This window comes from Zootoca vivipara, chromosome 10 (genome assembly GCF_965207765.1).
Source record: "Zootoca vivipara chromosome 10, rZooViv2.hap1.1, whole genome shotgun sequence".
Lineage (NCBI taxonomy): Eukaryota > Metazoa > Chordata > Lepidosauria > Squamata > Lacertidae > Zootoca > Zootoca vivipara.
In genome coordinates, this window is record NC_142593.1 from 57,216,697 (window position 1) to 57,288,785 (window position 72,089).

Below are 72,089 nucleotides of genomic sequence, written 5' to 3' on the forward strand. Positions count from 1 at the left end.
ACAGGGCTGGCCCTGAATTTGGTGCATGTCTATGGACAGGGTTGGCCCTGAATTTGGGGTGTGTCTATGGAGTGGAGGCTATCAATGGGATGGAATCAATAGCTGGCTAATCACCCAAGGTATGCCGTGAAACAAAATCAACGAATCAAAGAAATAACAGCTGATTTGGTGACCCTTAAAGTTTCTGCCCTCATTCCTTTTTTTCCTGCCCAACTAGATTTCATTTTTCTAACTAGCAGTTGTGTGTTTGGGGGGGGGGTCACCCATTTGTCGCCTAGCACAGAGCCACATCCTATGTCACCTTAATGACCAATATTTAAGGGGTCATTACTAAAAAAAAAAACTTGTCTGGTTCTTCCACAATTGGATCCTTGTTGGATCTAGGAATTAGAAGGGAATTGGAAGCTGGCTAAAATGACGGGAAGAATCTGAGAACAGTGGGACCAGAAGTTCATCAAGGACTGGACTAAATTTGTACATTATTTGAAAGACAATTGTAGTCAATCAAACAAATTGGTGGGATTGCAAGAAGCTTTGTAAGGAAAGGTATAAAAATCACTGCAGAGAAGAATAAGAAAATATGATGTTTTGATGTTTCTGATTTGAAAGCAATGGTTAAATAGTGAAAATGCAGAAATTTGAAATGAAAGATAGAAAATCATAAAGAAGGTATGAAGGAAGTCATGGCCCTAAAAAGCCAAAATGTATCATATGAGAGGAAAGATTGTAACGGAAAGCATTATTGTAAAATTAATAAAAATGATATGGCAAAAAAAGAAAAAGAAATTGGAAGCAATATGTTGGCATCAGCATTAACAAATCAAATTGAAATTCATTGGTCAACCACATACAGGTTATAGCCAAAGAAACCAAACAAGCAAACAGTTTTTAGAAAGTATGCAAAGTTAATAATAAGAACAGCACAATGAAACATGTGTAATAAAGCACAGATAATACACAAAACATACATATGTACTAGGGGGTCCTCAAACTTTTTCAGCAGGGAGCTGGTCCACTGTCCCTCAGATCTTGTGGGGGGCTGGAATATATATATATATATATATATATATTCAATGGGGGGGGGGATGGCTTACCTGAGTGGAATGTGCCCTTTTATTTAAAATGCATCTCTGGGTTATTTGTGGGGCCTGATTAAAATCATTCTTCATTTTAAATATTGTATTGTTTTCCCTGTTTTTTGTGCACTACAAATACAATATGTGCAGTGTGCATAGGAATTCATTCACCCCTATATATATATATGAAGAATGATTTTAATCAGGCCCCACAAATAACCCAGAGATGCATTTTAAATAAAAGGACACATTCCACTCAGGTAAGCCACCCCCCCCCATTGACTCTCCCCTCCCTTCTCCACAGCACCGGACGAGCCCCGTTGGCTGCTTACCTGTGTCTTGCAAGCAACAGGGGCTGACAGCAGGGGGATGATGAGCGGCGTGCGAAAGGGCTCCGGAGAGGGGCTGGCAGCAACAAAGCCCAAACTGAGCCTGCTTAAAATGGTGGCCGCTCGAGCACCAATCAAAGCCCTGCCCACTTCCTCCTCTAGGCAGGGTGAGGAGAAGCCAGGAGGAGGGAGGGAGGAGGCGCCACCGCCACCGGCATCGCCATGGAAAGAACGCATGCGAACAATCAGATCCATGCGGCAATTCCCGGACCGTTCGCGGGCCAGATTTAGAAGGCAATTGGGCCAGATCTGGCCCCCAGGCCTTAGTTTGCGAACACATGATATGTACGATACATATATACATACATGCTAACACCACAAACACAAGCAAATAGTCCTCAGCTGGTTCACATCCTTCACTTGCCAAATCAATCTCTTGCCCAACTGACCTTAAACCAGAGCCGATTATCTTTAAGACACATCAAAAGATCTTTCTGCTAGAATTAGAGGACACCAATACAGAAGAAGAGATTCAATATTTGCTCTGTGTTTTAGTACCTTAAATTGGATTTTTAAGTAAAGTTTAATGGGCTATTTGACGTCGCCTTTTAATCAGTTGTTACCATCCCCCAGCTGATGGGACGAGGTGAGCTATGAATGAAAATACATTAATTAAGTTAAAACTTTTTTTAATTAAGATTTTATTAAATTTATTTCTGTTGCTGCAAACATTTAACACACACCAAAAGGAAACATGAATTGGGATAAGAGCTGAAGGGAATGGGCAAGCTGTATTTTTTCCTATCCCAACATTCCTACAAAAATGTTGCACACAGGAGCAATTTTGTGCTCCTTTTTCAGACAAAGCTCTTTAACATTTCAAGGAGAGTAAAAAGTAAATAATAACAATAAGATGAACAACATTCTGCGACGGGGTGGGGGTGGGGGTGGAGAGGCGAAGGGGTGGGGGTCTTCACCTGTTTAATTTGTCAGTGGGTTTTGCCTAGAGTGAAATTTGAAGGAAATTTAGAAGTCTCTGCTGGCATGAAGCATCCAAATAATAGCAGGCAAAGCAATGAGTTGTAAGAAGGCCAGAGAACTGTCTCAGGATGAGTTTGGAGACCCCTTTTTGTTGTCATGCCCAGTTCCTTCCTCCCAGTCCTGAGAATCATCCCAACCCCATGGTGTCTCTTACATTCAGAGACCACCTGGTGAGACTCCTATTCTTACAACCCTGGATTCTCTTGCCATAACCAATCCTGTCTGATTCTCTGTCTGATTCTATGCTAACTTTCTCAGTTAGATACTTCTGGTTTCAACTTTACTGCAGCATATACTCCCTGACTAATAGAATCCCATCTCAATCCCTTTAAGCTCACCACTAGAGCAGGCATCCCCAAACTGCGGCCCTCCAGATGTTTTGGCCTACAACTCCCATGATCTCTAGCTAACAGGCCCAGTGGTCGGGGAAGATGGGAATTGTAGTCCAAAACATCTGGAGGGCCGAAGTTTGGGGATGCCTGCACTAGAGGTTTTCTGGCCAATTCTGCAACAACCCCTGTCACTTCTGTTTCTCCCTCCAACCCCCATGTTAAAGCTTCCAGTTGCTCAAAGCCACAGGAGGGGAGAATGGAGGACTTTAAAAGAAGAACAGACAAATTCATGGAGGAGAGGCTACCAGACGTGATAATTATGCTCTCCTGCCACAGTTTGAGAATGCAATGTTTCTGACCACAGGAGGGGAGAGGGTTCTTGTGCTTGAATCCTGTCTGCAGGTTTCCAACCAGCATCTGGTTGGAGACTGCAAGAACAGGATACTGGACTAGATGAATCATTGGCCTGATCCAGCAGGCTCTTCTTATGTTTGCATGTCCCCACCACCTTTTCCTTTTGCAAGCTGGTGTAGTGGTTAGGAGCGGTGGACTCGTAATCTGGTGAACCGGGTTCACTTCCCCGCTCCTCCATATGCAGCTGCTGGGTGACCTTGGGCTAGTCACACTTCTCTGAAGTCTCTCAACCTCACTCACCTCACAGAGTGTTTGTTGTGGGGGAGGAGGAAGGGAAAGGAGAATGTTAGCCGCTTTGAGACTCCTTAAAGGGAGTGAAAGGCGGGATATCAAGTCCAAACTAAGCCTCCATCTCATTCCACACATTCCTGTTTTCTCTCCCTCCCATCAATTTCTCTTGTCTCCCCTATTCAGTAACGACAAACATGTTTTTTGGAGACACCTAAAAAAAGAGGAAGAACAGCAGTGTCCGGAGAAACAAAGGAACATGTTTTTGTTTTGTTTTTTTCCCCAGCTTTGAGAGATTATGGACCTCTTGACAAAGGGAAAAAGTCTAAGAAGGATCTACCTTGAAAGAGGGGAGGGGACCTGGGAGCCAAAGCAGTGGAGCCTAAGCACAACACGTATTTGAATGACTTTGACCCATTTTAACTGACGCTGTAGCTCCACACATTTAATAAGCACTGCAAGGAGCCAAGGACTTTGCTTCCTTGATGGTTTACAGCTGGTGCAAGCTTCAACCTTGGCACAAGTATTAACCCACCATTAAGCAGGCATTTGTGATGCAAGATTAGTGTGCTTTATACAATCAGCAATGAAGTAGCAAAATGATTCCAGGACTGGCCCGCTTCTGATTCCTGGTTGGAGAATGCGGCAGTTGAATGCCCCTCCAGTTAAAATGCCCTTGCACACCAAAAACTGGATGTGAAGTAGTTCTTCCCTTACATTAGCTCTTTATATGACAGGCGTGTTTGTTTGTTTGTTTGTACAAAGAAGCTTTCCGGAATGTGAGTCCCTTGCATGCAGTTTGCAGGGGTACAGCCAGGAACGGATTTCAAACATTGTCGCAGTCCAAAGTCCAAAGTAATTCTGAAATCTCTTCAACAAGTAAATAAATATTGAATTTGAAGTAAGCCAGAATCTCAGGATTGGATCTACCATAATGAACTAATTGGAACTCTGCGCCCTCACATGACAATGAATGACTGCTACTATGAACAGTATTAAAACCACAAGCCATAAGAATATTCAGCCAAATGTCTACCTGCAATTATTCTATAACAGGGGTTCTTTTCCATGACGGACCCTGAATGGATCACATGCCAAGTGGAGGTAGCTTAGGTGTGGCTGTTGTTGTTGTTGTTGTTGTTGTTGTTGTTGTTGAAAGGACACATTTTGTGGGTCTTGGGGAGTCACAAAACATTTCACTTTCACAGTATCACAAGCAAGCTGCCTATGGGAGCAGTATAGCTACAGCCATGTATCATTGCAAGCAATTTTGACATGACAAACTCAAGTCCATTGGTTTTAATGGGTCTACTCTGAGTATGTTGTGTTTGGATTGGATTCATATAAGGGAATGGGGGACCATGTGACACCACATTATCCTAGTTAGGTTTCTATTGGAGCTAATGGTAGGTTTCTATTGCAGCTAATGGTAAAACAACAACACTAATAATAATAATAATAATAATAATAATAATAATAATAATAATAATAATAATATAGTTTATTATTTGGGAACACTCCCCCTGGAATCCTTCCATCAGAGTGGAGGACTCATAAGAGCAGTCAATATTAAAATCACACACACACACAATTTGTGTGTCCTTGCAGGGTTGCACGAAAAGCTCTCTCTCTCTCTCTCTGTGTGTGTGTGTGTGTGTGTAGCCCAGGAGGCAAGGGTCCAAGCCACCCCTGATCTATAGTATCCCGCTCCTAATAGGGATACTGAATCTAGCTGAGATTTAGAACAAAGAGACAGAAGGGCTGCTCAATGTTAGTAAATCAATCCATTAAGAATGGCCCCAGGGATGTAGCCGCATGGAGGTAGGAACATTTGACCTAATGCATTCCAAAGCTACATCAGCAGTCAATAAATAACTAAACAGCTCACTTGCACCTTCACCCCCTCCAACATGCCACAAATGCATTTGTTCACCGAGTTAAAGACATGCTGGGGGTCCGGGGGTGGGGTGTTAACCATGATTACCCCACAATATGTCATGAATAGTTCAAAATATAACTCGGCTGCTACATGGTGGCCTAGGTCTCCACATACATGCATTTAAATGCACGGATGCTACAGACAAGAAAGATTTAACTGTGAAAGACATGGGGAAGGGGCTGAAGATTGACAATAGCAAGGACATCATTGCATTATGATTATGTATTTTTTTAAAGTACTTCGAGAGGGGCAGGAAAGTGAATCTGTCCCTCCATGGGTGCTCCATCACTGCCAGAATCAGTACTGATTTCTGGCAAGATCTTGCTGAAGTCTCATCAAATTCTTGTGGAATTTCACAGAGTATGTGAGAATTTGTCGAGATGTCACTGGAAGTTGGTGCCGAAGGCTGGTGCCACTTCTCCACCAGCAGACGAGGTGGTGATGGCAGGGTGGGGAAGCATGTCGTGTTTCACCTCCTGCCGTGAAGCAGGAAGTAAGAGTCCTGCCTGAAGACCTCAGTAAAAAACAATATAAATACAAGAGCATACCTTGGTTCTCAAACTTAATCCGTTCCACAAGTCCGTTCCAAAACCAAAGCATTCCAAAACCAAGGTGCGCTTTCCCATAGAAAGTAATACAAAACCAATTAATGTCTTCCAGACTTTTAAAAACAAACCCTAAAACAGCAATTTAACATGAATTTTACTGAATAAAAAAATTCCTTCAGTAGCACCTTAAAGACCAACTAAGTTTTTATTTTGGTATGAGCTTTCGTGTGCATGCACACTTCTTCAGATACACAGAAGTGTGCATGCACACGAAAGCTCATACCAAAATAAAAACTTAGTTGGTCTTTAAGGTGCTACTGAAAGAATTTTTTTATTTTGCTTCGACTCAGACCAACACGGCTACCTACCTGTAACATGAATTTTACTGTCTAACAAGACCATTGATCCATAAAATGAAAGCAATAATCAATGTTACATTTTTTTTTCTGACCTGCTCTGATGATAGTCATAAAATGAAATACAAGCCACAGTCACAAAAATGGAAAAAAGCCACACAGACAAATAGACAAAAAAATAGCAAAAACAAAAGCACCAAATATCACCTCAGAACACTGCAATCAGAAGCGGAAGGCTTAAATTATGATGGGAGGGGGCTCAAAAGAGTGGTGCAGGGGCAGAAGCGGGAGGGAAAAGGCTTAATTACTATGCAGGGGACTCAAATGAGTGGCGCAACAGTAAAAACAGAAGCTCAGGATCACGTTCGGCTTCTGGGGCAAAGTTCGGAAACTGGAACACCTACTTCTGGGTTTGCAGTGTTCAGGTTCTGAGTTGTTCGGGAACTAAGCTGTTCAAAAACCGAGGTACCACTGGATTCCAAATAATAGCAAAAAGAACGCATCTCCAAAATGTAACACCACCACACAATCTCTAAACCATGCCCTACCCTAAATGGTCTGTAGGCACCCTGCACAGCAGAAAAAAGCTTTGCATCGCATGTAGCGCCGTTGCACATGCACACTACATAGCAGTTTGCTGCCGCTGCCACTCCAGCGCCATACGGATGATGCCAGGATCCTCTGCTTGCAGCACCAAACCACCGCTCGTGCCGCCGCGGTGGGGCACCGCCTTGTCATCACCGGGGATGTGGCACTGGGAGCGCACCCCCCCCCCGCCCCCACGTCGCGAAGCCACTGCTTGTAGGTAGGCTCAGACATGCTCAATCTTCCAATGCACACCATGATATTCTGTCCTTTTCCTACCAGAAATCAGAAACCCAGGAATGCCAGATCCAATATAATCAGTTGCTCTTTTTAAAAAGAAAGAAAGAAAGAAAGAAAGAAAGAAAGAAAGAAAGAAAGAAAGAAAGAAAGAAAGAAAGAAAGAAAGAAAACACTAGAAAACAGTGCCATCCAATGAAACCAGATGTTGAAAGATTGAGGCCAAATAAAGGATGGAGTTTGTTCCCAGAAGAAGCTGTGATCGACTAAACATCAGGAAGAACCTTCTGAGGGTAAGAGCTGTTTGACAGTGGAATGACTTCCTTCGGAAGGTATCTTATTCCTTGGAGATTTTTGAGCAGAGGTTGGATGACCATCTCTCATACATGCATTAGTTGAGATTCCTGCATTGCAGGGGGTTGAACTAGATGACCCTTGGGGTCCCTTTGCCCTTTGTTGTGTTTGCAATCCAGGTAGATGTCTGCATGAATGAAGAAAAGAGGCATTTGGGGAAATGAGGGGAAGTTTCTCATCTCGTTCAACAACTCCACTGCGTCCCGTCCAAAATAAGTCGGCTCTGCTCTCTAGCAATTACTTCCCAGTGGGGCAAGCAAATAGGGGAGAGGACAACGCTTTCCCTTTGTTTGACTTCACCGTGTGCTTCTTATAAGCCTTCTGGCTGGATTAGAATTGCTTTCAATAACATTTCCCTTTCAGGGGAATTTGATTTGAGATTTCCCAGCAGGGCTGCCTCTGGGCTCAACAGGACCATATTTTCCCCCTCTCCAGGCCTTTCTTCTTTCAATATCCCCCCTCTTCTCCTAAAAATCTGTTTGCAAAGCGAACTCCAACTGAAGAGGCTAATGCGGCAAAAGGATGCAAAGCTAGGAACATGGATGGTCTTCTCTGGAATCAGGGCTGAATTGAGGACAGGAGAGAGAAATTGGGTTGAGCCATCCTTTTCTCTCTCCCACCCCCCACCCTGAACACATCTGATATTCCATTTCCCCCCACATGATTTGAAATCAAACTTTGTTTTGATTATTAAATATTTTTGGGGAGAAGGTGGAGCTCCTTGGCCCTGGAGGTAGGAGCAGAACTGTTGAAGCCCCCACCTCCATGAAGCACTCCTGAAGGATATTGTAGTCAATTGTATTGCCAGATGCCAAGAGGTGAAGAAAAACGAGCGTAATTGCAATCTCCCCTTTCTTCCAGCAACAAATGTCACCAACCAAAGTGGTTTCAATAGCCAAGCCAGAAGTCACACTGAAGTCACATCCAGCTAATCATTTTCCTTCAAACATGCCTGAAGCTGGAATGCCACCACCCTCTCAAGCACCTTGCCCAATAATGGGATATTTGCCACTGGTCAATAGTTGTTTAGCAGGGAGGTCCTTTTAAGGAGGGACACAATGCTACTTCCTTCAAGGTGCATGATGCCTCTCCCTTTTCTAGTGAAGCACCAATTACTCCCGGAAGCTGCTCACTCAATCCCCTTCAGCTAGCTCTAAGGAAGTGAAATTATTTTCTGTATGATTGTAACTCATCCTGGGATATTGGTGAGCTGCAGATAATAAATCTTTCTTCGGAAGGAAGGAAGGAAGGAAGGAAGGAAGGAAGGAAGGAAGGAAGGAAGGAAGGAACCGAAAGTTGTAACAAATTTTGGCAAGCAGTGAAAGCTCCAATTCCTGAATTAATTTTAGAAATTATGCTGGTTACACTGGAATTCAGGAGGAATGGGAAACTTAGCAAATCCAGGAAATAATATATTAGAAGAATGTGGGGGACTTTCAGGGTGCACATGTGCAACTGATTTGATATGGATTTTGGTACGGTTGCCAGAATTGTTTAACAAGCAATTCCTGAAGTTGCTGTGACTTTGATTTTGTTCCACCTTCTGTTCTCTTGATGTTGCCGTAGTGCTACCCACGCTGCATAATCCATTCAGAAAGCCAAGTTTCTTTCTTACGGGCAGGGGGCAGAGCACATGAAAATTAAAGTGCTGAGTATACCCAGCTGGCCTAGGGAGAGGAACATTACAAGTGCATTTCGGTTCACTAAGCGCCTACCTAGTATGTCATCAAAGCACAGCAATACCTGTGGAGATGTGTCCGGCGCATCCTCAGCTCCATCTCGCCACACCACAATCCAATCTGAAGTTGTTTTATGTTCCCACCTCCTGTCACCTTGCAAAGCTGGTGATGTTTGGAGGGCACAGGACTTGACAAATAGGCTCGCCAGGCTGTGGTAATGTACAAAGGAAACGGATGGTCACTTTCATGCAGCTAAGAAATCTGAATGCAGCTTGCAGACAGAGAGTTGCAGAGTTGGAAGCGAACTGGAGAGAATTGTCCCATCAAACCCAGTTATTTCTTTGCTGCAGGCCAAGGTCTTTTCAAGCCATGTAGTTCATGTACCTTTCAAGAAGTTCTAGGCCAGGGATTTAAGTTGGAACTTTGTCCATGAGGAATATTTGCTCTACCATGGAATGATGGTTTCAGTCTCTGCACAAGTTTGCATATCAAAGGTCTCAGGTTCAATAACCCCAACTCTCCATCTAAGTCTGAGGCAGATTCCCTGCTGAATCACTGCCAGTCAGTGTAGGTAACATTGAACTAGATGGACTAGTGATCTGATGAGCTTTAAGGCAGCTTCCTAATACAAATGAAGGATTTTCATTATTATTATTTATTCCACATTTAAAGGTGAATCCATCTAATTTGCACTTTCTGAAATGCTATGCAAACCAAAACAGTCATCCTTTGTCAAATTTTCACTTCTCTGAATTCTGCAATGCAGTTTTCCAGCCAAGTAATACATACAGACATGTATATACCAGGGTAAAGTGTGCATATATATGTGCATATATATATACATATATATATTATGGGGTGTGGGTGTGGGTGTGCACGCACGCACGCATGCACACAGGCAAAAATAACATGCATAAATGCTTTATATTAGGGAAAATTGCTTTGCAAAAAAAGAAGTATATTGGGTAAAATTGCATACAAGAAAATGTTTATATTCACACAAAAATGTTGACAAATTTCCCTGAGGACTTTAAAAATAACCACCGGCTTATTTTGAAAATATGGAGAACTGATCTTAAGATTGGAAAAATGAGACCCTGGAAAAACAGGAGAAGAAATGATATATTTGCCAATCCCTACTTCCCATGTTCCTGGGGGGATATTAGAGGTTGTGGAATTGCCATGCCAGGGAACTATCAGCCAACCTTCCACCAGCCCTTTCCTCTTCATTTTTACAGGGGATGCTGGGAAGCAAGCACTAAAGAGGTCTAGATGAGCCGCCTGGACCAACTCTGCTTCATTCAGGGCGCAACAGGGCAGAATGCTGTTGCAGAGAAAAACCCGAACAGGAGCTTTAGATGTAACAATAAGAGTATTCCAACTGTGCTGACCTTCCTTATCAAGCTTCAACTGCCTTAGCAGTGGAGTACTTAGTACAAACGAGAGTCAAAGAAAGAAGATTTTGATTCTACTGACTGTTAAGCACTTTAAGCAGTGACTGTGTGCTGACCTTAAAGCAAATGATCCCAGACCCAGAGACTGCGTGATCAAGTGCCATTAACAGAATAATTTAGTCTGGCGGAATATCTCAGCAATGAAATAAAAATGTATTTGGAGTTTATTAAATGTATTTCTTAGACCCTTGTGCTTGAGACTTCAGATCTTCTTTTAGATTCATGTAGGGACAAATCCACACAACCCTTGTTGACATCAGTCTCTTTTCTGGGACACAGTAGTGACTAACAATAGTTCAATGGGTCTCCCTGCCTAGGTTCCTGTATTGGGTTGTCCATCTAGTTTTTTTGTTTTGTTTTGTTTTTTCTTCCAATTTGCTGATATCCAATTTCTGCATTACATTGATGGTGTGACTTTCACTGCAATGACCATGAACTACATAGATATTTCACCATTCTGTTTTATGCTGGTCTATGGCCATAATAAGTGTTGTTGTTGTTGTTGTTGTTGTTGTTGTTGTTGTTGTTGTTGTTGTTGTTGTCACCATGCTATTACCTTCTTTTGTAGTTTGGACTGATTATCCAAGTAACCACCAAATTTCATGATAAATTTGGACAAAATATATGAGGAATCTCAAGAGGCGCATCCAGAACACCAATGTATCAGCCAAATGCATATTGTGTCCTCCCTAAAAGAGGGCACGTGTTGCGGTGAGATCTGGAGACTGACACCTCTTGGTTGTGGGTGGGCCCATTGGATAGCCAAAACACCTGATTGGTATGTCCCTTGATGCTGGGTTTCAATCTGGCCAATGGGGTTGCAGTCTAACCTGATTGAGGGACCTATATAAACCCATGCAAGTGACCCAGAGCTTCCTCTTTCGGCTTGTGCATCAGAACACCTGCCCAACTCTCCCTAATTTTAGGGCCTTTTGAGATTGACCTTGCTATGGCATTGTGTGTCATTGGGACAGGGCACATCAGGAATTTTCCCACTTGGGTGATTGGCTGTTGCCATTTGGGTTTCGCCTGCCGCATAGCAATTCGTCACAACTTGTAAGTTTGCTGATAGGCACTGCTTCATGTGATAGGGATTGGAGAACGATCTCGCCATCCCTATGTGAAGGGTATTCCATTAAAGGGATCCAGGGACTCAACTTGGTTTGGCCAACCCCCGAAAAGGTATTGTGCCTGTGCCTGAGTCCAGGGGAGCATATGGGGGGGGGGTGTGAATAGAGTCTTCTCCCAGGCTTTTCACCTTCCTCAAGTGTTCACCCTTGGCTGACCTATGATAGAGCATTGGGTCAGCGCTAACTGCAAGAGTGTAGGGAGCTAGTCAAACCAGAGCCTATGCCAACCGCTCACTTTTCTATAATGAATAAAGTTGTGGCCTAAATTCTGCCAAAAACCAAAACTAAAATTTGAGTCAAATGTGTCTTTATTTAGGAGGGAGGTCTCTGGGTCTGAACATGCAAGTGGACATTTCCCACATTCCATTTATGTATAAGGATATAGAGTTTTCCAGGCATTAGTTGGAATGCTTAAGGAATTTGATATTTGCACATTCTTTGAGGAATTGACTTGGTTTGCAGCTCTCAGGCTAAGGTCAATGGACAACCCACTTGTCAGCTGGTGACGTCATAATGACTTTGTGGGTTGTCCTCCCCACCTGTTGAAATCCCTTGCCCATGTTTCCCATGCTTGGGAACTGCAGCCCGAGACTTTGAGGCCAACATGGCTACCACTGTGGAAATTCCAGCAACATGGCACAAACTTTGACAGTCTAACAAAAGACCCACAGCATAGTGGGTAGATGAAACAGAGTTATACCTTTCTACCTTTTTCTTGATGCAGAATTGGACCTGCCTCATTGCTTACATGGAAAAGGGGATCTTCTATGGGCTTCTGAAGTGAGAACATGGTTTATTGACCGGACATCAACGTTCAACCCAGGCAGCCTTTGTTCATGCCAGATGTTTGTCATATTGTCAAAAAACTAAAAAAAAACTGTCGCTTTTCATGCTGGGCAGCATTGGTGGGTTAGGAAATTGGAACATTCAAGCAAGAAGGCACTAAACAGAGTGTTTATTTAAACATCTCCTCCAATCGGTTTGTCTACTTGACCTATCTGCTGACTTAAATGCAATAAGGTGGCATTTTAACACCATTAGTATCTGGATTCCAGCCAGAGGAGAAAGCTTCTTTCTGTTATATCCCTTTAGGCTGCATTGATGAAAGATTCTAAAACCTGGGCTTTTTGTTACACGTAATTCAGTTTAAAAGGTAGGGCAAGAAGCGGAATGCATGAAAACAAACCCCACTGGGTCCTAGAGGTTAACAGAAGTGTTTCCAGGTAGAAGTTTTATTCATATATGTTTAAAACAATACAATTTTTTCAAACTCATGTTGGGGAAAAGGTGTACTCCAATTACACTGAACACCCACGGACCGAGGGACTGCTCCTTGTGGTGAGGAGAGAGAGGGTTAGAAGAGAGATTTTAATCCCCTCAGTATCTACAGATACTTCTGCTAGCCCTGCACCTGCTGAGCCTCTCACCATTAGGCAAGGCAGCCCCAGCAGCTGAGAGCAGCAGTAGTCTTGTGATGACTGCACCAGCACTGAATCTTCATCTCCTGGTTGCAGCATCAGTACAAGGCAGAGACAGAGCCACTTCTACAATTGTTGAAATCATTTTTAATAGTGTCTTTGCTAATTCCCCTGGGCACTTCCATGGCTTTAGATAACATGACTATGGAGCAGCTGTCTGAGTTAGGAGTGGGAGGCGCTGCTTTGCAAGAGTTCCAGTCCTACTTGGATGGTCATTTCCAGAGGGTGATATTTCTGGGGAGTGTTATTTGGTGCCATGGAGCCTTCAATGTGGAGTTCCTCAGGGTTTGACTTTATCCCCCATGCTGTTTAGCATCTACATGAAACCACTGAATGTTACCAGAGCCTGCAATAAACCCAGATGCCAACTTTGCTTCCACATGCACCCGGACAACACCATTACTGGCCCCAACAACATCCAACATACCATCTCAGGACTATTTAATTGCTCATCCTCTAACCTTGTGTATGCCATCAAATGCCAATAGTGCCCTTCAGCTCTCTATATTGGACAAACAGGCCAAACCCTACGCTAAAGGATAAATGGACATAAATCTGACATCAGGAATTACAAGACAGAGAAACCAGTAGGAGAACACTTCAGTCTCCCAGGACATTCTATACAAGATCTCAAAGTAGCTGTCTTACTACAAAATAATTTCAGAAATAGACTGGAAAGAGAAGTTGCTGAATTGCAACTCATTACCAAGCTTAAAAACATGGACCTGGTCTGAATAAGGACACTGGGTTCTTATCTCATTAAACATGATAAAGCTTTCTTTAGCACCTCAGCCCTTGCTTTTTCCTGCAAGACCAATTGCAGTCGTTAACAGTCGTTAACAGTCATCAACAGGTTCACCACTCCTATCAGCCAATCACTCATTCCCACCACCCTTCTGAGTAATACCCCTCCCCACCCTCTGACTATACATAAGGGTCTGGTGACTTCTGTTTCAGTGTATCTGAAGAAGTGTGCATGCACACGAAAGCTCATACCTATGACAAACTTAGTTGGTCTCTAAGGTGCTACTGGAAGGAATTTTTATTATTATTATTATTTTGTTTTGACTACATCAGACCAACACGGCTACCTACCTGTAACTAATTCCACTGAATGGGGTCATCCAGAGTTTGGGAGTATGTTGTCAGCAATATGTTGATGACATACCATATTGCTTCTCCTTTACATCCGCAGGTGTGGCAGTATTTCGGAGACTGCAGTTGGTGCAGAATTCAGTGGCCAGGTTGCTCACCAGTGCAAGATGGTTTGAGTATATAATACCAATCCTGGCCCATCTGCACTGGTTGCCAATTAGTTTCTGGGCCCAATTCAAAGTGCTGGTTTTCACCCAAAAATCCATAAATGGCTCAGCACTGCAATACCTCAAGGACTGCCTCTCCTGATATGAACCAACCCAGCCCATGCAACTATCATTTGAAGCCCTTCTTCATGTGTCTTGTGTGCAAGAGGTGGCATGTTCAAATATATAAAAGGATGTCATATAGAGGAGGGAGAAAGGTTGTTTTCTGCTGCTCCAGAGAAGCGGACACGGAGCAATGGATTCAAACTACAAGAAAGAAGATTCCACCTAAACATTAGGAAGAACTTCCTGACAGTAAGAGCTGTTCGGCAGTGGAATTTGCTACCAAGGAGTGTGGTGGAGTCTCCTTCTTTGGAGGTCTTTAAGCAGAGGCTTGGCAGGCATATGTCAAGAATGCTTTGATGGTGTTTCCTGCTTGGCAGGGGGTTGGACTGGATGGCCCTTGTGGTCTCTTCCAACTCTATGATTCTATGATACAGGAATGAGCATTTGTGGTATGCTCTTCCCAGGGAGGCTTGCCATTTCTTTAGGTTCCAGGCAAAAACATTCCTCTTTTTCCCAGGCTTTCTGGCTAATTAGAAAATCTACGGCCTTTAAACTGTGTATGGAAAGGGTTATTGTTTTTATTTGTTATTGTGGTATGTATTTCTTTTTATTTTCATTTTCCTTTTGGTTTTTATTTTGTAAACCACCCTATGATCTTGGGATGAAGGGCAGTATAGAAATTTAATAAATTACACACACACACACACACACACACACACACACTCAGTTTGCTACAATCGAAGAACATCTCTCCCTGCCTCTTTTCCTCTGAATCTAACTTAATGCCTTTAGCACCATAAAATTAAGCAGTCCAGATTTTCTAATTCAAACTGCTCAGGGACAAGATGCTAAGTGATTCTAAGTGTTTTGTCAAGAGCCAGTGTTTAAGTAAACATTACAAATGATGGTTGTGTAGAAGAGAATGCAGTCTCTGAAACCCTCCAGCGATACATTATTCATCAAATACATTACTCTATCAGGTTGATTGTGTGCTTTTATTTATTTATTTTTTAAGTTTGTTTGTTTAAAGATGAAGATGGATGCTACTCCAGTTGATTAGGGTGAAGACACATGAGCAGTTCAGTGGCAATGTTCACACACTGGCAATGTTCACCTGTGTGAACAACCTTTCCCAAAAACAAAATCAAAAAACACCCCAGGTACTGCTTGCATCTATTCAACATGTGTGCAGCTTTAAATCAGCAAACATGATTTGGGGCCGTGGAGACCATCACAGTTCAGCAAGCTATGGATTCAGGAAATACCAGCTTCAGTTCCTAGTGTCTCTCATTAAAACAAGGATGGTGATAATGTGGCTTCCCAGACGTTGTGAGACCGCACCTCCCATCATCACCAAGCAGTATGGCCAAAACTCATTGATGATGGGAGTTGTAGTCCAACAACGTCTGGAGGGATGCAGGTTTTCTGTCCCTGAGTTAAAGGGTCATATGAGGAAGGGGCAGAGAAGTCCTCTGGTGAGCCACTGCTGTTCAGACAAGAGAGTCTATTGGGGAAGATGGACCAGTGGCCTGATTCAGATTACGTTGGCTTCATACCTTCATCCCACATCAGATGATTCCTGATGCAAAAGTCACTGCAAACATCAACACAGACTGGGTAGGGAAAGCTGTTTGTCTGACTCTACTGCTTGAAGAAAAAGAAAAGAGAGATGAAAAGACAATGATCATTCATAAATCATGCAGGTTGCCTCCTACCACGCCAGCCAAATTATCTCCCTTACACTAATCATCAATATCTCTGACCTTTGTCATAAAACCCAGGTCATTTATATCTATATTCCATTAAAAAGTATCATCCCACAATCACCTCTTTGGTCCTATTAAAGTCATGTCAAAAAGAATCATTGACTTATTGTCAAAACACATCCAGGCTTCCACACTAATGTATCAGCAGACACCTTCCTGATCAGTCAGGAAATAATTCCTGGTAGTTACTGGGCACTGGGAAATTGGAGACAGCAGGTGAAGCATCCTCTTCTCCTCCCTGCAGGGGTTAGATGAAGAAGATGATAAATTAAAGAGGCTGAACATTACCCTTTCCTTCATTTTTCTCTCTCCGTCAGGTTGAAGACTCGGAAAGTTGCTCTTTGCAATTTATTTTCTTGGGTGTTTGTTTCCCCCACCACAAAGTTATGATCTGAAACATTGTTGAGACTAATGGAATATACCAAGGATGACCAACTTCTGCACCAACAGAGGACACAGGGGAGAAAAGGTGGAAGGAAAGGGCGGACGGTAGCTCAGTGAGAATTGGCTTTGTCAGGAGGTCACAACCCCTTGTATCAACCAATTAAAACATTGCAAATGGAAGGACATTGAAGAGCCTCTGCCAGTCATGCAAAAGGATGCTGGGTTGCAGGATCTAATGGTTTAATTTGGTATAAGGAAGGTTCACTGTCAGAGGTATGGTGCCTCTGAATGCCACAGGTGGGGAGAGTGCTGTTGTGCATAGCTCCTTTTTGTAGGCTTCCCATGGACATCCTGTTGGCTGCTAGTAGCATAAGAAGAGCCTGCTGGATCAGATCAATGGCCCATCTAGTCCAGCATTCTCTTCTCACTGTGGCCAAGCAGAAGCCCATGCAAAGCCTCAAAGCAGGTTCCAAACACCATAGCATTCTCCCTTCCAGTGGTTTCCAGCAGCTAGAAACAGGATGCCAAGAAAATAGGATACTGAAATAGATGGGCTTTTGGCCTCATCAAGCAAGCCTCTCCTTGTGTCTTTATGGCTGCAATGAGATTTCCAGGAAGGGTTTCCCAGTTCACATTGCAAGCTGCCCCATACCTGTTAAGAACTCATCTTCCTTGGACTCCGGTGCCTTCAAGACCTTTTGTTGCAACGATATACTCCCAGCCCCTTTCTTTTTCTTTTGTATTTCACATGCACAATGCTGGATGGCTCTGGTAATGCGGTTTTACAGCTTCTGCCTTCACTGAGCTGGAACAAAGATCTACTAGAGAGTGAACTCTCGTTATTGGCACCAGCTGTGCCAGAATTATAGATGCAGGGTGGTACCTAAGCTACCTCTGAACACAGAGCCAAATGTAACCCTTTTGAAGGCCGTGTGCTTCTTTCGACAATTTTGGCAAGGATGCTAGAGCTTTTTGCCAAGACTTGCTCTTTGATACCCACCAATCTGTCTGCCCACAGCTGTGTAGGTTATCAGATAAGAGTCGACCGCCAACTGTACCAAATGCTTAAGCCACACCTCTATTTAATTGACTGTTTCTCTGGCTGACATGTGCCTTTCTGTGTCTGCATAGGTTAAGTTTAAAAGGAGAGAGAAAGAGAGGGAGAGAGTCCAAATTTTTTTCCTGTTGATTTGGTTGATGTTTTCTTTTCTTTTTTTAATATAAGGATGGAAATAATAATTAAAAAATCTCAGCATATTTGAATTGCTGTCAGATGTTTAGGTTAGGTTTAGATGCCTTCTGTTAAAAAGCTCCAAACACCAGTGGGGGGAGGGAACAGAAGCACAACATATGAGTGAGAAACAAAGCTTAGACCAGCATCATTAAAAGCAGATTAGCACAGAGGGGAACAGCTATACAAAATAAAACAAAATTGTGCATGGGTGGAAACATGAGAAGAGACACAAACACTGAAGCAGAATCAATGAGAGGCACCTAGAGGAGGAGGAAGAGGAGAAAAGCAAGAGACAGGTAGGGCAGTCAGTGGCCTGGGAAACACTTCATGCCAATTTGTCCGTGGAGGAACAACTGTGGTGGAACCCCCTGTGCATTGTAAGCCTCACGGGTTAAGAAGATAAGAGCATAAGATGAGCCCTGTGGTCTCAGGCCAATGGCCTATCCAATTCAGCATCCTGGATTATCCCAGTGGCCAGCCAGATGCCTGGGTAGTTTTCAACGACTGTGTTCCATCAGTGCTTGCACAAAGGAAATTCCCAGCACAGGCCCTGGCCCTGGCCCTGGCCCAAGTATGTTCCAGTTATGAACATGAGGAGAGCCTGCTGCATCAGGCCAATGATCGATCTGGTCCAACATCCTCTTCTCATACTGGCCGACCAGTCGCCTGTAGGAAGCCCACAAGCAGGATGTGACCACAAGAGCACTCTCCCCTCCTGTGGTTTCCAGCAAGAGGTATTTAGAAGCATTTGCTTCTGGCCATGGAGGCAGAGCAGGTAAAAATCCTTAACCCGGTCAAAGGCGACTATGGGGTTGTGGCGCTCATCTCGCTTTCAGGCTGTTTGTCTACATTCAGCTTTCCAGGTCATGTGGCCAGCAGGTCTAAACCGCTTCTGGTGCAACGGAACACCGCGACGGAAACCAGAGCGAACAGAAACACTGTTTGCCTTCCTGCCACAGCAGTACCTATTTATCTACTTGCACTGCCGTGCTTTCGAACTGCTAGGTTCGCAGGAGCTGGGACAGAGCAACGGGAGATCACTCCATTGTGGGGATTTGAACCGCCAACCTTCTGATTGAAAGGCACAAATACAGGATGGGTGACACCTGGCTTGAGAGCAGTACATGTGAAAAGGATCTAGGAGTCTTGGTAGACCACAAACTTGACATGAGTCAGCAGTGTGGTGCAGCAGCTAAAAAAGCCAATTCAATTCTGGGCTGCATCAATAGGTGTATAGCATCTAGATCTAGGGAAGTAATAGTACCACTGTATTCTGCTCTGGTCAGACCTCACCTGGAGTACTGTGACCAGTTCTGGGCACCACAGTTCAAGAAGAATACTGACAAGCTGGAATGTGTCCAGAAGAGGGCAACCAAAATGGTTAAAGGCCTGGAAACGATGCCTTATGAGGAACGGCTTAGGGAGCTGGGTATGTTTAGCCTGGAGAAGAGAAGGTTTAGGGGTGATATGATAGCCATGTTCAAATATATGAAAGGATGTCATATGGAGGAGGGAGAAATACTGTTTTCTGCTGCTCCAGAGCAGCGGACACGGAGCAATGGATTCAAACTACAAGAAAGAAGATTCCACCTAAACATTAGGAAGAACTTCCTGACAGTAAGAGCTGTTCGGCAGTGGAATTTGCTACCAAGGAGTGTGGTGGAGTCTCCTTCTTTGGAGGTCTTTAAGCAGAGGCTTGACAGGCATATGTCAAGAATGCTTTGATGGTGTTTCCTGCTTGGCAGGGGGTTGGACTGGATGGCCCTTGTGGTCTCTTCCAACTCTATGATTCTATGATTGGCAAGCCCCAGAGGGTCAGTGGTTTAGACCACAAGACCACCCACGTCCTAGTTCCCTGTAGGAAGCTCACATGCAGGACCTGAGCACAAGGGCACTCTCCCCTCCTGTGGTTTCCAGCAGCTGGAATTCAGAAGCATTTGCCTCTGACCATGGAGGCAAAGCATATCCATCATGGCTGATGGCCCTTTATAGCTTCATTCTCCATGCATTTGTCCAAACTAATTTTAAGCCCATTATAGGTAGGTAGCTGTGTTGGTCTGGCGTAGTCGAAACAATATAATTACGTTAGACTTGCTTCCAACTTGCCATTAGGAAGATATACCCAGAACCTGATGGCTATCCAATATACAAAGCAGCCTTGCATTATGTCAGATATCACCAGCCCACCGAACCCAAACCATGGTCCCGTCCACCTTGTGGCAGGTGCAGGGGACCTTTTTCCTCTGGAGGGCCCCATTTTTTCCATGGGGGAACATTCGGGGCCAACATGCCAGTGGCGAGCATATGTATTTTAATGTTTGATGGATCTCTGTATTTTAGAATTTCTGTTTTGTTGGAAGCCGCCCAGAGTGGCTGGGGGAACCCGGCCAGATGGGCGGGGTATAAATAATAAATTATTATTATTATTATTATTATTATAGAGCAGATATGGTTTTAGGGTAGCACAACTGGAGCGGCTGCAGGGGGCAGCACAACAATGATGTAGAATGAAGCGCAAGAGTTGGCGGTAGGGGTGGGCAAATTCTAGCATCACACAGAATGCCGCTGAAATTTGAGAGCCCAAAGTCCACCACTGGCTAGAGGCAAAAGGAGGCAGGTCAAATGATGAGACCCTCATCTTTGAACAACAGGCCACATTCCAGTTCTGCAGAATCCAGATGTTTCTGCACTGAGACCCAGTCCTGCATCTCCCCATCCATGCCAGCAGGAGACATTGCCTCCATTGAATGACACATTTCAGCCAGGCCAAAGTAGGGTGGGGGGAGAGGGAAGAGGGTACATTTGTCTCCCAGTCCCGCGGGAAGAGGGCACATGTCTCCCGGTCCTGAGCTTCCCCCTAGTGTCTCAGGTCTTTGTCCCCATAAGCTACCTGGTCATTTTAACCCCTGACTGGGGCCGGATTTAGGTTTGATTAGACCCTAAGCTACTGAAGGTAATGGGGCCCTTTCAATGTCCAGCTGTCCTTTGTCAGCAACAAATTGTCACTGTTTTTGGTGTTGAATATATGCTATATGGTAATTTATGGACCTAATAGACATCTAAAGCCATTTGCACATAACAAAATATGTATTTTATCAAAGTAATTGTTGAACTGAAATGTTTTTAATTTTTCATCTTATATTTTGGAAATGTACATCCAGGTGTTTGTTTTTTTCTACATTTTTTTAGGGGAGGACCCAAGAGAGTGGGGCCCTAAGCTATAGCTTGTTTAGCTTATATGTAAATCCACTGACACTGGGAATTTACCATTGGACATCCTGTGTGTGTGAAATATGTGCTTTTCCATAGATGTGCATACCTTCCTCCTTGCCACTGTAGTGGTGGGATTCTGCTTGCTATTTCCGTTGGACTGGGAAACTGATTATTTTCTGGGAGGAATGTTTCATAGCAGTCCTATGGACCTCTGACACTGTCAACAGACTGTGACATATCTGGAAGGGTGGGCCAGTTTAAACTGAGGACCAGAGCCCTGGTGGCCACTGACATTGCCTATAGCACTTGTACTATGCAAACCAGACATGCTCCTTCCTTCGTTTTACCACTTCACGGCTAACTCTCGCCTGTGGTGGCAGGAGTGACAGCGTCCGCCACTGCAGAGGCCGCTGCTGTCAATCTACTTGATTAGGCGTTCTTTAGCCTCACAGACAACCAGGGAACAAAAGGGAATTTCAAAGACAATCTTGAAATCTGAAGGCCCATGAGATATTCAGTGGTTTGCCATTTTAAAAGTGGCAAGAATGCTGGGCACAGTTGAGGAACCTTTTTTCAAGGCTGAGGGCCACTTTCTCCCATAGGCAAGCTTCCGAGGTCCACATGCCACTGGCAGGTGGGGCCAGAAGCAAAAGTGGGTGAAGAAATTGATTGTTGTTGTTTAGTCGTGTCCGACTCTTCGTGACCCCATGGACCATAGCACGCCAGGCACTCCTGTCTTGCACTGCCTCCCGCAGTTTGGTCAAACTCATGTTCGTAGCTTCGAGAACACTGTCCAACCATCTTGTCCTCTGTCGTCCCCTTCTCCTAGTGCCCTCAATCTTTCCCAACATCAGGGTCTTTTCCAGGGAGTCTTCTCTTCTCATGAGGTGGCCAAAGTATTGGAGCCTCAGCTTCAGGGTCTGTCCCTCCAGTGAGCACTCAGGGCTGATTTCCTTCAGAATGGATAGGTTTGATCTTCTTGCAGTCCATGGGACTCTCAAGAGTCTCCTCCAGCACCAGAATTCAAAAGCATCAATTCTTCAGCGATCAGCCTTCTTTATGGTCCAGCTCTCACTTCCATACATCACTACTGGGAAAACCATAGCTTTAACTATACGGACCTTTGTCGGCAAGGTGATGTCTCTGCTTTTTAAGATGCTGTCTAGGTTTGCCATTGCTTTTCTCCCAAGAAGCAGGTGTCTTTTAATTTCGTGACTGCTGTCACCATCTGCAGTGTTCAAGGAGCCCAAGAAAGTAAAATCTCTCACTGCCTCCATTTCTTCCCCTTCTATTTGCCAGGAGGTGATGGGACCAGTGGCCATAGCTGCCAAGTTATCCCTTTTTTTAAAGGATTTTCCATTATGCTGAATAGGCTTCCTCGCGAGAAAAGGGAAAACTTGGCAGCTATGCCAGTGGCCATGATCTTGGTTTTTTTGATGTTGAGCTTCAGACCATATTTTGCACTCTCCTCTTTCCCCCTCATTAAAAGGTTCTTTTAATTGATACAGCATCCAAACTAAGAAAAGAGCAGCTGAGAAGGAAATGGAACAGAGAAACACTGGGGGTGCGGCCTGGGGAGTGTCCCAAGGACCGGATAGAGAGACCTGGGAGTTGCATGTGGCCCCTGGGGTCAGAAGCAGATTTTGGGCAGTGCAACCAGTTCTGCCGTATTGGGCACTGACACTAGAGGGTGGTGCGTGGCTTCAAAACGATAATATAGTAAATTGAACAGAACAGAAGGCAAGAAAGAGGGGCACCAAATTAGTACCACAGAGCCTAGGGCTTGCTGATCAGAAGGCTGGTGGTTCGAATCCCCGCGACGGGGTGAGCTCCTGTTGTTCGGTCCCAGCTCCTGCCAACCTAGCAGTTCGAAAGCACGTCAAAGTGCAAGTAGATAAATAGGTACCGCCCAGCGGGAAGGTAAATGACATTTCCGTGTGATGCTCTGGTTCACCAGAAGGGGCTTAGACATGCTGGCCACATGACCCGGAAAAACTATCTGCGGATGAACGACGGCTCCCTCAGTCAGTAAAGCAAGATGAGTGCCGCAACCTCAGAGTCGTTCACGACTGGACCTAGCGGTCAGGGGTCCCTTTACCTTTTTAGGGACATAGCCACTGAAATTTTAAAGACCAATGGCCAACACTGCTGGGCCTCAGGTTCCTAACTCCTGATGCAATGCAAAAATGGGAAAGGGACAAGATGCAAGAAACAGAGTTTCCTCCAGTGCCTGTTCATGTTGCTATAATCTACCCAGTTCCCAGCCTCCAAAATTTTTCATTGTTTCTCTCCTTTTTAATCTTCTTTTAAAAATCACCTTTCTTCTTTTGCATGTGAACAGTCATAAGTCTGTTGTATTCTTTCCCCACACCAATCTGTGATTTATTTATTTTTTAAATGAAATATCTACACGGCATTAACGTTTGAATGCATTTTCCAATGCATTTGAAACTTTCCTTTTTTTAAAGCATTTTGACTTGTTCCTTTGAGCAAAGAGCTACGTCAGAAGATCAGGAGGTACTGTTGACTCCCACCTGTAGCATCTCTCCAGGGTTCTGGCAGAAGTCTCTCCAAGCTCTACCTTGAGATGGTGGAGATTCAGCCTGGAACCTTCTGCATACAGAGCAGATGCTATTCCCCTGAGCTATAGCCCTTTAGCTCATTTGGCACCTCAGTCTGGGACGTGTGGATCAGATCAGTCCATTAGCAGACCGCTGAAGCATCCACCTCACCACCACAAGGCGAACACTAAATCAGTAGCAACTGTTACAAACACTGTTTACCCAGGAAGAATAGCTCTTCTGTGTTGTGAAATTGCTTTGAGATGTTTCATAGGAAGTGACTCCTAAATGAAATGAAATGAAATAGTAATAACAACAACGAGACAACCAGACTCTGTGTCTTTCAGCCAGGAATCAGGAGCAATTAAATCAGGTCTCTGCGTGCCTTTAAGTGGTAAACATGGTGCAGCAATATTACAATTCAAACAAACCTCTGACGGGCCATCTGGGGAACCCTGTTAGGAATGCGGAGCGTTTTCTTTTGTGCAATACCTCTTTCTATAGAGGTGGAGGTTTTGGGGACGTGGGTGCTGCTGTGCTATAAACCACTGAGCCTCTTGGGCTTGCCTATCAAAAGGGTGATAGTTCAAATCTTTGTGATGGGCTGAGCTCCCATTGCTTTGCCCCAGCTCCTGCCAACCTAGTAGTTCAAAAGCATACCAGCACGAGTAGGTAAATAGGTACCTCTGCGGCAGGAAGCTAAACAGCAGTGGGGGCATGTCTGGATGCTTTTGGCGTAGTTTGTCCACCTTGGGGGCCCACCTTCATCTCCCCCCTGTACTCAGCTCTCAGCTGTGGCTTCTAGAAGCTGAAGCAGCCACACCCTGGGAAATGGCTTTGACTGGCTGGCTAAACCAGGTGAGGGTAGGGATAGGTCTTAAACCCTCAGTGAGTCACGTTAAGTTAGGGACTTGTCCATCCCCTGCATGCAAAGACGGTGTCCAGGGAATTGAGTTGACAAGACCAATAATGGTCTAGAAGGCAGTTTCTGCATGTGCACTTGAGGGAGACGAGGGAGAAAGGCTCTGGGAGTAAACCCAGCGGAACAATCCATAACAACTGCATTGTGGGAATCCCTTGGAGGTGACAGCAGGAACTGGAGACAATCAGCCAGGTTGTGTATCCACTGCAGTGATTAGAGGAGGAATAACTGCTGGGAGGAGCGCAGGGAGAAGAAACACCATGGCAGAGAAGGCAGAGGGCCTTCTTAGTGGTGGCGCCCGCCCTGTAGAATGCCCTCCCAACAGATGTCAAGGAAATAAACAACTGACCTTTAGAAGACATCTGAAGGCAGCCCTGTTTAGGGAAGTTCTTAATGTTTTATTCTGTTTAATATTCTGTTGGGAGCCACCCAGAGTGGCTGGGGAAACCCAGCCAGATGGGTGGATTATAAATAACAACCACAACCACAACAACAACAACAACTGGTTTGACTTAAAGGTTCACTCTTCCATTGACTCCCAAGACAGACAGATGCCAACCAATTGCCAGTCTTAGTACATTTGCCATCGGTCATATCTGTTGCATGACAAAAAAGGGTATTTCTGTGGGTATAAACTACTTGCAGGGATGATGTAGCAGTTACTTTACCTGATGGAATTCATTAGCTAACATTTATGAAATGTGTCAGATCTCTTTCTCTCAGCTGAGCGCTTCAGAGCTGAATCCAGTAGACGTTTTGCCATGGATTCTGAAGGGAAGAGGGTCAAAACCTATTATAATTGAGGGCAGTTGCTAATACCCAACAGTCCTAGACCTCACCTGCCATTCTCAGCAAGCTGATAATGTCAGTCATTGATATGACAGGACACTGAGCTCATAGCAAGATGGGCGACAAGTTCAGCTGTGAGGCTGCGTGAGATCATTTATAGCCCATCCGCTTTCTCTGGCGCCGTCTCGGAGGGCACATAAATATAACTTCCATATGTTTGCTTTGGCCATGAGGAGGAAATTTGAACATGGGCTACGGCTCTGTGACATGTCTCTGAGCGAGAGCGGGTGAAGGCGCGACCCGACACGTGCGGCTGCGTCTTCGAGGTGATGGAAATGCCAAAATATTCTAATGCTAAGAGCTGCCAATTATGTTTAATTGCCTTTGGAAACGTGCTAATAGACCCCACTTAGATGAGGAAGAATTGATGGTTTGTTTGTTTGTTTTTCAAAGCTCTTAGCTTGTCATTAAGGGGTTCAGATCGGTGGCATTACATCGAACAATATGAGGGAAAGTACTGCCGCAATCAGCGTTGAAAGCCACCTGTTTCTGTCACGAGGGACTGCCAGAGTAAGATAAGGGGAATGGAAAGTGGCATGTGGCAGAGTCTCATCCTGAGAGGAGAAGCTTGGCAACCAGTTTATTGTTCTTCTTTTCGTTTTCTGTCAGGGAGGAGCAAGGATTTCTTTTCCTTTCTTTTCCTTTCCTTTTTGCCTTTTAATGAAAAACTACAGGACTCACACTTCTCCAACCAAAACCCGGTTTTCCATGTAATTCACACTTCTCTGAATTTTACGACAAAGTACCGCAACATGTGTGCTAAAATGCACATGTTAGATGTGAAAGTGCATAAAAAAGCATATAACAAAGAAAGTAATATACAAGAGTGCACGTATTAGGGAAAGTCACTTACAAAACTGTGGATATTCATTAAAAAAACTGCACACAGAAATGTCCCTATCAGCACAAATCCACACTAAAAGGCTGATGCAGAATTATTATTATTTTTTCCCCAAAAAGAAGTTCAGATTGCTGTGGAAATGGGGAGAGATCAATTTAGTATTGGAAAGGCGAGAAATGGAGAAGTGAAAATTTTCCACCCTCCGGTCCTTTGGGACAGGATAGAAAATTAATGAATGAATGAATGAACAACAACCACAAGGTGGATGAGAACTTTTTCTTAAAAAAAAAAAATCCCTCTAACATCTCATAAAATATGGTGGTCTTTTTGCATGACATTTCCTACCTGGCATATATCCCTGCACTTTGTCCACTGAAACTGGTGTGAATCATGGTGAATTTCTGTAATCCAGCATGTTCACACAAGCATTTATCAAGCCAGTGGGCTTCCTCTTTCTATGTACTGGAGGGCAGGCCAAGGTAATTGAATAATGATATAAAAAATGGCTTTTTTAAAAAATAAATAAATAATAATAATAATAATTTTATTGACAGAAACCTCATTTTGGACCTAATACACTGTCAGCCTGCACTTGTCACTTTGCATTGGGTTGTAAGTTGACAGTGGAGACCACTTGCGGTGCCTCAATAATGCAATACATGAGCAGAGGAGACACGGACTGACAATTGTTTTTCTCTTCTCCTTCTATGAAAAAACAATAACTCTGTCCCCTCTCCTTGGAAGAGGAGCAAAAACAATTTTAAAATGTGTTCATAATATCCATTTGAAGTGTTTTTGGGTTTGTTTGTTTTTCACACACTTGACAATAGGGACGCTATACCCTGGGTATTTTCCTCACATACTGAATCCACCTGGGGGGTGGGGGAGATAACAAATGCTTGGGGACCAATTTCCTCAAAAGGAAGTGACATAGGCTAAGCCTGGCAGGACAGCTTACTCTATGGTTTTAACCCCTCCATGCACTAATTAGATTCAAACATGCTAAGGCTATATGGGACCCAGGTGGCAATGTGGGTTAAACCACAGAGTCTAGGGCTTGCTGATCGGAAGGTCGGCAGTTCAAATCCTTGCAACGGGGTGAGCCCCCGTTGCTCGGTCCCAGCTCCTGCCCACCTAGCAGTTCGAAAGCACATCAAAGTACAAGTAGATAAATAGGGACCACTCCGGTGGGAAGGTAAACGGCATTTCCGTGCGCTGCTCTGGTTCGCCAGAAGCAGCTTTGTCATGCTGGCCACGTGACCAGGAAGCTGTCTGCGGACAAACGCCAGCTCCCTCGGCCTATAGAGCGAGGTGAGCGCCACAACCCCAGAGTCGGACACGACTGTACCTGATGGTCAGGGGCCCCCTTTACCTTCACCTTTAAGGTAAATATGAGGCTGGAACCCTATAGTACTGAGTCACTAACACTGACTGGAAGCAGCTCTCTGGGGTTTCAGATGAGGGTCTCTCCCAGCCCTACCTCAGGATTACCCCTGAGAATTTTGGTATGCAAACCGGATGCTCTACCACTGAGTTATGACTCTTCCAAGTCATGCAACTTCACATTTTCCCCACTCTTGCAAGCAGCTGTGAAGGAAACAGAATGGAGAGGGTTCTTATTTCAGTCTTATAAAGTCTTTAAAAAAAACAAACCTATAAAACAAGGTTGAGGATGATATATGCAAATGAAGTTCCCGACACCATGTATGACTCCCTCCCTCTCACTCTGCCTTTTCACCTCAAACACTTCATCTGAGAAGCATGTTTTCTCCAGGGGGACTGTGAAAAGATTCGATTCTATTACTTCCCTAAATTAAACTAAATGGAATGGTCACATCGCCACGCCACCCCACACACAAGGGATCAGGAGAAGGATACTTCAGTTCCTGAGAGGATATTGGCTTATTCCAAAAAAACAAAGCAACTAACTTTGGGGCTAAATTGAAACTGCCTGTGACAAGAGGGTGAGCTTTTGCAGCAAATGCATGTGTGCCTTTCATGAGTGGCAACGCACAGTCCTGTTTGCAAAGGTTAAGCCTGGCTGTGGGATTCTGAAGTGGTCTGAAGTGGTTGCTTCTTGCAGTTTGTTGTTGTCGTCGCTGCTGCTGCTGCCTCCTACACTTTTCAGACTCAGGCAGGAGCAAAGAATTGTGGGAGGTAGACCATTTCACCTCAGTTTTTCGGACTCGCCAAGCAGGAGCATTGTGACAAAAATCTAAAACTAAATTAAACACAAGGCCTACTGTGGAATGTGATACATAAGTAGCAGTCAAGTACAACATTCCTTGCTTTCCTAGAGTGGACATACAATGGGTTGTTTGGACCAGCCAGTCGAAAACTTCCTGTTTCCTCCTGGGCTGGGACATACTTTCTCTGGCATGTTACACTATAATTCTTTGATTATATGAGGGAAAACACATGAAGGTGGAGCTCTTCCAACCGCGCCGTTCCATTGCCCTAAACTCCACCCTCCCGCATCACAACACTCACCTATAATTTGTGGCAATTCATGGACCTAAAAGCCATAAAATGTGAAGTAGCCCTAAGCGAATCAGGATTTCACAGATTCTGGCAAGGATAGGGTTGCCTTCAATACAGAACATTTCACTAAGCCAGAAAAAAGCCTAGTCAAATGTATTGGTGAGAACAATAAACTCATCTGTCTGCACCAATCCAAAAAATACATGAATCATGTATTCCCTTGTGTAAGTGTTTTTTAGATGATTGTCTCATCCACCAATGACAACAAAAATAACTGCTAGTGATTCACTGTATAGCTTTCTTCATGTTCTTTTCAAGCAGAAAACATAACTTTAATAAAAGTTTAGGGGGGAGGAATCCAAGCAAACAACTCACACAAAAAAACACCATAAGCACAACAAAGACCTTGCTAAAATAGAGAGTAAAAATCACAGTTTTAGTCATATATATATACAGCAAGGATGTCATTCAAGAGGTCCATAATTATGTTGCAACACTCCCACCTCAAATTTAAATCTAAACTCATGCAGTATCAAACAATCTAGCCCCTCCCAGCCCCCAATCTATTTCAGCGGCAAATTTATTGCGGTATTCTGCTAAATCAATTATATTCCCATGGCATGTTATCAGTAGTACATTACAGTTTCCAAATCTGGATATTAGAATACAATTCCCTGCTGCACTCTTGCTGATTATCTGTAAGGAATTGACTCCTCTAACCACTGCTTTGGAGGTGAACCGGAAGCGGTCTAAACTGTCTTGTTTTCAGAAAAGCAAATTTGGTATACATCTGAACAATATGTCAGCTCCAAGGGGTGTGCCCCTCTTTTCCATGCTCATGTCTTCCTCATTGCCTAATCTCCACCACTGCCCCAAATGTGAACACAATGCAACTGTACTTTTTCTTTTTCTCCTCTAGGAGAAATGTCCTAGCTCAGTGGTAGAACATCTGCTTTGCAGACAGAAAGTATCTGGTTCCAGTGGAGGCTAGAGCCCATGGGTGAAAAGCAAGGAGGGCAATAGTATACAATAGTCTGCCTTCAGATGTCTTCGAAAAGTTTTGTAGTTCTTCATCTCCTTGACATCTGAAGGGATGATGTTCCATTACCAAGAAGGCCCTCTGTCTGGTTCCCTGTAACTTCACTTCTCGCAGTGAGGGAACCAGCAGAAGACCCTTGGAGGAGGACTTCAGTGTCTGGGGTGCCTGATGGGGGTGAAGATGCTCCTTCAGGTATACTGGACCGAGGCCATTTAGGGCTTTAAAGGTCAGCACCAACACTTTGAATTGTGCTCAGAAACGAACTGGGAACCAGTGAAGATCCTTCAGGACCGGTGGTATATGGTCCTGGCGGCCTCTCCCAGTCATCAGTCTAGCTGCCACTTTCTGGATTTGTTGTAGTTTCTGAGTCACCTTCAAAGGTAGCCCCATGTAGAGCACATCTCAGGAGTCCTAGCAGGAGATAACCAGAGCATGCACCACTCTGGCGAGACAGTCTGCCAGAGCTAAAGAGGCAGAGCCAACTCATTCTACCTTTGTTCCCATCAATTTCCTCTTCCTCCTTCCTGCTTCTACAAGTGCATCACTGGCACTAAGTAGGAGAACGCTGACAGGACTGGTTGTAATGAAGGAAGGAAAGTGGCAGCTATGGAGCCGCCCACACCGCCTGGTTCAGTCACTGGTATCGACTGTAGGGCCGAAGCATCCTCGTTCTGAAACACCAGAGAACTGACTGTCTGAGTGGATATTACTTACCTATGGTCTGACCAGGGATAAGGCACCTTTCTATCTTCCAGTCTTTCTTTTCTCCACCTCCTCAGTCTTCTGCTCCTCCTTACTCTTTGCCATTCCTCGTGGATTTGGAGAGTGCAGATGGCGAGGAAGACACATAAAGAAGGAAGAGGAGGGCCAGAATTTTTTGATGAGCAGAAGTAGGACCCTGGGTGGGGAATGGACTCTGGCAGGTGCCCAATGATATACACATACATGATCTTGGCTGCAGGCGGGTCAATAGAATTGGCCGAATTTACAGGAAGAAGAAGAAGAAGAAGAAGAAGAAGAAGAAGAAGAAGAAGAAGAAGAAGAAGAAGAAGAAGAAGAAGAAGAAGAAGAAGACAGGAAGCTGTCCCATATTGTATGGGAGCATCTTTGCAGGCTTTCTAACAGGAATCATCTCTAGTCCTACTACATGGAGATGCCAGGGATCAAACTTGGGACAGTCTACATGCAGAGCATACGTTCTGTTGTTGAGCTACAACTCCACCTCATAGCTGTTCACAGTACAGTGGTGCCTTGCAAGACGAATTTAATTCGTTCCGCAAGTCAATTCGTTTTGCGAAAAATTTGTCTTGTGATTCGCGGTTTCCCATAGGAATGCATTAAAATTTCTTTTCTTTCTTTTTTTTGCCCATAGGAACGGGTTGGTAAAATTTCAATGCATTCCTATGGGAAACCGCGATTCGCAAGACGAATTTTTCACAAAATGAATTCGTCTTGCGAGTCACCTTCAGATTGCAAGACGCATTCGTCTTGCGAAAAATTCGTCTTGCAGGGCATTCGTCTTGTGAGGTACCACTGTAATACAGAACATGGCCTACTTTGCCATGCAAACGCCACATAAGAGAACAGGAGAAAATGATTGATTTCATTAATTAATTAAAAAAAAAACAAGCTTGAGGATCTGCAATTTCCAGCTACTATGTAAGCTGTCTCTTATCTTGCGAAACACCACATTGGCTGTGGGTCTCCACCTTCCAGATTGTGCAACCAGCTGCCTGGTGTATCCTTCAATCTAGATTCCCAAGTTTAGCAGCTTTATGGGCTGAGCTGTTATCTCTGGGTTTTCGTTGTTGTTGTACTCTTCTAGAAAAAATAAATAAATAAATCAGAACAGGGTGTAAACAAAATGCACATTTGTACACATCAGTGTGGATATAGTCTCTCTCTCTCTCTCTCTCTCTCTCTCTCTCTCTCTCTCTCTCTCTCTCTCTCTCATATTTGCAAATGCACACCTAAGAAATCATTATACGAAATGGTGAAGGCGAATCGAGGAAAATAATTATTGCAGTTGATGGAGCAGAAACCCCATTACAGCTAAATTCTACTTCACAATACACAGTCCTGCCAGTTCAGAAGTAAATGCATTTTTCAGCTTCTGTAACACACTTTATTAAATTAAGTTTTAAAATGCTTCACTCCCTCCTCCCATTCCTTCTATCTCTTCCTGAGGATTGTGGTCATTATTTCTATTTTTTTTAAAAAAATAACATAAAAAATAATGCTTTCTCATGACTTTGTGTTGCAATTAATTTCAAACTGGATAAATGTTAGTCACATTAAGCCAAGGCATTGCAAATGGCCTTTGCCTGAAATAATGTGGTTTCCCACACAGTGGGGCCCCTTGCAGAGAAGTTTCAATTCTAGGGATATGAAAAACTTTTTTGTTCCTCGCTACCATGCACCTGCTTTTCTATCACATGGTATTGTACAGACAAACTCTTGGATATTATGGTTTTACGAATTGTAACCCCCCCCCCCCCACACACACACACTTCAGAATATAGCATAGCTGCCAAGTACCCCGTGTTCCCCGGGAAACCCCCATATTTTCTTACCGTTTCCCGCAGGTGTCCCGAATGGGAAAATACCCAGTATTCCCCTGGATTACGGAGCTCCTGCTGGCGACCATGTTCTTCTGGGGCCGCACTGGCACCGGAAGTCGCTTCTATGCACTTCCAGATATGCGTATAAGCGACTTCCGGTGCCGCTGTGCCCATTTCCAAAATGTCCGCAGTGCCAGAAGTTGCTTCTACCCATGTCCGGAAGTGTGTAGAATCAACTTCTGGCACTGCGGACATTTTGGAAATGGGCACAGTGGCATCGGAAGTCGCTTATACGCATGTCCGGAAGTGCGTAGAAGCGACTTCCAGTGCCGTGGCACTGCTGATCCCAGATTTTTCAATCAGGAACTTGGCACCTATGGAATATAGTGGAATTAAAGGACATTCACAGAATTCTGGGGGAACAAAATGGCGACTGAGAGAAGATGGCTTTTGGAATCACCTCTCCTAGTGTCCTTACTATAGAAACTAGAGAAACATATGAAAGAAAAGAATAGGAATGATGTTGATGATTGTTTTTTTAAATAATAATAATAATAATAATAATAATAATAATAATAATATAAGGTTTGTTGATTTTTGTTGTTGGCATCTGTCTGTCTTGGCAGACAATGGAAGTGTGTGCCTTTGGAGCAAAGTCAAACCATTGGACAGTCACAGCACCCATTGGCCTATCGGGGCTGTAGAGACTGACATAGGAGAGACATGTTTTGTTGCAGGTGGGGCAGATGAAGCTGCCTGGTTTTTTGTTTTGTTTTTTTAATACTTGAAGTTCTTTATTGATATCCTAACATTATACATAGTTATAGATAGTTGCAATAATAAATTTGTTACAACCTATAATACGTATTTGTCATTTCTTCCAAAATTATTTTCATTCACTTACCTACAAAAGATACATAGAAAATACAGAATAGATCCTCTAAAAAAGCCAACAACAACAACACATACACAAAAAGATAACAAACCCACAAAATAAAACAAATAAAACCCTATCCCTAAAGATTTTTGTTTCCTACTGCAAGCTTAACCTTCTCAAAATAAACCACACCAAATCCAAAATCCTATTTTTTTTCCCAAAAGTTGAAAAAAAATTACAGCTGGCGAATAGATGGGAAAGATGTCGAGCAGGTATTTAAATTCCAGTATCTGGGAGTCTTCCTACAACATAACATGGGTTGGAAGGCCCACCTCGCTTATATATCAAACAAAGCTAGAGCCACTTCATTTGCGCTGTCGCATTTCTTTTTTTCGGATGGGGCTTTCCACGTCCCCTCTGTGCTAAAGGTCTTGAAGGCCAAGGTGATAGTGATACTAGCATATGTAATCCCAATATGGGGCTCCTCTATAAACTTAACATCTCTGGAGGCAATCCAAAACCAGTTTTTAAGACAGGTGTTAAAACTGCCCCGATGCGTAAGTAATGCTGCCATACGCTTGGAACTAAATGTAACATCATTAGAAATTATTTTCCCCATCCAGCATTTCCCAGATTCTGCCTTCTGAACTATGCCCCTCTGCAAACCACTGTTCCAAATCTATACTCTCCTTCTGCTCCTGGGAAGATTCAGGATCAGGATCAGGGGGAGGGGGTGGCTCCCACCATTCCTCCTCAGTGCAGCCCTCCTCAGCACGGTCCCTGACAATTGATGGCAACTAGCCATGATGGCTATGCTGTACCTCCACAGTTGGGGACTGTAACGCTGGTGAATACCAGTTGCTGGAAGCCACAGGAGGGGAAAGTGGGCTTGCACTCAAATCCTGCTTCAGGAGTTTCCACTGGGGCATATGGTTGCCCACTGTGAGATCGGGATGCTGGACTAGATGGGCCATTGGCCTGACTCACCAGTCTCTTCTCATATTCTTATATACTCTTCAAAAGGGAAATATATATCTTTTTTGTTGTTGTTAAAGTCACCATCCTTTACTCAAATGATTCTTTAGAAGGGAAATAAAAAGGGGGATGTGGCAGAATTATCGTTTGCCTTGATTAGAAAGGATCTATTTATACAGATGCCTTTCTAAATTATGAATTCAATCATCAACCCAAAGATAAAGGTTGCGTTAGAAAAGCCCTGTGTTGATTTAATATCTGAGGATGAGACTTTGAGTCAAAAGCCTGAATTACATTAGAAGCACTGGGTTTCAAGCTGCAAGGCTTTGAAACTAAATAGTACAGCAAATAAATCTGATAATGCATTTTAAAACTGAGATGGGGAAAAGGGGAGGGGGAAAGGAAGGGAGGGGTGCTTAGATAAACGCTATCTATCCATGAAAGAATCATCCAAGTATTTTCGATCAAAACTGCAGCCTCTTTCAAAGGAATTGCATCAAGGAACTTTACTCTTTCAGGGTTAAATGAATAATTTTGCTCTCCTTCAGGATGATAAATGAGTTGGGCCCATCCTTTTTTTTAAAAAAGGGGGGGTTGGAGAATGAAAAACCTTCCCACAGTGAACAAGGGATATGTTCATCTTTGTTGGGATCAGAACTGAGTTGCAAAACCTGAACTGCTTTCACCAAAATTAATAACCTAGTTGAAGCCCTGTTTTGAACCCTGTCATGTCCCTGATCTCCGTAGGAACAGAAGAAGATTCCATTGCACGGACAGCTTTCAACTCATCCACGTACCTGATTCCCCACCTTCAGTCCCCACGCCTAAACTTACCCCACAAGGCTTTCTACAACAAAGTCAGCAATGGCAGAGGAAGAGAGGAGGGTGTCCCTATCACCTCCCCTCTCTGCTACCTAGTTCTCGCTGTGTGTTAATCACTAGGAATACTGTACTTTTCCAAGTGCTACTGTCATCGCTTCCTAATGTTGTAAAAGGTAAAGGTAAAGGACCCCTGGACAGTTAAGTCCAGTCAAAGGCGACTATGGGGTGTGGTGCTTATCTTGCATTTCAGGCTGAGGGAGCCAGCATTTGTCCACAGACAGCTTTTTGGGTCATGTGGCGAGCAGAACTAAACCACTTCTGACACAACGAAACACTGTGACAGAAAACCAGAGCGCATGGAAACGCCGTCTACCTTCCTGCCACAGCAGTACCTATTTATCTACTTGCACTGGCATGCTTTTGAACTGCTAGGTTGGCAGGAGCTGGGACAGAGCAATGGGAGCTCACCACCATCATGCATATTCGAACCACCAACTTTCTGATCAGCAAGTCCAAGAGGCTCAGTGGTTTGGACCACAGTGTCAACCATGTTCCTAATGTTGAAAGAAAGGGGGGGGGAACTATGGGTGGTTTTCAATGACTGCATCTGATCACTCAAGGATTTCTTCTTGTGCAATGGGTCTAACTGCCTTCTCTTCTGCTTCCTGTGCCCTCCCCAGATCTTCTCCAGATGGTTGGGGGAAATGCTATAACAGATGTGGTGGGCAAATGGAGGGGGGGGGAAGAAGGGGAAGATTGTTCTGTTGCACAAGGAGAAATCATTGTGTTGACAGAACAAGAGAGAGTTAGGAACTTGGATGGCTGTAGAAGAGGACTGGGCAAATTCATGGAGGATAAAGTTATCAATATCTACTTCCCAAGTTGGCTGTGTACTGAGACCATGAATGAAGACAGTAATACTACTGAATACCAGTTGTTGGAAACTGTAGGAGGAGAGAGCACTCTTGTGTGCAGGTCCTGTTTGCGTGTTTTCCGCAGGCAACTGTTCAGCGACTGTAAGAACAAGGTGCTGGACTGAACTGACCATTGACCGAATCCAGCACGTTCTTCTCATGTTCTTAGTGCTTTTGGAATCCCACACTATATTTTTCAGAGTTAGACGTGTCTACAAGGGAGCTATAATTGAGGGGAGGGCCTGATTTTGACATTGTGTGGAACAGACCTCTTGTTCCACCTATAGGATGGTATCTGGAATACCCTCTCCTGAAGAATGCACTGATTGGTTGAACTGAGTATGTAGAGGATGAGAACAGCTTTAGCATAATCCACAGGAAATCGACTCGTCACAAGTAGAGAGGATAATTAAGAAACAGACATGTGCTCTCACCCAAAATGTTTCTGTGAGTGGCCTTGGTGTTGAGTTTATAATTCTGAAAGCCCAACTAATCTGGATCATAAACTGACTTGACAGAGACAGTGCTTCTACTGTGGCTAACACTGCTGGAGCTTGATAAATGTCAAATAGTGGTGGATCAAAAAGGGAAAGAAATTATGAACAAAGAGAGCGAGATGGAGGTTAGAACCTGAATAGGCAGGTTTTTTTTTTCTTCCTGCTAAACTGCCAGCTCTGAGGAAATATCCCGTCTTTGGCATTTTTGTCAGTGCTTTGGGTAACTCCATATAAAATGGATACTAAGTAAAACCCTGGCGTTTGCTTTTCAAGGAACATTAGATATTGTGCTCGAAAGGGCCTATTAGTTCTGCTTTTCCAATTTCCAACAGAGTGACATTATGAACAATGATAGGTTTTACAGACTTACTAAAACGTCTTATTGTCCTCCTTTGACGAGCCATGCCAAGCTGCCGTGTGTGGTGTCCCTGAGAGAAACGCCCTTGCCGAGTGTGAGGTGGGCTTGTGCGAGACATGGGCATATGGAAGAGTGAATTAGCACATCCCTGCTGTATCTGGCTAACGTGTGGAGAGGGAGGCAACCAAGATGATAAAGTATCTGGATACCAAGCCTCATAAGGAATGGTTGAGGGACCTGTGTATGTTCAGCCTGGAAAAGAGGAGAAAGAGAGGAGATAACCATCTCCATATATCTAAAGGGCTGTCACATGGAGGATGGAGGAAGCTGGTTTTCTCCTGCTCTGGAAGGTAGGACCTGAATCAATGGATTCAAGTTACAAGAAATGAGATTCCAATTAAACCTCAGGAAGAACTTTCTGATGGCAAGAGCTGTTTGACAGTGGAACGGACTCCCTCGGAAGCTGGTGGACTCTCCTTCCCTGGAGGTTTGTAAGCAGAGGTTGGGTGGTCATCCGTCATGGATGCTTTAGTTGAGATTCCTGCATTGCAGGGGGTTAGACTAGATGACCCTCGGGCTCCCTTCCAACTCTGCAATTCTATGAGTCTAAGAGATTTGCTGCTGTGTGTATCAGCTCGCAAGGGTGTCACAGTGAGAAGCAGAGCATCCATCAATCAAAAGAATATCCATCCTTGTTAGCAGAAAGACTGTTTGCCACCTGCTCCAGCCTCCATGGAAAGTCATTCACCAAGCTATAAATGAATCCACTTCCCAGGCCCCAGTTACTGAGTTGGGTGGAATTAAATGACCTTGGACAAGATGATATTTTGATGTTGAGAAGTAAGCCCCTGTTCTTTATGGAACAGAACCCTTGCTCTAAATCTGACTGACAAAAGTCAAAGCCATTCTGAAGAAGGAGTGGGGAGGGGGGGCAGCGGAGGATGACTTTATTTTAATATTTCCTTTCCAAACCAGAGAAGCTTTCCATTCCTTTCTTCCCACTCCCTCCCGGCTTCCCAGGTAAATTGCATGACACAAATATTTATGAATGTCAGATGGTAGAATCCTATAGCATTTGCTTAGTGGATGTGCTTCTTAATGAATTCTGCTATGCACAAGGGACGGGGGCTTTAATGAATAGGTCACTGTGAATTCTCAAGATGGCTGTCACTTTGAGATATGAGAATCATTTCTCTTTAGCAGAGAAGAGCTTGGATATGTGCATATTTAGGGAGCTCCATTCCCCGGTACTTTAGAGCTTGTAGGGATGATTTGGCAGCCAAGGCAAGAGTCAAGTGAAAGTCCAGGTCACACTTTAGAAATCTTGAAAGAACAAACCGGCTTTTAAGGGGCTCTCTGGAGGGCTTTGTTTTGGGACTATGTATTTCTGCCCAGCGACCAGAGGACCTGTGACCAGAGCTTATAAGAAACTTAATTTGCTGGGGAGAGAAATGTCTAGTAGTAGCTCTCACTCTGGGGGAGTAAAAAAGCTACTCTGAGACTTCCACCTCTTACAGCACAGTCCAAATTCAAGATCTTCTGGGATGAGTGAACTAGGTGGATTTCGGGCTGTTCTGGCTGAGCCAGGACTCTCCACTGCGTTGCAGCGCAAAACGAGAAGATTCCTGGTTCCATATCATCTTGGGGAAAAGTGACAAGTGGAGTGCTACAGTGTTCTGTCCTGGGCCCGGCTGGGGACATCTAGCTTGCCAGCAGTATATGTGGCAAGCATCTAGAGGCCTTAGTAGACCACAAACTTAATGTGAGCCAATAGCATGATGCAGCAGCAAGAAAAGCTAATGCAATTATAGGCTGCATCAACAGAAGTATGAATCAATGAAGTGTATGGTGTTAATGTGGAAAAGAAAAAAACTAGATATAAAAGGAGAATTCCCTGGATTCCAAGGGCCAGGTTTGGGGAAAGTACTCTTCCAAGGTGAGCTAAGCCCAGCAGGACAGTCTATGGTCCTAACCCCTTTATGCATTAATTCGACTTAAGCATGTTGGTAATATGAGGCTGGTAATCCCACAGTGAGAACAGGATGCTGGAATGGATGGGCCTTTAGTTCATTTTATGCTTCTACCAGCCCCACACAGCAGAATGTTTAATGACCCACCCATGTGGATAGGATTTCATCATGAATGTGCTTTTCATGGGATCAGCACCCCTGAGGAAGGGGGACTCTAAATGGTCACTTAAATGTTCTCCCAGCCCAGGCATCCCCAAACTCGGCCTCCCAGATGTTTTGGGACTACAAATCCCATCATCCCTGACCACTGGTCCTGTTAGCTAGGGATCATGGGAGTTGTAGTCCCAAAACATATGGAGGGCCGCAGTTTTGGAGGTGCCTGCTCTAGCCTTACCAAAATGCTTTGGGGTACTCTACAAATCCATTACATGAGGGGGAGCATCCATATTTGCTTTGCATTTCGTTTTGTGCAAATGTTCAGTGACAACTCAGGAGTCAGCAGACTCTAAGGCTGCTAACAATGGGCATATATATATATATGGCTACTGGACAAAAGCCAAAAAAGAATCAGGATACTTTCCCCAGCAAAGTGAAAACTAATTTGAAGACATGAGAGCAGTTTAAACTCAGCTGTAATTGAATGCTACTGGATTCAATTTTCCTAACTTATTGTGCTTTTCACAAATTATCAACGCGTCTGCTGACCGTTTCAGAGCATGAGATATTCCAGCAAAGCCACTCACATCACTTGCTACTCAAAGCTTGCTTACTAGACACTTGAACCTTGTTTGGATGAAGGGTGTTCATGCAATTCAACTAATGTGCAATCTTTGCACCTGTTTACACAAATAGTTCAGATGTTCACCTGTAGAGTTATTTGCAAATAAAATCCAATGGCTCTGCACAGTCTGTGTACACACTAGTTGAGCTTTACAACTGCACAATTGTTCACAAAAACATGTGTCGAGACGTGTACATTCACACATATATAGATAAAGCTTCTACCTGTATTTTGTGTAATGAACAAGCCTGTGGTCATCAGGTGTATGAATAAATTTGTGGAAGAGCAGATTGAGACAGTATTTCATGGTCTAAAACCACTTCTCTCTCTCTTTGGCTTCAGGTGTGATATACAGAAAGCCCTACCAGATACAGTTTGGGGTACCAGTTTTTCCTGTGCATCAAACCGAGCCCACAGGAGGCCCAAAATTACATTATTAAACATTTTAATAGCATCTTCCATTCCTTCTCTCACCACTCCCTCTTTTTTTATAAAAAAATGCATCTTTTTTTTAATTGTTCTCATTCCCAACCAAAAGCTTTCTGCAATTCTGACATTTCCTGAGACCACTCATACCAAAAGGCTCATGAGTCTGTTTTAAAAGCATTGTTCGTTCTGTTCCCTTTGAACTGCAAAGCTTCTTATTTACTTCCGTATTTATTTTAAAGAAAAGGGGGTGGGGGAGAAAGAGAAAGCCGAGATAACAGGATCTACAGTGTGAGATCAAGCTTAGGAATCACAGCTTGAAATGCCCATCCAGGTGAAGTCATGCAGAAAATGAAACATATCTGGCAGAACAAGAGTGTGGCCAGAGTGACAAGGCGATGTCAAGGAAAAGGCCAACGAGAAATGTCCACAAGACAGGAAAGGACTCCCTGGGGTGCCTGGGAGGGGAAAGGGCAGGCAAGAGTGAGGAGAAAGACTAGTTAAAAGTTCATATCACAAGTTGGTAACTGTAGCAGTTGCACAATCCCCAGGATAACTCCGTAGGCCTGCAGGAAATATTTATTTCTCTGCCTCCATCCTTTCTCCTTGCTTATTTCTGGAGCTATTTTCCTCCAGTTCATTGTTGTGGCCTCTCCACAAGACAGGGAGGAAAACCAGCAGGGCACAGGAGTAATTGGCTACATTCACACCAAACAGGTGAAGCACCGTGATACCACTTTGAGCAGCCATGGCTTTCCCCAAAGAATTATGGGAACTGCAGTTTGCCAAGTGTGTTGAGAGTTGCCCGGAGTCCCGCTATGGCTCTCACAGAGCGGCAATTCTCAGAGTAGTTTAACTTTTTCTTTGTGCAGGGATTAAGGGTCTCCTAACAGCTCTAAGCACACTTGTGTGTTTAAGTACCAGGACAATCCCCTCCCCCCAATAACTCACACTTCACACAGGAATTTAAGTTTAAGGTTTTTGGCATTATTTGGCCACAACTTTATTTAAATACAACTAAAGTGAGTGGTTGCTTAGGTACTGGTTCCCACCATCTGTCCCCCGCCTGGGACAGATCGAACTGACTCCCGCAAGCATGCTAGGGAAGTCAGTATAGGTGAGCACCCTCTGAGAGAGGATGGAGCTGGGAGCCAAACCCTTCACCTCTCCCTTGGATGCTCCCCGAGGCTCATGCACGGTCCTAGCCCCTACCGGGGATAAACAGACAAACATGTGGAGCCCCAGGATTCCTTTAACGGAATACCCCTGAAGGCAGCAGCAATTTTGAGGGACAGGCCCAGCCAAATCCTTACCCCTCTACCATCCAATTTGAACCAATGCCTAAACGCAACCTGACAAGGTGTGACGATTTGCTATGCAGTAGGAAAAAACCACAGAGCACCAGCCAATCAGCCAAGTGGACAAAATACCTACCAGGCCCCTGCTCCAAAACAGGTGACCCCATGACAGTCCCTGCAGGCGGCGGCGGCCTCCTCCTCCTCCTCACCTCACACCCCTTCCCTAACAGGGTGTGAAAGAAAAATCGCCCCCCACCCACCCTCTCCGCAGCCCAAGCAGCCCTATTGTTTTCCCAGTGCGCTCCCCGGGGGCCCTGTCCTCCTCCTCGTCCCCTCCTCCCCAAACGAGCTCCTCAGGCACCTTGCGGCAGCAGCGCCTGTCGGGAGGCAGGAAGGCAGCGGCAGCGGAGGGCTGCCTCCTGCCTTTCCCATCCCCCCCTCAGCAGAGGGGCCCTCAGGGCATGGCGGCAGAAGGTGTAAAAAGGTGACACAAGGGGGAAGGGGTGCCGGAGGGATATTTGAACAGGGGGGGGCGCCGGAGGGACCTTTGAACCACAGCGCCTGATATCCTTGAGACGGGCTTGGCGGCTAAAATTCTCCTTTCTCTTCCTCCCCCACAACAAGCACTCTGTGAGGTGAGTGAGGCTGAGAGACTTCAAAGAAGTGTGACTAGCCCAAGGTCACCCAGCAGCTGCATGTGGAGGAGCGGAGACGCCAACCCGGTTCCCCAGATTATGAGACTTCCACTCTTAACAACTACACCACACTGGCCCAGTACGTTTTACTGCCAGAAAATGCCCCCGACCATCTCCTCCTCCATAGCCTGCCCTCCTCCATTGCTGCATGCCTGCCACTCATTGGGGGGAGGGCAGGCAGTGGAGGAAGTGGCAGCGAGCGGTGTGGTGCTTGGAGGCCAGATCTTCTACCCCTCCCATCTATCTGGTACCTGTTGCCCTGAGGCAAGTGCCTCACTTTGCCTCACTGGTGAACCAGCCCTGCTAGGAGGGATGATATAACAGCGAGGTTGGCACAGCGCAAGAAGGCTGGCTTAGTCCAGTATACCTGAAGGAGCGTCTCCATCCCCATCGTTCTGCCCGGACACTGAGGTCCAGTGCCGAGGGCCTTCTGGCGGTTCCCTCGCTGCGAGAAGCCAAGTTACAGGGAACCAGGCAGAGGGCCTTCTCGGTACTGGCACCCGTCCTGTGGAACGCCCTCCCACCAGATGTCAAAAAGAAAAATAACTACCAAACTTTTAGAGGGCATATGAAGGCAGCCCTGTTTAGGGAAGCTTTTAATATTTAAGAAATTAGTGTATTTTAATATTTCTGTTGGAAGCAACCCAGAGTGGCTGGGGAAACCCAGCCAGATGGGCGGGGTATAAATAAATTAATAATAATAATAATAATAATAATAATAATAATAATAATAATAAGTTGGATCAGTACAAAGGCTCTGACAGTGTGTTTGCACCACGTGACCCCTTCACTTGTGGTGACGCGCTGCAGAAATTCCCCCAAAGTGTTTCCCCCTGACAGGAGCCTGACAAGCCAAGGCCAAGTTTCTGGATGGTTCTGTGAACATCTTCTAATGGAAAGAGCCACCATGTGAAACAAAACAAGGGGCACAAAGCACCAGTGTGTTTTCTCAAATAAAACTTCAGAAATAGAAGACTTCTTTGCAGCTTCAATTAACGTATGTTGCCATCCTTTCCTTGCATTGACACTTATAAATGAGATGAGAGGGACAGATTCTACTGAAGGGACTGCTGAAGAGAGAGGGAGAGAGAGAGAAAGAGACCAATCCAGGACATCTCGTTTATCTGGGTTTAATTTCTCATATATTCTTTTCAAAAAAAAAATCATTAAAAATGACATTGCCTTCACTTTTTTCTCTGTCTGCAGCATCTGCCGTTGTCAAGCTGTTACATTATTTTAGTATATGAAGCTATGAAACAGGTTTTTGTTGTTGTTGGGGGGGGGGAATGACAGCTTGCTTTTATTTGGAGACAAATCTTAATGGAAAAGGCCCACTCGCACCCCACTCCCTTCGCCTTGACACACAAACACATACACACTCATGCACAAAGACACAATATCATCTTCCTACAGAGATCTTAGACCATGCATATAGTTCAATTTCTTCCATTTACCATTATTATTATTATTATTATTATTATTATTATTATTATTATTATTTGTTTGACTTTATTATTCCACTCCAGCAGAAAGCTACACTGAAAACTGGGGTTCCATTTTGGGGTTAGAACAAAAATAATAGCAACAACAAAAACAAATACAAATCAAAATCATGGTTCACAGTTCTAGAAAATAACTGAGGCTCTAAAAGCAAACTTCTTGAAACTGCACTCTGAATTGTAACTCAAATCTGTTGCTTCTACTCATTAGCTCAGTGCTTAAAACAATAATAATTCTAAAGCTGTAAGATGGTCATGCAAATCAGCAGATTAATTATTTGCAGTTGCTATCTTTATTTTTTAGCCACCCTTCACCCTAAGGTCACAGGGTGGGTTACAACAATTGAAACATAATGATGAAATAACTTTAAAATTCACAAAAACAGGGTAGGTCTTATTTTAAGAGATCCACCGCCCGTCTGCCCAGGGAAGAACCACACTGAGTTAGATAATGGTACAGTATATTGATGAAAACCTACCTATTCTTTTTTTTTTTCCTTCCCCGCAGTTGGAGCCTTCTCTTAGGGAACCAAGGTGTGTTGAAAGCCACTCCAGCTTCAAGTAGCGTGTTTACATATTATCCACAGTGACAAATTACGATTAAATGTCAGCTCTTTCCATTTCCTCAGAATGATCTCCTTCCATTAGAAATCCCATTACCTGGTATGAACAGGAGGGGCCAATGGAGTGGCCCCTATGCAAATGATGATGATGATGATAATGGGTGTCAACTTGAATAAAATATGGGGGGGGCGCAAGTAAACCCTTCCCCACATAACTGATCACAAGATGCAGTGCACACACACACACACACACACACACACACTATTTGAACGACAATGCTAATTAACTTTTTGGAGGGGCTAGCAAAATAATGAGGGGCCCTCAGCCCTAGGAGATAGCTCTCATGTGGAGGATGAGGATACAGAAAGTAGTTAGTGTTTCACAAACCAACGGGAGCCAAATGACAATGATACTGAAAGCCACAGAGAGAAGCAAACATTTGCAGTCTAAATAGTCAATATTTTTACAAATTATCATGTGAAGCTCAGGTAGGATGTGAATAATAACAATAACAATAACAATAACAATAACAATAATAATAATAATACAGTGGTGACTCGCAAGACGAATGCCTCGCGCAACGAAAAACTCACTAGACAAAAGCGTCTTGCGATGTTTTTGGTGACTCGCAAGACGAAGTTTTCAACGGCCACGTTTCGCAAGACAAAGTTTTTCAGATTTTTTCTTTTCTTATTTTTTTGCCGCAGCAACCCACACTTCGCAAGACGGAATTATCGCTAGACGAAGTGCTTCGCGGCATGAATTAATTTCGTCTTGCGAGGCACCACTGTAATAATTTATTTATACCCTGCCCATCTGGCTGGGTTTCCCCAGCCACTCTGGGTGGCTTCCAACAAAGTATTAAAAATACATTAACATCAGTCATTAAAAACTTCCCTAATCAGGGCTGCCTTCACATGTTTCCTAAAAGTCAGGTAGTTGTTTATTTCCTTGACATCTGATGCGAGGGCGTTACACGGGGCGGGTGCCACTACCGAGAAGGCCCTCTGTGTGGTTCCCTGTAACTTCACTTTTCACAGTCAGGGAACCTCCAGAAGGCCCTCAGAGCTGGAGAAGTTTTGATGGACAGAAAACATGGATTGCTTTACTACTGGGATACATAAATTATATTTTCAGTGTAACTTTTTCTCTAAATACCAGTTGCTGGAAGCCACAGGGAGGGAGAGTGCTATTGTGCTCAAATCCTACTTGCTGGTTTCCTTCTGTGAGAACAGGATGCTGGACTAGATCTCACTAGGCTACTTATCATCAGTATTTACGGCCGTGTTCTGGAAACATGGATACATAAAATAGAGAGTTCCCACAAGTGATGAATTCTGAATATACAGTATTATCCTCAACTCTAGACCCGTTGAAATTAATAGACCTAAGTTAATCATTGCCTTATTTTCAACAAGTCTATTCCAAGTATGATTGAAATTGGATATAATTCAATGTTTATTTTAGGTTACAGGTAGGTAGCCGTGTTGGTCTGGGTGGAAGTAAAATTAAAAAAAAAATCCTTCAGTAGCACCTTAAATGTTTATTTGTGTGAGTTCCCCACATGGATACTATCTGACACTAGAGTTTCCTTGACTCCCTAGTATGCGCATGTTCCCCAGAGTGGCTGGGGAAACCCAGCCAGATGGGTGGGGTATAAATAAATTATTATTATTATTATTATTATTATTATTATTATTATTATTATTATTATTGTTTTGTTTGTTGTTGTTTGTTGTTGTAGAAAAAATCTGCTGTAATGTCATTAGATCATCAGTTAAATTACTTGACAAAAAATTATATATTGCTGAATCATCGAAAAGCACTTTACATAAAATAGTACAAAATAGTAAATAGAAAAGCTGATAAAATCCAAACAACAAAACCAAACTGAAAAGAAACTTCACCAAAATATTAACCGTATTTTCCATCTATAAGACGCCCCCGTGTATAAGACCACCCCCCCTATTTTGGGGGACTCAAAATTAAGAAAATGGTGGGGGAGACTGCCCCTGTGTATAAGACTACCCCCCCTTTAACATTATTTTTTAGTTAAAAAAACAAAACACCCAGTTTTATACACGGAAAAGTATGGTAAATAGAACTGCAAGCTTAAAACAAATAGACACAATAAAATTGCATGCTAGATATTATATGTTAAATTTGTAAGTTTGAATAAACTCGCTTGTCATAAGTTCCCTGTATGCATTACTTATTTCCTTAACTATGCAATACTGTTAGCAACTATCGTATTTAGTTCTCCCCCGTGCCACATACATAACCTCAATAATTCTTAAAGCAGTCCTGGAACAGAGAAATGCTGCCCTATCTCCATATTGCAGATGGTGCAAATAAAAGTTGAGGGTCAAACTAATACAGGATTACCTAAAGTCAGCTAGATGGTTCATGGAGGACATGAAATTCTAACTGGGAACTACTTAGGCTGTGCTCTCGGATGGTATTCCAAATCAGGTCTCTAATGGAAGAAGGCCCTTTTTGCATAGCAAATTGGGATTCATCTTCTCAGGTTTGTTTAGCGCTGTCTATTCTGTGCAATTGTGTCTAATGAGTTAACTTCAATATATGTTAAGGAGTTGTGCCTTGGGTCATTTATGTTAACAATGTTAATGTCTTCCCTTTATCATAATTACCTTAATTAGTGTACAAGCCATTACTAAATGCCCAATTCATATATGGGAATCTTTTCAAGCTCACTTGGCTCTTAAATAAATACGAAAGACAGAGGGCCCGATCCACCTGGATGTTTTCTTGCAGAAACACCTTGAAATGAATTGGAGATGCGCTAGAACTGATGTTCTCAAAATGGCTTTTTACATCCAGTTAAGCTGTGCCTTCCCCCTCTCCCATCAGATTTGGGGCCCGATCCAGCACTTTGGAACAGCCCACTCAAACCCGAGATGACTTGTAGCTGACCCAAATCTGGACACCAAACTGAAGTGTGAAAGTTGCACAGTGTTTAATTAGGGTTTGAAACGAAAGGCCAGTTCATATCAAAGATCAAAAAACAAAAAAAACTTTCCATCACCCCAGTTCTGTTGTTTGACTGAGAAGAACCAGAAGGCTGAAATGAAAAGAGATAGTCATTAAGATAACTTGCTCCCAGACCTTTTAAGACTCCATTAATTTGTTTAATTTATTAATTGCTTCTTAAAAGTGCTTTAACAAGAAAATAATAATAATAATAATAATGTCAAACCTAAAAAGCCTGGATAAAAAAAAATCTCCATTTGAAAAACTTATTTGGAGAAACATCTTCAACGGGTGCCAAAAATATAACAGTGACAGTATTTGTCTGATATCTAAGAAAAGTGAGTTCCAAAAGGTAGTTGTCACTTAAGGCCCAGTTCCAACATTGTCCAGAAGGACCTCCTGATGAAAGGTCCTCACCCACAGAATACAGTGACTCCTTGGGTATAGAAGACAATCCCTTTTTGGTATCCTGACACCAAGTTGTATGGGACATCAGATAGTGGGACCCGGAGCTTGAGCTCAGCTGGGTGACTAACTGGCAGCTAGTACAAGCCTTCTGACAGAGGCCTAACAAAATGGTAATATTCTGCCCCACTAAGCAGTCAAGTCATTGCATTATGCACTAACTGCAGTTTCTTCAGGGAGTGAGCAACCTCAAGGGCAGCCCCACATAGAGCGCATTGCAACAATCCAATATGGAGGTAGCCAGTGCATGGCCAACAGTGGTCAGGCAGTGGCAAGGCTTTCCCAGCTGCAGAAATTGCTGTAGTTGTCTTACCTGATGAAGCTGGTAAAAGGGGTCCTCCTGGTCTCTGAGGTCACCTGGGCTCTAGTGACAGAGATGGACAGAGTAAGCATCTTGAGACTATAAACACGCTCCAACCTTGTCTTTTAAAGGACAATGTCAGTGCTTTGTTCTGGGCCTGGGAAGAAACCAGCAGCCAGTGGCATTGGTGTAGCTCTGAAGTAGTATGATTCCTTAGCTCATTCCATATAATCTGATCACAGTATTCTAAACTATCTGAAGTTTTCATCACTCTCAGAACTGGCTTAGAAGCCCAAATAGCTTAGTCAAGCTAGACCACAGGGATTCGAAGGTCAGCCTTGATGGGTGAAGCTATGTAACCTCTGGTTATGAATGCTTCTGGTTACGAACGGTTCAAGTTATGAGCTCCGCTAACCCAGAAGTAGCTGCTCCTGGTTGCGAACTTTGCCCCAGGATGCGAACAGAAGCCATGTGCAGCAGGAGGCCCCATTAGAGAAAGCACGCCTCAGGATAAGAATGGTTTCAGCTTAAGAACGGACCTCTGGAATGAATTAAGTTTGTAACCAGAGATACCACTGTACAATTGTTTCAGCCTCCTCGTTGTAGCCTTGAGTGTCTCACCACTAGGGGCAGCAGAATGCATATTTAAAAGCTTGCCGTTCTAGCCCTGAAACATGTGGCACTCTCTCATCTTTGAAGTGCATTCAACATTGGAGGCCCACAGAGCTGGATCACAGCCAAAGGAATCTTGTGACTTGAAAGAGAGCACCTCAAAGTCAAGGCAAGGAAAAAGTAGGAGCCCCCTGAAGTGCAATTAAAACAAATACATGAATGTCATATTTATTAAAATGGAAATTCAATTTTGGAAAAAAAATGGGGGAGGGTGAAATGAAGATTATTCACTCCTGATCCTTAACAAAATTAAAGCATCTCTAGGCGAACATGATGAGGGCATGTTTTCCCTTCCCACAGTCCCTGTACTTTTGGAAGAGGTGAATGGAGCAGTAGATAGAACTCTCATTGCAGAAGGATTTCAATGATAGGGACCCCTCCTTTACTCCATTAGGTAGATCACAGGTCACTGTAGGTCACAGGTCATTGCTCTCACCAGCTGAGAGTGATTGTGGTGTGAGAACCATTATAGTTTAGTGATTGGAGTGTCAGACCCTGACCTGGGAGACCAGGGTTCATATCCCTCCTCAGCCATAAAACTCACTGGGTGACCTTGGACCAGTCACTTACTTGTAGTCCAACCTACCTCACAGGCTTGTTGTGAGGATAAAATGGGGAGCAGAACTATGTAAGCCACCTTGAGCTCCATGGAGGAAAGGTAGGAAAGAAAGGCAATTAATGATAATAAATGTGTGTTTTAAAGGAAGAAGGAGCTCTTTCTTGAACCAATAACTGCCCAGCAGAGATAGTCATCCTGCTGTGGTCTATTCACCTAAACCAGGGGTCCCCAAACTTACCTAGCTGTGGGCAGGATGCCCGCCACACCGATTGCATGGTGGGCCAGAGGGTGGGGGAGCGCACGCGGGGGCGTGGGAGTGTGTGGCTGTGTGCGCCCATGAGCATGCTCAAACACTATATCTGGCACACTCCCGACCTGGAAAGAGCCGGAAATATCTTGTGTGCATGTGCAGAAGCCTCCTCCGGCCCAGAAGTACACCGGAAATCACGCTTGAGCATGCGCACAAGCTATTTCTGTCCCTTTTCCGGGTCGGAAGTCGGTAGCCGCGCTGCACCGCGCCGGTAAGAGCGGGCAGTGGCAGCGGGTGGCGGGGTTTCCCGAGGGCCACATAAAAGAGTCTCGGGGGGCGTATGTGGCCCCTGGGCTGTAGTCTGGGGACCCCTGACCTAAACACAAGTTTCTAGAAAATGCAGAAAGGGAGAGTACTATTGTGCTCAGGCCCTGCTTGTTGGTTTCCCAGAAATGCCATCCAATTGACCACTGTGAGTACAGGATTCTAGGCTAGATAGGCCATTGGCCTGATTCAGCAGGCTGTTCTGACATTCTGATGTTCTTAGGCAGACATTTGAAATTCCTTATTTAGGTACTGGCCATGGAAAAACAAACAAATGAACCCAAACCCACAGGCAGTGTTTGTTGTGAAGATCAAATGTTGAATAGGGATGCTGCAAATATCTATGACTTTTTCTTCCTAGAGCATAAATATGTTTCTGTAGATAAATGTCCCGATTAGGAAGCAGGGTTGAGGATTTATCACCCAGTTCACAAAAAAACAAATGCCTTGTGGCTTAGTTGCTCAACCTGCTACACAAACGTCCGCCAACATCTCATGTGATCCTGCCAAATGCAGGCAATTGTTAACACGAAAGCAGAGATATTGTAGATGTAGTAGTATTTATGAATCACCCTTCCTCAAACAGAGCCCAGGGTGATGTGCAATGGAGAGTAAACATCAATAATACATCAGTGATTAAAAAAAGATACAAAATTAAAGCGCTCACAAAGCAGCAGTGATTCCACACACAAATCTGCACAATGCTATTCAGGTCAACCAAAGCCAGACTTTAAAAAGGAACACTTTTAGTTAATGTCTAAATTTCAATGATGGAGGTGACAGATGCAACTCCAGGGGGAGATTGTTCCAGAGTCAAGGTCCCAGTACAGAGAAGTTCCTTTTATGAGTCCCTTCATCAGGAATCTTCATACCCCTGCCAATATCTTTAAGGGCCGAGAGTGAGAAATCCTGCAACAGAAGCAGAAAACCAAAATGTTGGATGTCACTCATTGGAGCACTGGACGAAACCATTGGCCACATTCTCAAAAGGCATTTCTTTTTGTGAGTTCATAATTTCCTTTGTCCAATTAATGCTGATTTCCCAACACTAAATACATGTAGTGTATTTAGTTCTGAAGAAGTGTGCATGCACACGAAAGCTCATACCAAAATATAAACTTAGTTGGTCTTTAAGGTGCTACTGAAGGAATTTTTTTATTTTACTAAATACATGTGTGTGTTTGTGTGTGCGTGTTTATGTCTTGTTTTTCTCTACCTCAATATAACTAAAATAACACCAAAATAAAGGAATTGCTACAAGAGCTTATCCCAGCAGCTTCCTTTTTGACCCAGAATCAACAATAAGGTCAGTGTCAGTATTCTTGTGCTATTTATTAGGTTGGCATTCTCCAAGGGGCTAACAAGATCATCAATGTGTAAAGAACCAAATCAATACAAAAATGATAATAATAAAGGTAGGAGCATTGTTATAATCTGGCAGGTGGAAAATGCAGGCTGGCCTCTGAGTCAATGACATGGCCTCATAGGCATGAAAAAACTGAGGGAAGTGATTGGCCTATCCTCCCAGGAGCAACAGCTGGTGGTGCCCAGTGACTATTGTTGCCATGATGCTGGAGTCCAGAAGCAGTCAAGAACCAGAACCAGAGCAGAGGAGTCTACAAGTAAGGAGCCAGAATGGATTCAGAAATGTTAACAGTCCCATCTAGCCACAGCCAGGACCCTCGCAGGCACCTTCCCCTGAGGACAGCAGTGTCTCCCACAGTACACTTGTTTTGTAAAAAGTTACCATGAAAAAATAAATTGAAACAAAAGCCAAATGTCTTGGTAGCAAACTCATAATTATGTAAGGGTGTGTATGTGTTACTGGGTTGTTGTTGTTGTTTTTATTATTATTATTATTAATATTATTATGTATTTTGTGTTTTTGTATTGTGATTTTATGTTTTAACTGCCCTGAGACCTGCTGGTATAAGGCGGTATACAAATTTAATCAATCAATCAATCAATCAATCAATCAATGAATACTTCAGTGGCCCATCAGCACAGGTAGAGCACTTGGAAGGAAGCTATGGAATGGAGGAGGAGCTCCCATCTTCAGGGCAGAGGGTTGTTCCTTTAAGAATCTAAGGGGAGGAATTCAGTATTGCACTCCTCTGATTGTTATGTCATCACAAGCATTTCTGCCTCCCCAATAGAACATTCTCCTTCCTCTAGGCACTGTTTCAGGAGTTCTGCCAAACCTCCAGGGTGCATTTGTGGGAGGTGCTGGGGTACCATGGGGAGAGGAGAGGGAGGAAAACCCATTTGTGCCATCAGGAGCCTTTGCACTGTCTTCTACCCATGTGCCAGTCTTGTCGAGTCTGGACCAAGTTTATCCACAAGAAAAAGGAGCCTGGGAGACGTAGTCTTGGGGAGCAAAGACCTAAATAGGCTTAGTCTGCAATCAGCCTTTACTTGGCGCTATCCATGGTCCTGCAACCCATATCCTTCCTTGTCCTGTGGAATCTGGCATCAGAGCAGAAACCAACAATAGCAAGGACAGATAAAAGTTTGCCCCTAACTCAATAGTCTGCTGTGGTTTTTGATATTTCTTGGGCCAGCAGCTTCGATAGCAAAGGAGGGAAAACATACGAGTCAGCAATAAACAAAGCGTCATGTTCTTAGGGCAAGCTTGAGGTGCCTTTATACCTTTAAGCACAATGGATTTCCAAATGAGCTTGACATGCCTATCAGAATTGGTCAGTTTCTCAAATCGGAGAGACAAGGCTCGTGAGGCAACACTATTAATGTCTCTGCATTTAAGTTCTACAGTCACATGCCTAGAATACATTTCTCCTTCAAAGAGCCGCACGGCTTTCAGCTCGTAATTTATCGCTGGGTATATTAGGTACACGAAGTCCTTCTGATTCACAGCCTTCTAATCGGCTATTTAGAGTTTACACCAAGCAGAAAATCAATGTATTCAAAATGTAGTAGCTCTCTTGTTAACTCCAGTCATTTGCTTAAACAGTAATGCTGAGATGATAATTGAAATATGGTCTAAACCATGCATTTTAATTTACAATAAAAATGCTTGAAATATGAGTAATTTGATTTTTTTTCCAAAGGGCATGTTTATTGCAGTCCTTTCTTTGGGATCTTAATTCCATGGTTGAACGAGATTTTAGAATAATAGTCTCTTGTATCTTCCTGAAGGAATACCAATGTGATTCACAACTGCTGCAATCTAGCGTGCATTGCCGTGTGCTTAAGTCCATTGCTTTCAGCCTGACTTAAGTGTGCATAACTGTGTTGGGGATTGCTCCGAAACTTTTAAAATGTACAGTGCCCTTCAAAGATAGTCCCATAATTGTTCCTCATCTATGATCAAAGCTGCAATAGAGACAGAAGGCCAGAACTCACAAGTATTTTAACTGAAATTGCATGGAAGATCTCTAAGGCCTACTAAAACCATTTACTACTGCCAGAAAAGGAAGACCATCTAACTTCCACCCAAGCCAGCTAAACAGAACATAGTGCAAAGAAAGTAGAAAGCTAATGCATTTCAAAAAATGCTTAATGTAGTGGCGTGCCAAAATTTGTCCTGTTCTTTTTTTTGGGAAAGTTGTCTTCTGTGTAAGATGCTTTCATCTTTCTCCCTCATTCCCAAGATGCTTGAGAATTTCTTTAGGATTTAAGTATGTCCCCATCTTAAACTTACTTTATCATTGCAAGTTGGCTGTGAGTTGTGTGTGCGTTTCCTTCCAGGAAATATGACCCAGCAGTCTTCAGTGTCACCAGCTCCCATTGCTTCCTCTACCACTTCACCTTGCCTTATCTTGGACTTTGATTTAAGCACAGAGGCACCTGGAAAAGCTAAAGAGTGCAGACCACCTGTGAGATAACTTGCAGAATGAAAGAAAGACTCTACAAACATCCCTCAGCCACCTCAAAAGGAAGGTAACTGCAACAAAATCTCTGTACTTGATGCGTGAGAATTCCACACACACAAATATCTCTTCTGTTTGATAATGTTGGAATGCAATTTCTTTTCTCACAAACTGATGAAGAATGGCACCTCCCCCATATGAAGAGGATTTTTTGGTCGGGTTTTTTTGTTTTTGTTTTTTTGCACAGCACTAGTGTTAGGAGACTGGCCTTTTGCTCTTGCATGGTCAACAGAGAAGAACACCTTGCTCTATGCAATTTTGTTCATAACTTACATTAGTTAGGCTACCTTTGTTCTGTCCTTTCAAATGACACTTTTGAGTTCTGTGTCCAAATTGCACTGCCTTCCTAGTTCACACCTTTTTGGTGCTCCACAACTACAAATAGGTTAGCCGCAAAGGTGAACCATACGTTGGCGACGGATCCCAAATTGATATACGTACATGGTAAGTCCTGGAAATAATCTGTTCCACTTTCCTATTCCTTGTTCCCACACATCCCCACTAGGTGACCGCTTATCCAATCATCCACACCAAACCTCATTAGTACACACAGTGCTTTTTTCTGGGGGTACACGGGTACACAAACTCTAAAACATTTTGTGAATCTAAGTTTGGCCTCATTGAGAGGCGGCATTTCAATATGAGTAGGAAAATGAGACTACCCCTAAACATTTTTTTTAAAGAAAAAAAAAGCACTGAGTACAGGGCAGGCAAAACAAGAACAGAAAACCATACACCACTCAGCCAATTCATGTGCAGGGCAAAATATACCTGCTTCTCACCATAGGAGCAATCAGCTAACACAGCAGTGAGAGGTCAAGGGAGGGCAGGCTGAATTCCATCTGGAAAAGGAAGAAGGGGGAGGTGGGGCTGCCTTTTATTTCCTTGGCTGGGCTCTACCTACCTGCATCAATGTAAAACGCACCCACATGCAAGCCTCTAATACTTAGCCCCTCCTTCAAATAAGTGTGGGTGGAGAAACAATATTCTCATTCATTGGTGGTTGAAAAACAGGCTTGGGAGAAATGGTTTGCTCCAAAGTGAGGCTGCCCTGGGCACTGTGGAAGGTGGTTCTGCAATAGGTGAGGAGCTTCTTAGTGGAGCTAGGTAAAAAGGTCAAAGGTAAAGGACCCCATGACCGTGTTTCCCAGGCTGATGTCTTCCAGAGGTTTGGAGCATAATTCCCATCAGACATGAGCAATGGTCAGAGATTATAGGAACTCTATACTGAGAGCACCAGAATGGGATTATTTATGACTGCTCACCGAAGCCAGAGGGATGCCCAGTTAACAGAACTATGCCCTGTTTTCATTTCATGGGTTTGCTCTCCCCTGAGTTCTAGTTCAACTTCCTTCCAAACAAACCCAGAGTATTTTTATACCTTCATGGATCAATGCCTTGTCGTGGCGAAGGGGCTTGAACAACTCAGAGAAGCTATGAGCTATGCCATGCAGGGCCACCCAAGATGGACAGGTCATAGTGGAGAGTTTTGACTAAACGTGATCCACCTGGAGAAGGAACTGGCAAGCCACTCCAGTATCCCTGCCAAGAAAACTCCATGGACAAAGACAACAGGCATATAAAAGTTATGACGCTGGAAGATGAGCCCCTCAGGTCGGAAGGGGTCCAACATGCTACTGAGGAAGAGCGGAGGACAAGTACAAGTAGATTCAGAGCTGATGAAGCGGCTGGGCCAAAGCCGAAAGGACGCTCAGTTGCGGATATGCCTGGAAGCGAAAGGAAAGTCCGATGCTGTAAAGAAAAATATTGCATAGGAACCTGGAATGTAAGAACCATGAATAGAGGTAAGCTGGATGTGGTCAAAAATGAGATGACAAGAATAAATATCGACATCCTGGGCATCAGTGAACTAAAATGGAAGGGAATGGGTGAATTCAGTTCGGGTGACTATCATATCTACTACTGTGGGCAAGAATCCTGTAGAAGAAATGGAGTGGCCCTCATAGTCAACAAAAGAGTGGCAAAAGCTGTGATGGGATGCAATCTCAAAAATGACAGAATGATCTCGATACGAATCCAAGGCAGACCTTTTAACATCACAGTAATCCAAGTTTATGCACCAACTACCGGTGCTGAAGAAAGTGAAATTGACCAATTCTATGAAGACCTACAACACCTTCTAGAAATGACACCAAAGAAGGATGTTCTTCTCATTACAGGGGATTGGAATGCTAAAGTAGGGAATCAAGAGATAAAAGGAACAACTGGCAAGTTTGGCCTTGGAGTTCAAAATGAAGCAGGGCAAAGGCTAATAGAGTTCTGTCAAGAGAACAAGCTGGTCATCACAAACACTCTCTTCCAACAACACAAGAGACGACTCTACACATGGATATCACCAAATGGGCAGCATCGAAATCAGATTGATTATATTCTCTGCAGCCAAAGATGGAGAAGCTCTATACAGTCAGCAAAAACAAGACCTGGAGCTGACTGTAACTCAGATCATCAGCTTCTTATAGCAAAATTCCAGCTTAAACTGAAGAAAGTAGGAAAAACCACTGGGCCAGTAAGATACAATCTGAATCAAATCCCTTATGAATACACAGTGGAAGTGAGGAACAGGTTTAAGGATTTAGATTTGGTGGACAGAGTGCCTGAAGAACTATGGATGGAGGCTCGTAACATTATACAGGAGGCAGCAACGAAAACCATCCCAAGGAAAAGGAAATGCAAGAAAGCAAAATGGCTGTCCAACGAGGCCTTACAAATAGCGGAGGAGAGGAGGCAAGCAAAATGCAAGGGAGATAGGGAAAGATACAGGAAACTGAATGCAGATTTCCAAAAAACAGCAAGGAGAGACAAGAGCGTCTTCTTAAATGAGCAATGCAAAGAAATAGAGGAAAACAATAGAATGGGGAAAACCAGAGATCTGTTCAAGAAAATTGGAGATATGAAAGGAACATTTCGTACAAAGATTACCATAATCAAGGACAAAAGTGGTAAGGACCTAACAGAAGCAGAAGACATCAAGAAGAGGTGGCAAGAATACACAGAGGAATTATACCAGAAAGATATGGAGGTCTCGTACACCCCAGGTAGTGTGGTTGCTGACCTTGAGCCAGACATCTTGGAGAGTGAAGTCAAATGGGCCTTAGAAAGCACTGCTAATAACAAGGCCAGTGGAAGTGATGATATTCCAGCTGAACTATTTAAAATTTTAAAAGATGATGCTGTTAAGGTGCTACACCCAATATGCCAGCAAGTTTGGAAAACTCAGCAATGGCCAGAGGATTGGAGAAGATCAGTCTACATCCCAATTCCAAAGAAGGGCAGTGCCAAAGAATGCTCCAACTACCGCACAATTGCCCTCATTTCACACGCTAGCAAGGTTATGCTTAAAATTCTACAAGGCAGGCTTAGGCAGTATGTGGATCGAGAACTCCCAGAAGTGCAAGCTGGATTTCGAAAGGGCAGAGGAACCAGAGACCAAATAGCAAACATGCACTGGATTATGGAGAAAGCTAGAGAGTTCCAGAAAAACGTCTACTTCTGCTTCATTGACTACGCAAAAGCCTTTGACTGTGTCGACCACAGCAAACTATGGCAAGTTCTTAAAGAAATGGGAGTGCCTGATCACCTCATCTGTCTCCTGAGAAATCTCTATGTGGGACAAGAAGCTACAGTTAGAACTGGATATGGAACAACTGATTGGTTCAAAATTGGGAAAGGAGTACGACAAGGTTGTATATTGTCTCCCTGCTTATTTAACTTATATGCAGAATTCATCATGCGAAAGGCTGGACTAGATGAATCCCAAGCAGGAATTAAGATTGCCGGAAGAAATATCAACAACCTCAGATATGCAGATGACACAACCTTGATGGCAGAAAGTGAGGAGGAATTAAAGAACCTTTTAATGAGGGTGAAAGAGGAGAGCGCAAAATATGGTCTGAAGCTCAACATCAAAAAAACCAAGATCATGGCCACTGGTCCCATCACCTCCTGGCAAATAGAAGGGGAAGAAATGGAGGCAGTGAGAGATTTTACTTTCTTGGGCTCCTTGATCACTGCAGATGGTGACAGCAGTCACGAAATTAAAAGACGCCTGCTTCTTGGGAGAAAAGCAATGACAAACCTAGACAGCATCTTAAAAAGCAGAGACATCACCTTGCCGACAAAGGTCCGTATAGTTAAAGCTATGGTTTTCCCAGTAGTGATGTATGGAAGTGAGAGCTGGACCATAAAGAAGGCTGATCGCCGAAGAATTGATGCTTTTGAATTATGGTGCTGGAGGAGACTCTTGAGAGTCCCATGGACTGCTAGAAGATCAAACCTATCCATTCTTAAGGAAATCAGCCCTGAGTGCTCCCTGGAAGGACAGATCGTGAAGCTGAGGCTCCAATACTTTGGCCACCTCATGAGAAGAGAAGAATCCTTGGAAAAGACCCTGATGTTGGGAAAGATTGAGGGCACTAGGAGAAGGGGACGACAGAGGACAAGATGGTTGGACAGTGTTCTCGAAGCTACGAACATGAGTTTGACCAAACTACGGGAGGCAGTGGAAGACAGGAGTGCCTGGCGTGCTATGGTCCATGGGGTCACGAAGAGTCGGACACGACTAAACGACTAAACAACAACATTTCTATACCTTATTCCTAACATTTGTCACAGTTTCAATTAGTTGAATCTCTCTCTTTCCCATGCAACACAACAGGTTGCAGAAAGGTATGTGTATGCCAGTAGCTCCTCCTCCTCCTCCTCCTTCACATTTATATCCCACCATTTTCTCCAATGACCTCAAGGTGGTGCCTCGGTCTTGTATACCTGAAGGAGCTTCTCCACCCCCATTGTTCAGCCCGGACATTGAGATCCAGCGCCGAGGGCCTTCTGGCGGTTCCCTCATTGTGAGAAGCAAAGCTACAGGGAACCAGGCAAAGGGCCTTCTTGGTAGTGGCACCCGCCCTGTGGAATGCCCTCCCATCAGAGGACAGAGAGATAAATAACTACCTGACATTTAGAAAATACCTAAAGGCAACCCTGTTCAGGGAAGTTTTTAATCTCTGATATTTTAATGTGTGTTGGAAGCCGCCCAGAGTGGTCGTGGGGGGGATGACCCGGCCAGATTGGTGGGGTATAAATATATTATTATTATTATTATTATTATTATTATTATTATTATTATTATTATTTATTACACGGTTCTCTCCCATCTCATTTAATCAGCACAACAGCCCTGAGAGGTATGTTAGGCTCAGAGGCAGTGACTGGCCCAATGTCACCCAGGGAGCTTCATGGCAGAGTGGGGATTTGAACTCTGGTCTTCCAGGTCCTAGTCCAACACTGTAACCACTATACCAACACTGGCGCTCTCACATAGCTAAGAGGTGTAAACAAAGGTGAATAAACTGAAAGCTGTGGCAATCTGCCCATATTCAACAATTCTGTCCAAACTTGTAGTTTAAAAATTAAATAAAATTCTGACTTCTTCGTAGCAAATCATCATAATTTAGAGGACCCAAATTTGGCCATAAATTTGCATGGGGAGGATTTTGTTAGCACTCCTAATTGAAACCAGCCTTGTTCTGCCAGACCTTCAAGGCCTCAGGGTATTACGAGACCTGGAGATGGATTCCGCCTCCCGCCACCTCTTATCAGACTCTTGATGTGTCCCTCAAAATCCTTCTGTCGTTTCTTCTCAGCAGGACCCTCCAGATTTGCCTTGAAATTTTGCTTGAGGCAAAATGCAATGGTGACTCTAATTAGGCCTTGGGCTCAGTCAGGCTACATGGGACAATTATTCATGTGTACGTGGATGATCTGAAACATTTGCTTCTAATTTTTATTCATTTTGATTTTTATGTCAGTACATCACATCGGTCTGATTTTATTGTGTCCTCCTGGTCTTTTTTTATTTCTCTAAATAATGGCTGTGCCACTTTTTCCTTGAAAGTTCAAGACACCTTACAAACAAGCATGAGAAACATCATAACTAAGCAATCGGGGGGGGGGGGAACCCAGCATAATAGATAGTAGCAAAGCATCATGAAAACAAAAACATGCAACATAGAAGGGTGGATAGAGATTCAATCTTCCACAATGGGAAGGTCATCGAAACATATGAGCATAGGAAGGTAAAAGGTAAAGGTAAAGGGACCCCTGACCATTAGGTCCAGTCGTGACCGACTCTGGGGTTGCGCACTCATCTCGCATTATTGGCCGAGGGAGCCGGCGTATAGCTTCCAGGTCATGTGGCCAGCATGACAAAGCCGCTTCTGGCAAACCAGAGCAGCACATGGAAACGCCGTTTACCTTCCCGCTGTAGCGGTTCCTATTTATCTACTTGCATTTTGATGTGCTTTCGAACTGCTAGGTTGGCAGGAGCTGGGACCAAGCAACGGGAGCTCACCCCGTCACAGGGATTCGAACCGCCGACCTTCTGATCAGCAAGCCCTAGGCTCAGTGGCTTAACCACAGCGCCACCTGGGTCCCTAACATATGAGCATAGGAAGGTATCTTATACCAATAAGACCACTCAGTCTCTTTCAGTACAGTCATACCTCGGTTTTCAACCGCCTCGTTTTGCAAACGCCTCTGTTTACGAACACCGCAGATCCATCTGGAACAGATTAATTCACTTTCCATTACTTTCAATGGGAAAGTTCGCTTCAGGTTAACTACGCTTCAGGTTAAGTACAGACTTCCAGAACCAATTACACTCATACTTTGAGTTAAGTACCTTCAGGTTGAGTACTCCACGGACCTGTCTGGAACGGATTAATCCACTTTCCATTACTTTCAATGGGAAAGTTCACTTCAGGTTAAGTACGCTTCAGGTTAAGTACGCTTCAGTTTAAGTACAGACTTCCGGAACCAATTGTGGTTGTAAACTAAAGTACCACTGTATTACCTGTCATGACTCAGAGCAGCTCTCGGGATTCCACAATTTCCCATCCTTACCAGGCAGTTAAAATGAGTGCTTCTTCACACAATACATATTTAAACTATAGAACTGGCTCCCACCGGAACCATGGGTAGAAACCAACTTTCTGGACAGCTTTAAAAGAGGACGAAGACTGGACAAATTCATGGAGGACATAGGTCAATATCAGCCATGATCCAGCTTGGTCATAGGAGTAACACTTCTGAAAACTGGTTGTTTTATACCAACTTTTGTTGTTGTTGTTGTTGTTGTTTGTTTGTTTTTTGTTTAGCATTCTATGTGTTGGTTTATTTTAGGGAATCTGTTGGAAACTGCCTTGGGATTATTTTGTCACAAAGGGTGCCCTATAAATTGTGTTAACAAATCAGTAACAAATTTAAGCTGGTTTGCTAGAACAATGGGCCAGCCCCTCTTGCCAGCAATTTATAAGGAACTAGCTGGCCTGGCCACGCATCCCTGTGGCTCATCCCTGTGTTTCCCTCCACCCTGTCCTGACCCATGACTTATCCCATCTCCATCCCCCCCACCCCCACTTCATCCCTGTGATTCCCCCCACCCTGTCCCGACCCATGACCTATTCCATCCCCTCCTCCCCCCAACACCCACCCAGGTGAGTCCCCACCTCCATTTGGCCTAGTCTGTAAAGGCCAGACAAGCTGCTGTGGAGAGGAAAGGTTTTATAGCTGCAGTACCAGTGTAGCCGCCGCTAGAGGGTGCTATTTTGCAACCTCTTCTGGCATCTTTTCCCCAGCATGCACTTTTGGGTGAGTTGTGCGTTCTGAAACATAGGGTTTTTACATTGTGCAAGTGTGGCATCTGTCTACGCAAACTTTCCTATAGCCTTCGGACATTCGCATATGATGTTGGGTCAAAATTTCACCTCAATCGGTCATGCGGTTTTGGTGAAAAGTGGAAACACACCCACATGCCCAGTTTATATATATAGATGATACCATCGTCTTCACAGAATCGGCCCCTTCCTTAGTCTTTCCATGTCGCTGCCATCCAAATGACAGTTTTGTTGCTGTTGTCTATCTCTTTGAGAGGCTGGAAGTCCTGAAATAGAGTGTTCCTTCTCCCCCCTGGTTTTCCCCCTCCCTCTTCTTGCTGTTGGGGTCCTGGCATTCAATCTGCATAAGTCTTATCAGTAGTACACAGGAGGAGGGGGTGCATGGAGGAAATGGAGAGATTATTTGTTATGGTTCAAAGTCAGCATTCTTTTTATGCTTCACTCCTTCTCACTCCCCCCTCCTCACAACTAAGAGAGAGAGGGGGGGGGAGAGAGATAAATAGCCAGCGAAAGGACAAGCAGTTTTGATTAGCATTTAAAATGTTGTCAATGTTTAATGAAAGCATAACCTCCAACCATCAACTTCACACAAACTGGAGGCGAGGTTGCCCCATGCATGCTAATGGGTTTCGAACATTTTCTTGGGGCCGCCCTTTGGTGAACTTCCTTGTTGTTAATTTGCGATGTCAGTCCACATTAGGAGGTTTCAGAGGCCTAAGCTGGGAGGAAAGCATCATCTGCAGTGATCCTGGGGTACACGTGTATGGGTATTAGTGAGATGGTTTTCTTTCAAAAAGCTACACTGGGTGGAATTCACCATTCCACCACAGTTGGAGATGGATATTGACAAGCTGGAATCTGGGCAGAGGAGGGGTGGCCACGCTAATGAAGGGTTTGGAAACCAAGCCTCAAGAGGAATGCTTGAGGGAGTTGAGCATGTTTAGCCTGGAGAAAAGAAGACTGAGATATGACTGAGATGTGATCAATTCTGTATCCAGGGCAGCTGTCTACCAGCTCCATCTGGTACCCTACCTGCCGGCGACTGTCTCGCCAGAGTGGTGCATGCTGTAGTTATCTCCCGCTTGGACTACTGCAATATGCTCTACGTGGGGCTACCTTTGAAGGTGACCCAGAAACTACAACTAATCCAGAATGCGGCAGCTAGACTGGTGACTGGGAGCAGCTGCCGAGACCATATAACATTGGTCCTGAAAGACCTACATTGGCTCCCAGTACGTTTCTGAGCACAATTCAAAGTGTTGCTGCTGACCTTCAAAGCCCTAAATGGCCTCAGCCCAGTATACCTGAAGGAACATCTCTACCCACATGGTTCTACCCAGACACTGAGGTCCAGCACCGAGGGCCTTCTGGCGGTTCCCTCACTGCGAGAAGCAAAGGTACAAGGAAACAGGCATATAGCCTTCCCAGTAGTGGTGCCCGCCCTGTGGAATGCCCTCCTATCAGATGTCAAAGAGACAAACAACTACCTGACATTTAGAAGACATCTGAAGACAGCCCTGTTTAGGGAAGTTTTTAATGTGTGACATTTTAATGTATTTTTAATCTTTGTTGGAAGCTGCCCAGAGTGGCTGGGGAGGCCCAGCCAAATGGGCAGGGTACAAATAATAATAATGATAATAATAATAATAATAATAATAATAATAATAATATTGTTATTATTATTATTATTATTATTGCTATCTTCAAAGCTGAAGGACTGTCACATGGAAGACGGAGCAATATTGTTTTCTGCTGTTGCAGAGGGTAGGACCCAAACCAATGGATTCAAGAAGAAAGCAGATTCTGAATAAACAACAGGAAGAACTTTCTGATGTTAAGAGCTGTTTGGCAGTGGAAACGACCCCCTGAGAAGGTGCCGGAGGTTTTTAAGCAGAGGTTGGATGGCCACCTGTCATGGAAGCTTTAGTTGAGATTCCTGCAATGCACGGGGTTGCACTAGTTGACCCTTATGGCCCCTTCCAACTCAACAGTTCTATGGATCCATGTAGCTGCCTAGTTCTTATCTATTGAGTTCCATTTGTAATACAATCATATTTCTTCAAATAAAGGTCCTGGGGATTTGGGGCATGAGGGAGTCACTTATGTTTGCACAGCATCATGGATTGTGTAGCTTTTAGGTGGGTTGCACATACTGACTTGTTAAGCCTATGTGGAAGTGTTAAAGTACTGCAAGGATGCAAACGCTAGAATGGAAATGCAGAGGACTTGGATGTAAGTTTTCAAACATCCTAAAGTCAGGCAGCTGTTTTGCAACACTAATCTTCCTTTACAGAACTGTGAATTTGGAGTGGGCAGCAAGTGTAATTGAGTCGTGAGAAATTCTGCATCATCTTTATTTCTTTTCTTTTCTTTTAGAAAAGGAACTATTACCTAACGCTTTGTACTAATGTATTATCTCTCCATTTTGCTCCAGAGTTGATTTCTTCATTAAAATTTTGCCATGAAATGCAGTATTGTTACCCTTCCAAATCCTGGATCAACATCTTGAGAGTCACCCAGGCCAGCCTCAAATTAAGTCTTCTTTTAGCCACGAGAAATCTGCTGACGCAGATGTCAAAGCACCGTGAGCTTTTATATAGTAGGTCATAACCAACAACTTCAATTCCACTTGGCGCTGCAGTTTATCACTCAGCTATAACTGTAGTATGTACAGGCACATAGGTAGATGTATATACATTCATTGAATAAATTGCCACTCTGCATAATTTGCCAGGCAGGGTTGAAATACAGACATCGGTGGCAGTGCAATTCAGCAGCTGCTTAGCAGAGCGCATCAGCATGTTTGGAAAGAAAGTATTATTTAGTATCTAATATCCTGGCTGTGAACCAGAATGTAAGCTATAACTCCATTTGCACACCCTTACTCCAGGTGTAGGGGGAGGAAAGTTCCCAGCAAATACCAAGATTGTGGGGAAATCTTGGGCAATATGTCAAGCAACTAAATCTTAAACATATTTATTTGGAAGTCCCACACTTTATAATAGAATTTCCTTTCTGGAAGAGCAATTTAGAAACCCCATGTCTAACGTGCCCCCATAAAACCAAAGACAAATGGCCAATTGAAACCTATCCTGCAAACTCTCAAAAGTTTTTTTTGTTTTCCAGCCGTCAGAGGCTTCTGTTCTGTTCTGTTTTTTTAAAAAAAACTATAGAATTTCCTTATAATTGTGGTGGGTGCAAGCTTATCTTCATAAGGTGGTTGACAGTAATGTGAGTTGTTGTTTTCCCACTTTTTATTAAAGGTTTATCCAGAGCTTTGTGTCCTCCCTGACTGCCCACACTTCCTGATCTGAAAAAGCCCAGGGAGAGGACCTGTCTCATGCTGATTTCTCCTAAACATAGGAGCCAACTCCTAGGGCAGGTATCAGCAAACTTTTTCAGCAGGGAGCCAGGCCACCGTCCCTCAGACCTTGGGGGGGGGGGCTGGACTATATTTTTTTTGGGGGGGGAATGAACAAATTCCTATGCCCCACAAATAACCCAGAGATGCATTTTAAATACAAGCACACATTTTACTCATGTAAAAACACACTGATTCTTGGACAGCCCGTGGGCCAGATTTAGAAGGCGTTTGTGCCGGATCTGGCCCCCAGGACTTAGTTTGCCCACCCATGTCCTAGGGGCTGAGGGCCCCCCAATAAAATAATTGAGGGGAACACCTCCCAAAGTTGATGGCCATTACTATTCAAATTGTGTGCATGCACCGCATCACATGGTCAATCACGCAGGGCAAGGCTTACCTCCCCCCCCCAATATTTTATTCTAGTTGGTACATTGAGTGGGACACAGGAAGCCAAGGAGGCCGTCTACCATTCATCCAATATCAATATGCCCACTAATATTGTTTTTAAGCCAAGTCCTTCCCTTTTACCTCTTTAGAATCTTTCCTCACCAATTCCTTTAAAGGTTTTTTTTGCAGAATGAAAGGAAGGATAGCCACGTGGCATTAACATGACATCACTGCTGCTTCCCTGTCCCAACACATAGCTATAGGTTTTAGACTGGACTGTACCATGCCAGATTGCATTTTGGGGGTAGGTGAAAGGATTTCATTGACTGAATGTTCTTGCAGACACTAAGGTTGGGAATCACAGTTGAGGGGGTAGTACTTTTGCACTCAGCAGGCTTCCCAAGGGCAACTGTTCAGCCACTGTGATGATGATGATAATAATAATAATAATAATAATAATAATAATAATAATAATAATTTATACCCCACCCTTCTGGCTGGGCTTCCCCTGCCACTCTGGGCGGCTTCCAACAAACATTAAAATACATCAAATATCACAGATTAAAAACTTCCCTAAACAGGGCTGCCTTTAGGTATTTTCTAAATGTCAGGTACAGTGGTACCTCGGTTTATGAACACAATTGGTTCTGGAAGTCCGTACTTAACCTGAAGCGTACTTAACCTGAAGCGAACTTTCCCATTGAAAGTAATGGAAAGTGTATTAATCTGTTCCAGACGGTCCACAGAGTACTTAAACTGAAGCGTTCATAAACTGAAGTGAACTTTCCCATAGAAAGTAATGGAAAGTGAGTTAATCTGTTCCAGATGGGTCCGCAACGTTCGTAAACCAAAAATTAATAAACCGAGGTGTTCATAAACCGAGGTTCCACTGTAGTTGTTTATCTCTTTGACATCTGATGGGCGGGCACAGCACACAGCACGGCTTTGCTGCGAGGCACCCCCCTGGTGCCCCACACCACCCAGCCTACCCCTCGAGCCGGCCCTGACTGGGAAGGCCCTCTGCCTGGTTCCCTGTACCTTTGCTTCTCACAATGAGGGAACCGCCAGAAGGCCCTCGGTGCTGGAACTCAGAGTCTGGGCAGAATGATGGGGGTGGAGACGCTCCTTCAGGTATACTGGACCGAGGCCGTTTAGGGCCCTGGACACAGAATTGACCTGCACCTCCATGGACAGCTGTGAGTCCAAAATGACATCCAAGCTGCGCACTTGGTCTTTCAGGGGCACAGTTACCCTGTTTAGGACCAGAGAGTCCTCCACACCTGCCCGCCTCCTGTCCCCCACAAACAGTACTTCTGTTTTGTCAGGATTCAATCTCAGCATACTGGACTAGATGAGTCTTTGGTCCAGAACAGCATACTGGTCCAGAACAGCGTATTTGGGTCTAGTCCAGAATAGCATACTGGACTAGATGGGTTTTTGGTCTGATCCATTAGAACTTTCCTTATTATTATTATTATTATTACTATTATTATTATTATTATTATTATTATTATTATTATTTAAATGAATGTAGCTTTGTAACACTTGTAGGGAGTTTGGTGTTTGTGTGTGTGTGTAATACAGTGGTGTGCAGAAATAAATAATCAGGTAAAACTATTGGGGAAAATAATAAAGAAACGTAAGTTATATTTCTCCTGGCAAGCAAAGCCATTCTGAGAGCAAACTTCCATCCGGCCATCATAGCATTATGGGTTTAAGAAAAGAAAAACCTAGCACTAACTCTAACTGAACTGGAGAAAGAGGAGGAAGGAAGTAAAAACCAATCCACTGGTAACACTCAAGAAGGAATCAGGAAAAAAAAAGGTTGCTTTTTGTATGTTGCCTCCCACTGGTTCAAGTAACTTATTGCAAGTGTTGCTGCTTTACTCTCAACATCACTTATATGGGATTCCTTATTATGTGCAGCTCAGAGGAGTTAATCAATCAAGGCAAGTGATTAATCAACCAAACACTCCTTAATTGGTTGACATGCGAGGACATCTTGTCCATATTTGCACATATTCCACATAGAACTGCAGCTACATTAAAAGAAGGAAGGGAAGGGAAGGAATAATGTAACATAAAGGTCATGAAATTTGATCATCTCCATATTTAAGGTTACTGTAAGCATTTGGCAAATAGCAAGGCTGCTTTTAATCCTCTGCTTGCACTTTAGTCTCATTTAATATAAAATCTATGAAAGATTATTCCTGAGGTCGTTATCTTTAACTGTTGAGAGCATAGATCATGCCTAAGCGACTGCGATTCACTGTGAACTCTAAGCAGGATAACTGTTGAAGATCTGATATATGTTTTCCAATCTCCATCAGAGTCAAATGATGTGAAGGAGAAGGAGGAGAAGAAGGAGAAGGAGAAACTTGAATTGTAGAACAGATTCAATACTATTCTAAGCCCTTGGGTAGGCATTGAAACAATGAATGGTGGGGAGAACTCATATATGTTTACAAAAATCAACTAAAATGAAGTTAGACGAACCCTTCTGGATTCACCAAAACCCATCTTAGTCCAGTGTTTTGTCTTCATAATAGCCAACCAGGTGCCCAAGGGAAGCTCACAAGCGGAAGCTGTACTGGGACTCCTCTCTCAGCCAAACCCCTTTCCCTTTGGGACGTGAATCACTCCTGAGATTAACTATCTCAAGCAAAAATCTCATTGCTAAACTTTTCTTGCCAACACTGAAATTCATACTCTCATTGACAGATTTGTTTCCAACTTTCTCAGTTGCACAGAATATATGTTTGCTTGGTTTATTGGGAAGTCATAGAATCTTAGAGTTGGAAGGGACCCCAAGGGTCAACCCCTGGCAATGCAGTAATCTCAGCTAAAGCATCCATGACAGATGACCATCCAAGGAAGGAGAGTCCACTACCTGTCAGAAAGTTTTTTCGAATGTTTAGTTGGAATCTCCTTTCTTGTAACTTGAAGCCATTGCCTTGAGTCCTGCTCTCCAGAGCAGAAGAAAACAAGCATATTCCCTATTATTCCATGTGACAGCCCTTAAGATGTTTGAAGTTGGCTCTCGTATCTCCTCTCAGTCTCCTATTTTCCAGGCTATTTATACCCAGCTTCTTCAAGTGCTCCTCATAAGGCTTCGTTTTGAGACCCTTGATCATCCTGGTTGCCCTCCTCTGCACATGTTCCAGCTTGTGAACATCCTTCTTAAATTATGGTGCCCAGAATTGGACACAGTATTCCAAGTGTGGTATGACAAAGGCAGAATAGAGTGGTACTATTACTTCCCTTGATCTGGACCATACCCTCCAACTCCCGGGTTGAAAAATCCAGGATCAGCGGTGGTGCGGCAGCGGTGAAGCACTGGAAGTCGCTTCTACACATGTCCAGACATGCGTAGAAGTGACTTCCGGTGCCAGGCTGCCTGTGTCTGCATGTCTGGGCACCAGAAATCACTTCTGCGCATGTCCAGACATGTGCAGACAGCCGGGAGCTGGGACATGGCCGCCGGCAGGAGCTTTACGGGATATTTACGGGATACAATCAATTCGGGATAACAGCAGGAAACGGTAACAAAATACGGGGGTTTCCCATGAAAAATGGGAGACTTGGCAGCTATGATCTGGACACTAGACTTCTGTTGATGCAGGCTAGAATAGCATTAGCTTTTCTCATGTTAAACTTGTGGTCGTGGAGGAAGTGATAATGCACTTGCTTCCAACCTCCACACATTCATTATTCTGCCTACATAGGTTCACCCTCTGGGGCCCTCTGTTTTCCGTATTCAGCGGCAATGTCCAATGTATCCAAGTCCAAATTCAAAGGATTTACGTAACTCCAGATAAGACTGGGTGGGATGCCGTCTGGAATCCCAGGAGAGCAGCTGACACTAAGTGTAGACCATATTGAACTCGATGCACCAGTAGTCTGACCATTGACTATAAATTAGCTCTCTATGTACCTATGTGTGCATATTTTGCAAGCAAAATATACCAGTTTCAATCCTTTGCACCTCCAGGAAGTATCTACCTCCTTGCCTGTCTGCCTTCCTACACACACAGACACACACACACACACACACACACACACACACACACACACACACACACAGCATTTTGGAAGGAGCACTGGTGGAGGAATGGGGGGTGGGGGAGTGCACCACCCCCATCACAATTGGGGAGGGGGGTACCATCATGTGCACCAGCTACGCCCCTGCCTGCTCTTCCCCCCCCCCTGGTGGCTCTCCGCCCGCCACTGGGGAGGAGGCTAAGACTCCAAGTCAAAATGCATTTGCCTAGCAGTAAGGCCCATTGATGTTTATGGTGCTTGCTTCTGAACTGTAACAGGTAACCTGGCTGCTATGAGGCTATGAGGTAAGTTTGTTCCTTTTTTGTCCTCTCTCTCTCTCTCTCCTTCTCCAGAACAAAAACCTGTACAAAGTATTACAGTCCCTGTCCCCCACAAACCACCACCCCCCATAGATCAGAATTTAGCTGCTGGGAATTTTTCCTGAACAAGCTGTCAGGCTTTTCCTATCAGCAGTGATTAAACATAAGCAGGGGTTGTGATTCATCAAGAGGCAGATAGAATCATCACAGATGTAAAGCATTCTGCGTTCCAAGGTCAGATCTGGTAGCAAGCGAGGACAACTTTATGCACCTATCTATGCAGCTGTCTGGACTTATTTATAGTAATTCATTTGCTGTTGCATTATTACAGAGGAAGAATAAAATATGTCAGCCGTTGTGCAATTATTTTCAACAATCCGCAAATACATCTCTGCATATGTTTTGTGTGTGTGTGTGTGTGTGTGTGTGTGTGTGCGCGTAAGAAGAGCTGTGCTGGATCAGACCAAAGGCACAGCATCCTGTTCTCACAGTAGACAATCAGATGCCAACTTGAACCCACAAGTCCTCATGTGTACACACACATAATGCGCACATGTGAGTATTATATGTAGATATTTTGAATAGGTATGCTTATGTGCAGGCATTTAATGTCACACCATGCAATTAATAGAACATAAATTGCAAATAACAATAAATCATGTGAATGACAATAATGACATTTTTTAATAGCCCCCTCTGTGTATATGCAATGCCACACAATGTTTCTCAGGATTCCTTACAACAACGCAGCAAATTTGGGCAGTATAGTAATAAGGGAGAAAGGACTAGTGTTGGAGACTGGCAAAATTGCGGCTTGCCTACATCCACCATGTGATCAGGTTGGTATGTGCGCACGTGCGCGCGCACACACACACACAGTCTTGAATGTGGCAGCTGTGCCCCTGAAGGACCAGGTGCGCAGCCTGGGAGTCATTTTGGACTCACAGCTGTCCATGGAGGCGCAGGTCAATTCTGTGTCCAGGGCAGCTGTCTATCAGCTCCATCTGGTACGCAGGTTGAGACCCTACCTGCCTGCGGACTGTCTCGCCAGAGTGGTGCATGCTCTAGTTATCTCCCGCTTGGATTACTGCAATGTGCTCTACGTGGGGCTACCTTTGAAGGTGACTCAGAAACTGCAATTAATGCAGAATGTGGCAGGTAGACTGGTGACTGGGAGCAGCCGCTGAGACCACATAACACCGGTCTTGAAAGACCTACATTGGCTCCCAGTACATTTCCAAGCACAATTGAAAGTGTTGGTGCTGACCTTTAAAGCCCTAAATGGCCTCAGTCCAGTATACCTGAAGGAGCGTCTCCACTCCCATCATCCAGACCGGACACTGAGGTCCAGCTCTGAAGTCCTTCTGGTGGTTCCCTCCCTGAGAGAAGTGAGGTTACAGGGAACCAGGCAGAGGGCCTTCTTAGTAGTGGCACCTGCCCTGTGGAACGCCCTCCCATCAGATATCAAGGAAATAAACAACTATCCTACTTTTAAAAGGCATTTGAAGGCAGCCCTGTTTAGGGAAGTTTTTAATGTTTAATGCTGCATTGTGTTTGTAATATTTGATTGGGAGCTGCCCAATTTCTTGACGAATTTTTGATGGGGGAAAAGCAAGCAAGCAACCAAGCAAGAATAAGCGCCTCTTTGATTGGCAGAATTGGCACTGCTATGGGTCTTCTAGTGTGGCAGCATTTGCACTTCGGAAATCCCTGCCTGTTGAAATCAGGCCTGTACCTTCATCGTTCTACTTTTCAGTGCCTGCTGAAAACATATTTTGTTTCCACAAGCCTACCAAGCCGCTTAGAGAGTTGAAGCGAATTTTAATCTGCTGTTACTCTGTCTCAATTTTAACATTTCAAAAGTCTTAAATTACTGCCGTTCATTCTTCTTATTTAAAAAGGTTATTATTATGTCTTTATGACAGCCAGGTGGTGTAAAAATATTAATAATGAAATAAATGAATAAATGTCCCTGCCCCTCACACTCGACAATAAAACCCTCAATGATATTCTAACATATAAGCAAGCAAGCAAACTTAGCACTGGGAATAAAGTATACTTCTACCGGTATCAAGCTAGCCCTTGTCCTAATATCTTCTACAGGTGTCATTCTAAGCACCTAAAAACAAAAGTTGGGAAAGAAGAATTTCTGCATCTCTTCTATTGCTTTGGCTGAGGACTCAGTTGATGCCCACTCAGATGTTTTTTTTTTAAGACAAACTAAATTTATTTGGTTTTCTTTTTAAAATTTTGATGGATGAACCTCCTAATGCTGCTTTTACTTGCTGATGAACCACTTGGGAGCTTTAAAAACAAACAAACAACAAAACACAACAATGTTGTGCTCCCCTCCCCCCAAAAAATGTACTTTCCTTTTCATTCTTTTGTTGATCGCTCTGGAAATACTGATATGAAAGGGGGTGGTTCCTCAAATAAATAAATAAATGCACCACTAGTCCTATTCAATGCAATCTACAGAAATTCTGCTGTTCTCCGGGCTCCCATATAATTATAATTAGCTTTGTTATTATTTCAGAAAAAGGCAGGGAGTTGGTATGTTTCGAGTGGAAAGTCTAAAAAGCGAGCCCCACATCAAAACTGCATTACCGAAGCCTCCTGCAAATGAAAGGAGGGAGAGAAAATGACAGAAACAAAGCAATATCAGACCTTCTGTCGGGCGATTCCGCTTTACTGCCTTTCGCTCTGTATTTTTCCTCATTTCACCCAAAAACGTTCCCCGAAAAGAATTATTCTTATTAA